Source organism: Gorilla gorilla, chromosome 7 (assembly GCF_029281585.2).
Source record: "Gorilla gorilla gorilla isolate KB3781 chromosome 7, NHGRI_mGorGor1-v2.1_pri, whole genome shotgun sequence".
Classification (NCBI taxonomy): Eukaryota; Metazoa; Chordata; class Mammalia; order Primates; family Hominidae; genus Gorilla; species Gorilla gorilla.
This window is the reverse complement of record NC_073231.2, coordinates 75,854,162-75,926,250: the sequence shown is the minus strand read 5'-3', so window position 1 is coordinate 75,926,250 and position 72,089 is coordinate 75,854,162.

Below are 72,089 nucleotides of genomic sequence, written 5' to 3'. Positions count from 1 at the left end.
GAGTTGTACCTTCCTTTTGACAGAGCAGATTAGAAACCCTCTTTTTGTGGAATTTGCAAGTGGACATTTCAAGCGCTTTGGGGCCAACGGTAGAAAAGGAAATATCTTCGTATAAAAACTAGAGAAAGTCATTCTCAGAAACCGCTTTGTGATGTGTGCCTTCCACTCACAGAGCGTAACCTTTCTTTTCATAGAACAGTTTGGAAACACTCTGTTTGTAAAGTCTGCAAGTGGATATTTGGACCTCTTTGAGGATTTCGTTGGAAACGGGATTTCTTCATCTAATGCTAGACAGAAGAATTCTCAGTAACTTCTTTGGGTTGCATGTGTTCAACTCACAGAGTTGAACCTTCCTTTAGACAGAGCAGATTTGAAACCCTCTTTTTGTGGAATTTGCAAGTGGACATTTCAAGCGCTTTGGGGCCAACGGTAGAAAAGGAAATATCTTCGTATAAAAACTAGAGAGAATCATTCTCAGAAACCGCTTTGTGATGTGTGCATTCCACTCACAGAGTGTAGCCTTTCTTTTCATAGAACAGTTTGGAAACACTCTGTTTGTAAAGTCTGCAAGTGGATATTTGGACCTCTTTGAGGATTTCGTTGGAAACGGGATTTCTGCATATAACGCTAGACAGAAAAATTCTCAGTAACTTCTTTGGGTTGCGTGTGTTCAACTCACAGAGTTGTACCTTCCTTTTGACAGAGCAGATTAGAAACCCTCTTTTTGTGGAATTTGCAAGTGGACATTTCAAGCGCTTTGGGGCCAACGGTAGAAAAGGAAATATCTTCGTATAAAAACTAGAGAAAGTCATTCTCAGAAACCGCTTTGTGATGTGTGCATTCCACTCACAGAGTGTAACCTTTCTTTTCATAGAACAGTTTGGAAACACTCTGTTTGTAAAGTCTGCAAGTGGATATTTGGACCTCTTTGAGGATTTCGTTGGAAACGGGATTTCTTCGTCTAATGCTAGACAGAAGAATTCTCAGTAACTTCTTTGGGTTGCGTGTGTTCAACTCACAGAGTTGAACCTTCCTTAAGACAGAGCAGATTGGTAACCCACTTTTTGTGGAATTTGCAAGTGGACATTTCAAGCGCTTTGTGGCCAACAGTAGAAAAGGAAATATCTTCGTATAAAAACTAGAGAGAATCATTCTCAGAAACCACTTTGTGATGTGTGCGTTCCACTCACAGAGTTTAACCTTTCTTTTCATAGAACAGTTTGGAAACACTCTGTTTGTAAAGTCTGCAAGTGGATATTTGGACCTCTTTGAGGATTTCATTGGAAACGGGATTTCTTCATCTAATGCTAGACAGAAGAATTCTCAGTAACTTCTTTGGGTTGCGTGTGTTCAACTCACAGAGTTGAGCCTTCCTTTAGACAGAGCAGGTTTGAAAACCTCTTTTTGTGGAATTTGCAAGTGGACATTTCAAGCGCTTTGGGGCCAACGGTAGAAAAGGAAATATCTTCGTATAAAAACTAGAGAGAATCATTCTCAGAAACCGCTTTGTGATGTGTGCGTTCCACTCACAGAGTGTAACCTTTCTTTTCATAGAACAGTTTGGAAACACTCTGTTTGTAAAGTCTGCAAGTGGATATTTGGACCTCTTTGAGGATTTCGTTGGAAACGGGATTTCTTCATCTAATGGTAGACAGAAGAATTCTCAGTAACTTCTTTGGGTTGCGTGTGTTCAACTCACAGAGTTGAACCTTCCTTTAGACAGAGCAGATTTGAAACCCTCTTTTTGTGGAATTTGCAAGTGGACATTTCAAGCGCTTTGGGGCCAACGGTAGAAAAGGAAATATCTTCGTGTAAAAACTAGAGAGAATCATTCTCAGAAACCGCTTTGTGATGTGTGCATTCCACTCACAGAGTGTAACCTTTCTTTTCATAGAACAGTTTGGAAACACTCTGTTTGTAAAGTCTGCAAGTGGATATTTGGACCTCTTTGAGGATTTCGTTGGAAACGGGATTTCTGCATATAACGCTAGACAGAAAAATTCTCAGTAACTTCTTTGGGTTGCGTGTGTTCAACTCACAGAGTTGTACCTTCCTTTTGACAGAGCAGATTAGAAACCCTCTTTTTGTGGAATTTGCAAGTGGACATTTCAAGCACTTTGCGGCCAACGGTAGAAAAGGAAATATCTTCGTATAAAAACTAGAGAAAGTCATTCTCAGAAACCGCTTTGTGATGTGTGCGTTCCACTCACAGAGTGTAACCTTTCTTTTCATAGAACAGTTTGGAAACACTCTGTTTGTAAAGTCTGCAAGTGGATATTTGGACCTCTTTGAGGATTTCGTTGGAAACGGGATTTCTTCATCTAATGCTAGACAGAAAAATTCTCAGTAACTTCTTTGGGTTGCGTGTGTTCAACTCACAGAGTTGAGCCTTCCTTTAGACAGAGCAGATTTGAAACCCTCTTTTTGTGGAATTTGCAAGTGGACATTTCAAGCGCTTTGGGGCCAACGGTAGAAAAGGAAATATCTTCGTATAAAAACTAGAGAGAATCATTCTCAGAAACCGCTTTGTGATGTGTGCGTTCCACTCACAGAGTGTAAACTTTCTTTTCATAGAACAGTTTGGAAACACTCTGTTTGTAAAGTCTGCAAGTGGATATTTGGACCTCCTTGATGATTTCGTTGGAAACGGGATTTCTTCATCTAATGCTAGACAGAAGAATTCTCAGTAACTTCTTTGGGTTGCGTGTGTTCAACGCACAGAGTTGAACCTTCCTTTAGACAGAGCAGATTTGAAACACTCTTTTTGTGGAATTTGCAAGTGGACATTTCAAGCTCTTTGTGGCCAACGGTAGAAAAGGAAATATCTTAGTATAAAAACTAGAGAGAATCATTCTCAGAAACCACTTTGTGATGTGTGCGTTCCACTCACAGAGTTTAACCTTTCTTTTCATAGAACAGTTTGGAAACAGTCTGTTTGTAAAGTCTGCAAGTGGATATTTGGACCTCTTTGAGGATTTCGTTGGAAACGGGATTTCTTCATCTTATGCTAGACAGAAGAATTCTCAGTAACTTCTTTGGTTTGCGTGTGTTCAACTCACAGAGTTGAGCCTTCCTTTAGACAGAGCAGATTTGAAACCCTCTTTTTGTGGAATTTGCAAGTGGACATTTCAAGCGCTTTGGGGCCAACGGTAGAAAAGGAAACATCTTCGTATATAAACTAGAGAGAATCATTCTCAGAAACCACTTTGTGATGTGTGCGTTCCACTCACAGAGTTTAACCTTTCTTTTCACAGAACAGTTTGGAAACAGTCTGTTTGTAAAGTCTGCAAGTGGATATTTGGACCTCTTTGAGGATTTCTTTGGAAACGGGATTTCTTCATCTAATGCTAGACAGAAGAATTCTCAGTAACTTCTTTGGGTTGCGTGTGTTCAACTCACAGAGTTTAGCCTTCCTTTAGACAGAGCAGATTTGAAACCCTCTTTTTGTGGAATTTGCAAGTGGACATTTCAAGCGGTTTGGGGCCAACGGTAGAAAAGGAAATATCTTCGTATAAAAAGTAGAGAGAATCATTCTCAGAAACCGCTATATGATGTGTGCGTTCCACTCTCAGAGTGTAACCTTTCTTTTCATAGAACAGTTTGGAAACACTCTGTTTGTAAAGTCTGCAAGTGGATATTTGGACCTCTTTGAGGATTTCGTTGGAAACGGGATTTCTTCATCTAATGCTAGACAGAAGAATTCTCAGTAACTTCTTTGGGTTGCGTGTGTTCAACTCACAGAGTTGAACCTTCCTTTAGACAGAGCAGATTTGAAACCGTCTTTTTGTGGAATTTGCAAGTGGACATTTCAAGCTCTTTGGGGCCAACGGTAGAAAAGGAAATATCTTCGTATAAAAACTAGAGAGAATCATTCTCAGAAACCACTTTGTGATGTGTGCATTGCACTCACAGAGTTTAACCTTTCTTTTCATAGAACAGTTTGGAAACAGTCTGTTTGTAAAGTCTGCAAGTGGATATTTGGACCTCTTTGAGGATTTCGTTGGAAACGGGATTTTTTCATCTAATGCTAGACAGAAGAATTCTCAGTAACTTCTTTGGGTTGCGTGTGTTCAACTCACAGAGTTGAGCCTTACTTTAGACAGAGCAGATTTGAAACCCTCTTTTCGTGTAATTTGCAAGTGGACATTTCAAGCGCTTTGGGGCCAACGGTAGAAAAGGAAATATCTTCGTAGAAAAACTAAAGAGAATCATTCTCAGAAACCGCTTTGTGATGTGTGCGTTCCACTCACAGAGTGTAACCTTTCTTTTCATAGAACAGTTTGGAAACACTCTGTTTGTAAAGTCTGCAAGTGGATATTTGGACCTCTTTGAGGATTTCGTTGGAAACGGGATTTCTTCATCTAATGCTAGACAGAAGAATTCTCAGTAACTTCTTTGGGTTGTGTGTGTTCAACTCACAGAATTGAAGCTTCCTTTAGACAGAGCAGATTGGAAACCCTCTTTTTGTGGAATTTGCAAGTGGACATTTCAAGCGCTTTTGGGCCAAAGGCAGTAAAGGAAATATCTTGGTATAAAAACTAGAGAGAATCATTCTCAGAAACCACTTTGTGATGTGTTCGTTCCACTCACAGAGTTTAACCTTTCTTTTCATAGAACAGTTTGGAAACACTCTGTTTGTAAAGTCTGCAAGTGGATATTTGGACCTCTTTGAGGATTTTGTTGGAAACAGGATTTCTTCATCTAATGCTAGACAGAAAAATTCTCAGTAACTTCTTTGGGTTGTGTGTGTTCAACTCACAGAGTTGTACCTTCCTTTTGACAGAGCAGATTAGAAACCCTCTTTTTGTGGAATTTGCAAGTGGACATTTCAAGCGTTTTGGGGCCAACGGTAGAAAAGGAAATATCTTCGTATAAAAACTAGAGAAAGTCATTCTCAGAAACCGCTTTGTGATGTGTGCGTTCCACTCACAGAGTGTAACCTTTCTTTTCACAGAACAGTTTGGAAACACTCTGTTTGTAAAGTCTGCAAGTGGATATTTGGACCTCTTTGAGGATTTCGTTGGAAACGGGATTTCTTCATCTAATGCTAGACAGAAGAATTCTCAGTAACTTCTTTGGGTTGCGTGTGTTCAACTCACAGAGTTGAGCCTTCCTTTAGACAGAGCAGATTTGAAACCCTCTTTTTGTGGAATTTGCAAGTGGACATTTCAAGCGCTTTGGGGCCAACGGTAGAAAAGGAAATATCTTCGTATAAAAACTAGAGAGAATCATTCTCAGAAACCGCTTTGTGATGTGTGCGTTCCACTCACAGAGTGTAAACTTTCTTTTCATAGAACAGTTTGGAAACACTCTGTTTGTAAAGTCTGCAAGTGGATATTTGGACCTCCTTGATGATTTCGTTGGAAACGGGATTTCTTCATCTAATGCTAGACAGAAGAATTCTCAGTAACTTCTTTGGGTTGCGTGTGTTCAACGCACAGAGTTGAACCTTCCTTTAGACAGAGCAGATTTGAAACCCTCTTTTTGTGGAATTTGCAAGTGGACATTTCAAGCGCTTTGGGCCAACGGTAGAAAAGGAAATATCTTGGTATAAAAACTAGAGAGAATCATTCTCAGAAACCACTTTGTGATGTGTGCGTTCCACTCACAGAGTTTAACCTTTCTTTTCATAGAACAGTTTGGAAACAGTCTGTTTGTAAAGTCTGCAAGTGGATATTTGGACCTCTATGAGGATTTCGTTGGAAACGGGATTTCTGCATATAACGCTAGACAGAAAAATTCTCAGTAACTTCTTTGGGTTGCGTGTGTTCAACTCACAGAGTTGTACCTTCCTTTTGACAGAGCAGATTAGAAACCCTCTTTCTGTGGAATTTGCAAGTGGACATTTCAAGCGCTTTGGGGCCAACGGTAGAAAAGGAAATATCTTCGTATAAAAACTAGAGAAAGTCATTCTCAGAAACCGCTTTGTGATGTATGCGTTCCACTCACAGAGCGTAACCTTTCTTTTCATGGAACAGTTTGGAAACACTCTGTTTGTAAAGTCTGCAAGTGGATATTTGGACCTCTTTGAGGATTTCGTTGGAAACGGGATTTCTTCATCTAATGGTAGACAGAAGAATTCTCAGTAACTTCTTTGGGTTGTGTGTGTTCAACTCACAGAGTTGAACCTTCCTTTAGACAGAGCAGATTTGAAACCCTCTTTTTTGTGGAATTTGCAAGTGGACATTTCAAGCGCTTTGGGGCCAACGGTAGAAAAGGAAATATCTTCGTATAAAAACTAGAGAGAATCATTCTCAGAAACCGCTTTGTGATGTGTGCATTCCACTCACAGAGTGTAACCTTTCTTTTCATAGAACAGTTTGGAAACACTCTGTTTGTAAAGTCTGCAAGTGGATATTTGGACCTCTTTGAGGATTTCGTTGGAAACGGGATTTCTGCATATAACGCTAGACAGAAAAATTCTCAGTAACTTCTTTGGGTTGCGTGTGTTCAACTCATAGAGTTGTACCTTCCTTTTGACAGAGCAGATTAGAAACCCTCTTTTTGTGGAATTTGCAAGTGGACATTTCAAGCGCTTTGGGGCCAACGGTAGAAAAGGAAATATCTTCGTATAAAAACTAGAGAAAGTCATTCTCAGAAACCGCTTTGTGATGTGTGCGTTCCACTCACAGAGTGTAACCTTTCTTTTCACAGAACAGTTTGGAAACACTCTGTTTGTAAAGTCTGCAAGTGGATATTTGGACCTCTTTGACGATTTCGTTGGAAACGGGATTTCTTCATCTAATGCTAGACAGAAGAATTCTCAGTAACTTCTTTGGGTTGCGTGTGTTCAACTCACAGAGTTGAGCCTTCCTTTAGACAGAGCAGATTTGAAACCCTCTTTTTGTGGAATTTGCAAGTGGACATTTCAAGCGCTTTGGGGCCAACGGTAGAAAAGGAAATATCTTCGTATAAAAACTAGAGAGAATCATTCTCAGAAACCGCTTTGTGATGTGTGCGTTCCAGTCACAGAGTGTAAACTTTCTTTTCATAGAACAGTTTGGAAACACTCTGTTTGTAAAGTCTGCAAGTGGATATTTGGACCTCCTTGATGATTTCGTTGGAAACGGGATTTCTTCATCTAATGCTAGACAGAAGAATTCTCAGTAACTTCTTTGGGTTGCGTGTGTTCAACTCACAGAGTTGAACCTTCCTTTAGACAGAGCAGATATGAAACCGTCTTTTTGTGGAATTTGCAAGTAGACATTTCAAGCTCTTCGGGGCCAACGGTAGAAAAGGAAATATCTTCGTATAAAAACTAGAGAGAATCATTCTCAGAAACCACTTTGTGATGTGTGCATTGCACTCACAGAGATTAACCTTTCTTTTCATAGAACAGTTTGGAAACAGTCTGTTTGTAAAGTCTGCAAGTGGATATTTGGACCTCTTTGAGGATTTCGTTGGAAACGGGATTTCTTCATCTAATGCTAGACAGAAGAATTCTCAGTAACTTCTTTGGGTTGCGTGTGTTCAACTCACAGAGTTGAGCCTTCCTTTAGACAGAGCAGATTTGAAACCCTCTTTTCGTGTAATTTGCAAGTGGACATTTCAAGCGCTTTGGGGCCAACGGTAGAAAAGGAAATATCTTCGTAGAAAAACTAAAGAGAATCATTCTCAGAAACCGCTTTGTGATGTGTGCGTTCCACTCACAGAGTGTAACCTTTCTTTTCATAGAACAGTTTGGAAACACTCTGTTTGTAAAGTCTGCAAGTGGATATTTGGACCTCTTTGAGGATTTCGTTGGAAACGGGATTTCTTCATCTAATGCTAGACAGAAGAATTCTCAGTAACTTCTTTGGGTTGCGTGTGTTCAACTCACAGAGTTGAGCCTTACTTTAGACAGAGCAGATTTGAAACCCTCTTTTCGTGTAATTTGCAAGTGGACATTTCAAGCGCTTTGGGGCCAACGGTAGAAAAGGAAATATCTTGGTATAAAAACTAGAGAGAATCATTCTCAGAAACCGCTTTGTGATGTGTTCGTTCCACTCACAGAGTTTAACCTTTCTTTTCATAGAACAGTTTGGAAACACTCTGTTTGTAAAGTCTGCAAGTGGATATTTGGACCTCTTTGAGGATTTTGTTGGAAACAGGATTTCTTCATCTAATGCTAGACAGAAAAATTCTCAGTAACTTCTTTGGGTTGCGTGTGTTCAACTCACAGAGTTGTACCTTCCTTTTGACAGAGCAGATTAGAAACCCTCTTTTTGTGGAATTTGCAAGTGGACATTTCAAGCGCTTTGGGGCCAACGGTAGAAAAGGAAATATCTTCGTATAAAAACTAGAGAAAGTCATTCTCAGAAACCGCTTTGTGATGTGTGCGTTCCACTCACAGAGTGTAACCTTTCTTTTCACAGAACAGTTTGGAAACACTCTGTTTGTAAAGTCTGCAAGTGGATATTTGGACCTCCTTAATGATTTCGTTGGAAACGGGATTTCTTCATCTAATGCTAGACAGAAGAATTCTCAGTAACTTCTTTGGGTTGCGTGTGTTCAACGCACAGAGTTGAACCTTCCTTTAGACAGAGCAGATTTGAAACCCTCTTTTTGTGGAATTTGCAAGTGGACATTTCAAGCGCTTTGGGGCCAACGGTAGAAAAGGAAATATCTTCGTATAAAAACTAGAGAGAATCATTCTCAGAAACCACTTTGTGATGTGTGCGTTCCACTCACAGAGTTTAACCTTTCTTTTAATAGAACAGTTTGGAAACAGTCTGTTTGTAAAGTCTGCAAGTGGATATTTGGACCTCTTTGAGGATTTCGTTGGAAACGGGATTTCTGCATATAACGCTAGACAGAAAAATTCTCAGTAACTTCTTTGGGTTGCATGTGTTCAACTCACAGAGTTGTACCTTCCTTTTGACAGAGCAGATTAGAAACCCTCTTTTTGTGGAATTTGCAAGTGGACATTTCAAGCGCTTTGGGGCCAACGGTAGAAAAGGAAATATCTTCGTATAAAAACTAGAGAAAGTCATTCTCAGAAACCGCTTTGTGATGTGTGCGTTCCACTCACGGAGCGTAACCTTTCTTTTCATAGAACAGTTTGGAAACACTCTGTTTGTAAAGTCTGCAAGTGGATATTTGGACCTCTTTGAGGATTTCATTGGAAATGGGATTTCTTCATCTAATGCTAGACAGAAGAATTCTCAGTAACTTCTTTGGGTTGCGTGTGTTCAACTCACAGAGTTGAGCCTTCCTTTAGACAGAGCAGATTTGAAACCCTCCTTTTGTGGAATTTGCAAGTGGACATTTCAAGCGCTTTGGGGCCAACGGTAGAAAAGGAAATATCTTCGTATAAAAACTAGAGAGAATCATTCTCAGAAACCGCTTTGTGATGTGTGCGTTCCACTCACAGAGTGTAAACTTTCTTTTCATAGAACAGTTTGGAAACACTCTGTTTGTAAAGTCTGCAAGTGGATATTTGGACCTCCTTGATGATTTCGTTGGAAACGGGATTTCTTCATCTAATGCTAGACAGAAGAATTCTGAGTAACTTCTTTGGGTTGCGTGTGTCCAACGCACAGAGTTGAACCTTCCTTTAGACAGAGCTGATTTGAAACACTCTTTTTGTGGAATTTGCAAGTGGACATTTCAAGCGCTTTGGGCCAACGGTAGAAAAGGAAATATCTTCGTATAACAACTAGAGAGAATCATTCTCAGAAACCACTTTGTGATGTGTGCGTTCCACTCACAGAGTTTAACCTTTCTTTTCATAGAACAGTTTGGAAACAGTCTGTTTGTAAAGTCTGCAAGTGGATATTTGGACCTCTTTGAGGATTTCGTTGGAAACGGGATTTCTTCATCTTATGCTAGACAGAAGAATTCTCAGTAACTTCTTTGGTTTGCGTGTGTTCAACTCACAGAGTTGAGCCTTCCTTTAGACAGAGCAGATTTGAAACCCTCTTTTTGTGGAATTTGCAAGTGGACATTTCAAGCGCTTTGGGGCCAACGGTAGAAAAGGAAATATCTTCGTATAAAAACTAGAGAAAATCATTCTCAGAAACCACTTTGTGATGTGTGCGTTACACTCACAGAGTTTAACCTTTCTTTTCATAGAACAGTTTGGAAACACTCTGTTTGTAAAGTCTGCAAGTGGATATTTGGACCTCTTTGAGGATTTCATTGGAAACGGGATTTCTTCATCTAATGCTAGACAGAAGAATTCTCAGTAACTTCTTTGGGTTGCGTGTGTTCAACTCACAGAGTTGAACCTTCCTTTAGACAGAGCAGAATGGTAACCCACTTTTTGTGGAATTTGCAAGTGGACATTTCAAGCGCTTTGGGGCCAACAGTAGAAAAGGAAATATCTTCGTATAAAAACTACAGAGAATCATTCTCAGAAACCACTTTGTGATGTGTGCGTTCCACTCACAGAGTGTAACCTTTCTTTTCATAGAACAGTTTGGAAACACTCTGTTTGTAAAGTCTGCAAGTGGATATTTGGACCTCTTTGAGGATTTCATTGGAAACGGGATTTCTTCATCTAATGCTAGACAGAAGAATTCTCAGTAACTTCTTTGGGTTGCGTGTGTTCAACTCACAGAGTTGAGCCTTCCTTTAGACAGAGCAGGTTTGAAAACCTCTTTTTGTGGAATTTGCAAGTGGACATTTCAAGCGCTTTGGGGCCAACGGTAGAAAAGGAAATATCTTCGTATAAAAACTAGAGAGAATCATTCTCAGAAACCGCTTTGTGATGTGTGCGTTCCACTCACAGAGTGTAACCTTTCTTTTCATAGAACAGTTTGGAAACACTCTGTTTGTAAAGTCTGCAAGTGGATATTTGGACCTCTTTGAGGATTTCGTTGGAAACGGGATTTCTTCATCTAATGGTAGACAGAAGAATTCTCAGTAACTTCTTTGGGTTGCGTGTGTTCAACTCACAGAGTTGAACCTTCCTTTAGACAGAGCAGATTTGAAACCCTCTTTTTGTGGAATTTGCAAGTGGACATTTCAAGCGCTTTGGGGCCAACGGTAGAAAAGGAAATATCTTCGTGTAAAAACTAGAGAGAATCATTCTCAGAAACCGCTTTGTGATGTGTGCATTCCACTCACAGAGTGTAACCTTTCTTTTCATAGAACAGTTTGGAAACACTCTGTTTGTAAAGTCTGCAAGTGGATATTTGGACCTCTTTGAGGATTTCGTTGGAAACGGGATTTCTGCATATAACGCTAGACAGAAAAATTCTCAGTAACTTCTTTGGGTTGCGTGTGTTCAACTCACAGAGTTGTACCTTCCTTTTGACAGAGCAGATTAGAAACCCTCTTTTTGTGGAATTTGCAAGTGGACATTTCAAGCACTTTGCGGCCAACGGTAGAAAAGGAAATATCTTCGTATAAAAACTAGAGAAAGTCATTCTCAGAAACCGCTTTGTGATGTGTGCGTTCCACTCACAGAGTGTAACCTTTCTTTTCATAGAACAGTTTGGAAACACTCTGTTTGTAAAGTCTGCAAGTGGATATTTGGACCTCTTTGAGGATTTCGTTGGAAACGGGATTTCTTCATCTAATGCTAGACAGAAGAATTCTCAGTAACTTCTTTGGGTTGCGTGTGTTCAACTCACAGAGTTGAGCCTTCCTTTAGACAGAGCAGATTTGAAACCCTCTTTTTGTGGAATTTGCAAGTGGACATTTCAAGCGCTTTGTGGCCAACGGTAGAAAAGGAAATATCTTCGTATAAAAACTAGAGAGAATCATTCTCAGAAACCGCTTTGTGATGTGTGCGTTCCACTCACAGAGTGTAAACTTTCTTTTCATAGAACAGTTTGGAAACACTCTGTTTGTAAAGTCTGCAAGTGGATATTTGGACCTCCTTGATGATTTCGTTGGAAACGGGATTTCTTCATCTAATGCTAGACAGAAGAATTCTCAGTAACTTCTTTGGGTTGCGTGTGTTCAACGCACAGAGTTGAACCTTCCTTTAGACAGAGCAGATTTGAAACACTCTTTTTGTGGAATTTGCAAGTGGACATTTCAAGCTCTTTGGGGCCAACGGTAGAAAAGGAAATATCTTAGTATAAAAACTAGAGAGAATCATTCTCAGAAACCACTTTGTGATGTGTGCGTTCCACTCACAGAGTTTAACCTTTCTTTTCATAGAACAGTTTGGAAACAGTCTGTTTGTAAAGTCTGCAAGTGGATATTTGGACCTCTTTGAGGATTTCGTTGGAAACGGGATTTCTTCATCTTATGCTAGACAGAAGAATTCTCAGTAACTTCTTTGGTTTGCGTGTGTTCAACTCACAGAGTTGAGCCTTCCTTTAGACAGAGCAGATTTGAAACCCTCTTTTTGTGGAATTTGCAAGTGGACATTTCAAGCGCTTTGGGGCCAACGGTAGAAAAGGAAACATCTTCGTATATAAACTAGAGAGAATCATTCTCAGAAACCACTTTGTGATGTGTGCGTTCCACTCACAGAGTTTAACCTTTCTTTTCACAGAACAGTTTGGAAACAGTCTGTTTGTAAAGTCTGCAAGTGGATATTTGGACCTCTTTGAGGATTTCTTTGGAAACGGGATTTCTTCATCTAATGCTAGACAGAAGAATTCTCAGTAACTTCTTTGGGTTGCGTGTGTTCAACTCACAGAGTTTAGCCTTCCTTTAGACAGAGCAGATTTGAAACCCTCTTTTTGTGGAATTTGCAAGTGGACATTTCAAGCGGTTTGGGGCCAACGGTAGAAAAGGAAATATCTTCGTATAAAAAGTAGAGAGAATCATTCTCAGAAACCGCTATATGATGTGTGCGTTCCACTCTCAGAGTGTAACCTTTCTTTTCATAGAACAGTTTGGAAACACTCTGTTTGTAAAGTCTGCAAGTGGATATTTGGACCTCTTTGAGGATTTCGTTGGAAACGGGATTTCTTCATCTAATGCTAGACAGAAGAATTCTCAGTAACTTCTTTGGGTTGCGTGTGTTCAACTCACAGAGTTGAACCTTCCTTTAGACAGAGCAGATTTGAAACCGTCTTTTTGTGGAATTTGCAAGTGGACATTTCAAGCTCTTTGGGGCCAACGGTAGAAAAGGAAATATCTTCGTATAAAAACTAGAGAGAATCATTCTCAGAAACCACTTTGTGATGTGTGCATTGCACTCACAGAGTTTAACCTTTCTTTTCATAGAACAGTTTGGAAACAGTCTGTTTGTAAAGTCTGCAAGTGGATATTTGGACCTCTTTGAGGATTTCGTTGGAAACGGGATTTCTTCATCTAATGCTAGACAGAAGAATTCTCAGTAACTTCTTTGGGTTGCGTGTGTTCAACTCACAGAGTTGAGCCTTACTTTAGACAGAGCAGATTTGAAACCCTCTTTTCGTGTAATTTGCAAGTGGACATTTCAAGCGCTTTGGGGCCAACGGTAGAAAAGGAAATATCTTCGTAGAAAAACTAAAGAGAATCATTCTCAGAAACCGCTTTGTGATGTGTGCGTTCCACTCACAGAGTGTAACCTTTCTTTTCATAGAACAGTTTGGAAACACTCTGTTTGTAAAGTCTGCAAGTGGATATTTGGACCTCTTTGAGGATTTCGTTGGAAACGGGATTTCTTCATCTAATGCTAGACAGAAGAATTCTCAGTAACTTCTTTGGGTTGTGTGTGTTCAACTCACAGAATTGAAGCTTCCTTTAGACAGAGCAGATTGGAAACCCTCTTTTTGTGGAATTTGCAAGTGGACATTTCAAGCGCTTTCGGGCCAAAGGCAGTAAAGGAAATATCTTGGTATAAAAACTAGAGAGAATCATTCTCAGAAACCACTTTGTGATGTGTTCGTTCCACTCACAGAGTTTAACCTTTCTTTTCATAGAACAGTTTGGAAACACTCTGTTTGTAAAGTCTGCAAGTGGATATTTGGACCTCTTTGAGGATTTTGTTGGAAACAGGATTTCTTCATCTAATGCTAGACAGAAAAATTCTCAGTAACTTCTTTGGGTTGTGTGTGTTCAACTCACAGAGTTGTACCTTCCTTTTGACAGAGTAGATTAGAAACCCTCTTTTTGTGGAATTTGCAAGTGGACATTTCAAGCGTTTTGGGGCCAACGGTAGAAAAGGAAATATCTTCGTATAAAAACTAGAGAAAGTCATTCTCAGAAACCGCTTTGTGATGTGTGCGTTCCACTCACAGAGTGTAACCTTTCTTTTCACAGAACAGTTTGGAAACACTCTGTTTGTAAAGTCTGCAAGTGGATATTTGGACCTCTTTGAGGATTTCGTTGGAAACGGGATTTCTTCATCTAATGCTAGACAGAAGAATTCTCAGTAACTTCTTTGGGTTGCGTGTGTTCAACTCACAGAGTTGAGCCTTCCTTTAGACAGAGCAGATTTGAAACCCTCTTTTTGTGGAATTTGCAAGTGGACATTTCAAGCGCTTTGGGGCCAACGGTAGAAAAGGAAATATCTTCGTATAAAAACTAGAGAGAATCATTCTCAGAAACCGCTTTGTGATGTGTGCGTTCCACTCACAGAGTGTAAACTTTCTTTTCATAGAACAGTTTGGAAACACTCTGTTTGTAAAGTCTGCAAGTGGATATTTGGACCTCCTTGATGATTTCGTTGGAAACGGGATTTCTTCATCTAATGCTAGACAGAAGAATTCTCAGTAACTTCTTTGGGTTGCGTGTGTTCAACGCACAGAGTTGAACCTTCCTTTAGACAGAGCAGATTTGAAACCCTCTTTTTGTGGAATTTGCAAGTGGACATTTCAAGCGCTTTGGGCCAACGGTAGAAAAGGAAATATCTTGGTATAAAAACTAGAGAGAATCATTCTCAGAAACCACTTTGTGATGTGTGCGTTCCACTCACAGAGTTTAACCTTTCTTTTCATAGAACAGTTTGGAAACAGTCTGTTTGTAAAGTCTGCAAGTGGATATTTGGACCTCTATGAGGATTTCGTTGGAAACGGGATTTCTGCATATAACGCTAGACAGAAAAATTCTCAGTAACTTCTTTGGGTTGCGTGTGTTCAACTCACAGAGTTGTACCTTCCTTTTGACAGAGCAGATTAGAAACCCTCTTTCTGTGGAATTTGCAAGTGGACATTTCAAGCGCTTTGGGGCCAACGGTAGAAAAGGAAATATCTTCGTATAAAAACTAGAGAAAGTCATTCTCAGAAACCGCTTTGTGATGTATGCGTTCCACTCACAGAGCGTAACCTTTCTTTTCATAGAACAGTTTGGAAACACTCTGTTTGTAAAGTCTGCAAGTGGATATTTGGACCTCTTTGAGGATTTCGTTGGAAACGGGATTTCTTCATCTAATGGTAGACAGAAGAATTCTCAGTAACTTCTTTGGGTTGCGTGTGTTCAACTCACAGAGTTGAACCTTCCTTTAGACAGAGCAGATTTGAAACCCTCTTTTTTGTGGAATTTGCAAGTGGACATTTCAAGCGCTTTGGGGCCAACGGTAGAAAAGGAAATATCTTCGTATAAAAACTAGAGAGAATCATTCTCAGAAACCGCTTTGTGATGTGTGCATTCCACTCACAGAGTGTAACCTTTCTTTTCATAGAACAGTTTGGAAACACTCTGTTTGTAAAGTCTGCAAGTGGATATTTGGACCTCTTTGAGGATTTCGTTGGAAACGGGATTTCTGCATATAACGCTAGACAGAAAAATTCTCAGTAACTTCTTTGGGTTGCGTGTGTTCAACTCACAGAGTTGTACCTTCCTTTTGACAGAGCAGATTAGAAACCCTCTTTTTGTGGAATTTGCAAGTGGACATTTCAAGCGCTTTGGGGCCAACGGTAGAAAAGGAAATATCTTCGTATAAAAACTAGAGAAAGTCATTCTCAGAAACCGCTTTGTGATGTGTGCGTTCCACTCACAGAGTGTAACCTTTCTTTTCACAGAACAGTTTGGAAACACTCTGTTTGTAAAGTCTGCAAGTGGATATTTGGACCTCTTTGACGATTTCGTTGGAAACGGGATTTCTTCATCTAATGCTAGACAGAAGAATTCTCAGTAACTTCTATGGGTTGCGTGTGTTCAACTCACAGAGTTGAGCCTTCCTTTAGACAGAGCAGATTTGAAACCCTCTTTTTGTGGAATTTGCAAGTGGACATTTCAAGCGCTTTGGGGCCAACGGTAGAAAAGGAAATATCTTCGTATAAAAACTAGAGAGAATCATTCTCAGAAACCGCTTTGTGATGTGTGCGTTCCACTCACAGAGGGTAACCTTTCTTTTCATAGAACAGTTTGGAAACACTCTGTTTGTAAAGTCTGCAAGTGGATATTTGGACCTCCTTGATGATTTCGTTGGAAACGGGATTTCTTCATCTAATGCTAGACAGAAGAATTCTCAGTAACTTCTTTGGGTTGCGTGTGTTCAACTCACAGAGTTGAACCTTCCTTTTGACAGAGCAGATTGGAAACCCTCTTTTTGTGGAATTTGCAAGTGGACATTTCAAGCGCTTTGGGGCCAACGTTAGAAAAGGAAACATCTTCGTATAAAAACTAGAGAGAATCATTCTCAGAAACCACTTTGTGATGTGTGCGTTCCACTCACAGAGTTTAACCTTTCTTTTCACAGAACAGTTTGGAAACAGTCTGTTTGTAAAGTCTGCAAGTGGATATTTGGACCTCTTTGAGGATTTCTTTGGAAACGGGATTTCTTCATCTAATGCTAGACAGAAGAATTCTCAGTAACTTCTTTGGGTTGCGTGTGTTCAACTCACAGAGTTGAGCCTTCCTTTAGACAGAGCAGATTTGAAACCCTCTTTTTGTGGAATTTGCAAGTGGACATTTCAAGAGGTTTGGGGCCAACGGTAGAAAAGGAAATATCTTCGTATAAAAACTAGAGAGAATCATTCTCAGAAACCGCTATATGATGTGTGCGTTCCACTCTCAGAGTGTAACCTTTCTTTTCATAGAACAGTTTGGAAACACTCTGTTTGTAAAGTCTGCAAGTGGATATTTGGACCTCTTTGAGGATTTCGTTGGAAACGGGATTTCTTCATCTAATGCTAGACAGAAGAATTCTCAGTAACTTCTTTGGGTTGCGTGTGTTCAACTCACAGAGTTGAACCTTCCTTTAGACAGAGCAGATATGAAACCGTCTTTTTGTGGAATTTGCAAGTAGACATTTCAAGCTCTTCGGGGCCAACGGTAGAAAAGGAAATATCTTCGTATAAAAACTAGAGAGAATCATTCTCAGAAACCACTTTGTGATGTGTGCATTGCACTCACAGAGTTTAACCTTTCTTTTCATAGAACAGTTTGGAAACAGTCTGTTTGTAAAGTCTGCAAGTGGATATTTGGACCTCTTTGAGGATTTCGTTGGAAACGGGATTTCTTCATCTAATGCTAGACAGAAGAATTCTCAGTAACTTCTTTGGGTTGCGTGTGTTCAACTCACAGAGTTGAGCCTTACTTTAGACAGAGCAGATTTGAAACCCTCTTTTCGTGTAATTTGCAAGTGGACATTTCAAGCGCTTTGGGGCCAACGGTAGAAAAGGAAATATCTTCGTAGAAAAACTAAAGAGAATCATTCTCAGAAACCGCTTTGTGATGTGTGCGTTCCACTCACAGAGTGTAACCTTTCTTTTCATAGAACAGTTTGGAAACACTCTGTTTGTAAAGTCTGCAAGTGGATATTTGGACCTCTTTGAGGATTTCGTTGGAAACGGGATTTCTTCATCTAATGCTAGACAGAAGAATTCTCAGTAACTTCTTTGGGTTGCGTGTGTTCAACTCACAGAGTTGAACCTTCCTTTAGACAGAGCAGATTGGAAACCCTCTTTTTGTGGAATTTGCAAGTGGACATTTCAAGCGCTTTTGGGCCAAAGGCAGTAAAGGAAATATCTTGGTATAAAAACTAGAGAGAATCATTCTCAGAAACCACTTTGTGATGTGTTCGTTCCACTCACAGAGTTTAACCTTTCTTTTCATAGAACAGTTTGGAAACACTCTGTTTGTAAAGTCTGCAAGTGGATATTTGGACCTCTTTGAGGATTTTGTTGGAAACAGGATTTCTTCATCTAATGCTAGACAGAAAAATTCTCAGTAACTTCTTTGGGTTGCGTGTGTTCAACTCACAGAGTTGTACCTTCCTTTTGACAGAGCAGATTAGAAACCCTCTTTTTGTGGAATTTGCAAGTGGACATTTCAAGCGCTTTGGGGCCAACGGTAGAAAAGGAAATATCTTCGTATAAAAACTAGAGAAAGTCATTCTCAGAAACCGCTTTGTGATGTGTGCGTTCCACTCACAGAGTGTAACCTTTCTTTTCACAGAACAGTTTGGAAACACTCTGTTTGTAAAGTCTGCAAGTGGATATTTGGACCTCTTTGAGGATTTCGTTGGAAACGGGATTTCTTCATCTAATGCTAGACAGAAGAATTCTCAGTAACTTCTTTGGGTTGCGTGTGTTCAACTCACAGAGTTGAGCCTTCCTTTAGACAGAGCAGATTTGAAACCCTCTTTTTGTGGAATTTGCAAGTGGACATTTCAAGCGCTTTGGGGCCAACGGTAGAAAAGGAAATATCTTCGTATAAAAACTAGAGAGAATCATTCTCAGAAACTGCTTTGTGATGTGTGCGTTCCACTCACAGAGTGTAAACTTTCTTTTCATAGAACAGTTTGGAAACAGTCTGTTTGTAAAGTCTGCAAGTGGATATTTGGACCTCCTTAATGATTTCGTTGGAAACGGGATTTCTTCATCTAATGCTAGACAGAAGAATTCTCAGTAACTTCTTTGGGTTGCGTGTGTTCAACTCACAGAGTTGAACCTTCCTTTAGACAGAGCAGATTGGTAACCCACTTTTTGTGGAATTTGCAAGTGGACATTTCAAGCGGTTTGGGGCCAACGGTAGAAAAGGAAATATCTTCGTATAAAAACTAGAGAAAATCATTCTCAGAAACCACTTTGTGATGTGTGCGTTCCACTCACAGAGTTTAACCTTTCTTTTCATAGAACAGTTTGGAAACAGTCTGTTTGTAAAGTCTGCAAGTGGATATTTGGACGTCTTTGAGGATTTCGTTGGAAACGGGATTTCTTCATCTAATGCTAGACAGAAGAATTCTCAGTAACTTCTTTGGGTTGCGTGTGTTCAACTCACAGAGTTGAACATTCCTTTTGACAGAGCAGATTGGAAACCCTCTTTTTGTGGAATTTGCAAGTGGACATTTCAAGCGCTTTGGGGCCAACAGTAGAAAAGGAAATATCTTCGTATAAAAACTACAGAGAATCATTCTCAGAAACCACTTTGTGATGTGTGCGTTCCACTCACAGAGTTTAACCTTTCTTTTCATAGAACAGTTTGGAAACACTCTGTTTGTAAAGTCTGCAAGTGGATATTTGGACCTCTTTGAGGATTTCATTGTAAACGGGATTTCTTCATCTAATGCTAGACAGAAGAATTCTCAGTAACTTCTTTGGGTTGCGTGTGTTCAACTCACAGAGTTGAGCCTTCCTTTAGACAGAGCAGATTTGAAACCCTCTTTTAGTGCAATTTCCAAGTGGACATTTCAAGCGCTTTGGGGCCAAAGGTGGAAAAGGAAATATCTTCGTATAAAAACTAGAGAGAATCATTCTCAGAAACCGCTTTGTCATGTGTGCGTTCCACTCATGGAGGGTAACCTTTCTTTTCATAGAACAGTTTGGAAACACTCTGTTTGTAAAGTCTGCAAGTGGATATTTGGACCTCTTTGAGGATTTCGTTGGAAACGGTATTTCTTCATCTAATGCTAGACAGAAGAATTCTCAGTAACTTCTTTGGGTTGCGTGTGTTCAACTCACAGAGTTGAACCTTCCTTTAGACAGAGCAGATTAGAAACCCTCTTTTTGTGGAATTTGCAAGTGGACATTTCAAGCGCTTTGGGGCCAACGGTAGAAAAGGAAATATCTTCGTATAAAAACTAGAGAAAGTCATTCTCAGAAACCGCTTTGTGATGTGTGCGTTCCACTCACAGAGTGTAACCTTTCTTTTCATAGAACAGTTTGGAAACACTCTGTTTGTAAAGTCTGCAAGTGGATATTTGGACCTCTTTGAGGATTTCGTTGGAAACGGGATTTCTTCATCTAATGCTAGACAGAAGAATTCTCAGTAACTTCTTTGGGTTGCGTGTGTTCAACTCACAGAGTTGAGCCTTCCTTTAGACAGAGCAGGTTTGAAACCCTCTTTTTGTGGAATTTGCAAGTGGACATTTCAAGCGCTTTGGGGCCAACGGTAGAAAAGGAAATATCTTCGTATAAAAACTAGAGAGAATCATTCTCAGAAACCGCTTTGTGATGTGTGCGTTCCACTCACAGAGTGTAAACTTTCTTTTCATAGAACAGTTTGGAAACACTCTGTTTGTAAAGTCTGCAAGTGGATATTTGGACCTCCTTGATGATTTCGTTGGAAACGGGATTTCTTCATCTAATGCTAGACAGAAGAATTCTCAGTAACTTCTTTGGGTTGCGTGTGTTCAACGCACAGAGTTGAACCTTCCTTTAGACAGAGCAGATTTGAAACACTCTTTTTGTGGAATTTGCAAGTGGACATTTCAAGCGCTTTGGGGCCAACGGTAGAAAAGGAAATATCTTCGTATAAAAACTAGAGAGAATCATTCTCAGAAACCACTTTGTGATGTGTGCGTTCCACTCACAGAGTTTAACCTTTCTTTTCATAGAACAGTTTGGAAACAGTCTGTTTGTAAAGTCTGCAAGTGGATATTTGGACCTCTTTGAGGATTTCGTTGGAAACGGGATTTCTTCATCTTATGCTAGAAAGAAGAATTCTCAGTAACTTCTTTGGTTTGCGTGTGTTCAACTCACAGAGTTGAGCCTTCCTTTAGACAGAGCAGACTTGAAACCCTCTTTTTGTGGAATTTGCAAGTGGACATTTCAAGCGCTTTGGGGCCAACGGTAGAAAAGGAAATATCTTCGTATAAAAACTAGAGAAAATCATTCTCAGAAACCACTTTGTGATGTGTGCGTTCCACTCACAGAGTTTAACCTTTCTTTTCATAGAACAGTTTGGAAACACTCTGTTTGTAAAGTCTGCAAGTGGATATTTGGACCTCTTTGAGGATTTCATTGGAAACGGGATTTCTTCATCTAATGCTAGACAGAAGAATTCTCAGTAACTTCTTTGGGTTGCGTGTGTTCAACTCACAGAGTTGAACCTTCCTTTAGACAGAGCAGATTGGTAACCCACTTTTTGTGGAATTTGCAAGTGGACATTTCAAGCGGTTTGGGGCCAACGGTAGAAAAGGAAATATCTTCGTATAAAAACTAGAGAAAATCATTCTCAGAAACCACTTTGTGATGTGTGCGTTCCACTCACAGAGTTTAACCTTTCTTTTCATAGAACAGTTTGGAAACAGTCTGTTTGTAAAGTCTGCAAGTGGATATTTGGACGTCTTTGAGGATTTCGTTGGAAACGGGATTTCTTCATCTAATGCTAGACAGAAGAATTCTCAGTAACTTCTTTGGGTTGCGTGTGTTCAACTCACAGAGTTGAACATTCCTTTTGACAGAGCAGATTGGAAGCCCTCTTTTTGTGGAATTTGCAAGTGGACATTTCAAGCGCTTTGGGGCCAACAGTAGAAAAGGAAATATCTTCGTATAAAAACTACAGAGAATCATTCTCAGAAACCACTTTGTGAGGTGTGCGTTCCACTCACAGAGTTTAACCTTTCTTTTCATAGAACAGTTTGGAAACACTCTGTTTGTAAAGTCTGCAAGTGGATATTTGGACCTCTTTGAGGATTTCATTGGAAACGGGATTTCTTCATCTAATGCTAGACAGAAGAATTCTCAGTAACTTCTTTGGGTTGCGTGTGTTCAACTCACAGAGTTGAGCCTTCCTTTAGACAGAGCAGATTTGAAACCCTCTTTTAGTGCAATTTCCAAGTGGACATTTCAAGCGCTTTGGGGCCAAAGGTGGAAAAGGAAATATCTTCGTATAAAAACTAGAGAGAATCATTCTCAGAAACCGCTTTGTCATGTGTGCGTTCCACTCATGGAGGGTAACCTTTCTTTTCATAGAACAGTTTGGAAACACTCTGTTTGTAAAGTCTGCAAGTGGATATTTGGACCTCTTTGAGGATTTCGTTGGAAACGGTATTTCTTCATCTAATGCTAGACAGAAGAATTCTCAGTAACTTCTTTGGGTTGCGTGTGTTCAACTCACAGAGTTGAACCTTCCTTTAGACAGAGCAGATTAGAAACCCTCTTTTTGTGGAATTTGCAAGTGGACATTTCAAGCGCTTTGGGGCCAACGGTAGAAAAGGAAATATCTTCGTATAAAAACTAGAGAAAGTCATTCTCAGAAACCGCTTTGTGATGTGTGCGTTCCACTCACAGAGTGTAACCTTTCTTTTCATAGAACAGTTTGGAAACACTCTGTTTGTAAAGTCTGCAAGTGGAGATTTGGACCTCTTTGAGGATTTCGTTGGAAACGGGATTTCTTCATCTAATGCTAGACAGAAGAATTCTCAGTAACTTCTTTGGGTTGCGTGTGTTCAACTCACAGAGTTGAGCCTTCCTTTAGACAGAGCAGATTTGAAACCCTCTTTTTGTGGAATTTGCAAGTGGACATTTCAAGCGCTATGGGGCCAACGGTAGAAAAGGAAATATCTTCGTATAAAAACTAGAGAGAATCATTCTCAGAAACCGCTTTGTGATGTGTGCGTTCCACTCACAGAGTGTAAACTTTCTTTTCATAGAACAGTTTGGAAACACTCTGTTTGTAAAGTCTGCAAGTGGATATTTGGACCTCCTTGATGATTTCGTTGGAAACGGGATTTCTTCATCTAATGCTAGACAGAAGAATTCTCAGTAACTTCTTTGGGTTGCGTGTGTTCAACGCACAGAGTTGAACCTTCCTTTTGACAGAGCAGATTAGAAACCCTCTTTTTGTGGAATTTGCAAGTGGACATTTCAAGCGCTTTGGGGCCAACGGTAGAAAAGGAAATATCTTCGTATAAAAACTAGAGAAAGTCATTCTCAGAAACCGCATTGTGATGTGTGCGTTCCACTCACAGAGTGTAACCTTTCTTTTCACAGAACAGTTTGGAAACACTCTGTTTGTAAAGTCTGCAAGTGGATATTTGGACCTCTTTGAGGATTTCGTTGGAAACGGGATTTCTTCATCTAATGCTAGACAGAAGAATTCTCAGTAACTTCTTTGGGTTGCGTGTGTTCAACTCACAGAGTTGAGCCTTCCTTTAGACAGAGCAGATTTGAAACCCTCTTTTTGTGGAATTTGCAAGTGGACATTTCAAGCGCTTTGGGGCCAACGGTAGAAAAGGAAATATCTTCGTATAAAAACTAGAGAGAATCATTCTCAGAAACCGCTTTGTGATGTGTGCGTTCCAGTCACAGAGTGTAAACTTTCTTTTCATAGAACAGTTTGGAAACACTCTGTTTGTAAAGTCTGCAAGTGGATATTTGGACCTCCTTGATGATTTCGTTGGAAACGGGATTTCTTCATCTAATGCTAGACAGAAGAATTCTCAGTAACTTCTTTGGGTTGCGTGTGTTCAACTCACAGAGTTGAACCTTCCTTTTGACAGAGCAGATTGGAAACCCTCTTTTTGTGGAATTTGCAAGTGGACATTTCAAGCGCTTTGGGGACAACATTAGAAAAGGAAACATCTTCGTATAAAAACTAGAGAGAATCATTCTCAGAAACCACTTTGTGATGTGTGCGTTCCACTCACAGAGTTTAACCTTTCTTTTCACAGAACAGTTTGGAAACAGTCTGTTTGTAAAGTCTGCAAGTGGATATTTGGACCTCTTTGAGGATTTCTTTGGAAACGGGATTTCTTCATCTAATGCTAGACAGAAGAATTCTCAGTAACTTCTTTGGGTTGCGTGTGTTCAACTCACAGAATTGAGCCTTCCTTTAGACAGAGCAGATTTGAAACCCTCTTTTTGTGGAATTTGCAAGTGGACATTTCAAGCGGTTTGGGGCCAACGGTAGAAAAGGAAATATCTTCGTATAAAAACTAGAGAGAATCATTCTCAGAAACCGCTATATGATGTGTGCGTTCCACTCTCAGAGTGTAACCTTTCTTTTCATAGAACAGTTTGGAAACACTCTGTTTGTAAAGTCTGCAAGTGGATATTTGGACCTCTTTGAGGATTTCGTTGGAAACGGGATTTCTTCATCTAATGCTAGACAGAAGAATTCTCAGTAACTTCTTTGGGTTGCGTGTGTTCAACTCACAGAGTTGAACCTTCCTTTAGACAGAGCAGATATGAAACCGTCTTTTTGTGGAATTTGCAAGTAGACATTTCAAGCTCTTCGGGGCCAACGGTAGAAAAGGAAATATCTTCGTATAAAAACTAGAGAGAATCATTCTCAGAAACCACTTTGTGATGTGTGCATTGCACTCACAGAGTTTAACCTTTATTTTCATAGAACAGTTTGGAAACAGTCTGTTTGTAAAGTCTGCAAGTGGATATTTGGACCTCTTTGAGGATTTCGTTGGAAACGGGATTTCTTCATCTAATGCTAGACAGAAGAATTCTCAGTAACTTCTTTGGGTTGCGTGTGTTCAACTCACAGAGTTGAGCCTTACTTTAGACAGAGCAGATTTGAAACCCTCTTTTCGTGTAATTTGCAAGTGGACATTTCAAGCGCTTTGGGGCCAACGGTAGAAAAGGAAATATCTTCGTAGAAAAACTAAAGAGAATCATTCTCAGAAACCGCTTTGTGATGTGTGCGTTCCACTCACAGAGTGTAACCTTTCTTTTCATAGAACAGTTTGGAAACACTCTGTTTGTAAAGTCTGCAAGTGGATATTTGGACCTCTTTGAGGATTTCGTTGGAAACGGGATTTCTTCATCTAATGCTAGACAGAAGAATTCTCAGTAACTTCTTTGGGTTGTGTGTGTTCAACTCACAGAGTTGAACCTTCCTTTAGACAGAGCAGATTGGAAACCCTCTTTTTGTGGAATTTGCAAGTGGACATTTCAAGGGCTTTTGGGCCAAAGGCAGTAAAGGAAATATCTTGGTATAAAAACTAGAGAGAATCATTCTCAGAAACCACTTTGTGATGTGTTCGTTCCACTCACAGAGTTTAACCTTTCTTTTCATAGAACAGTTTGGAAACACTCTGTTTGTAAAGTCTGCAAGTGGATATTTGGACCTCTTTGAGGATTTTGTTGGAAACAGGATTTCTTCATCTAATGCTAGACAGAAAAATTCTCAGTAACTTCTTTGGGTTGCGTGTGTTCAACTCACAGAGTTGTACCTTCCTTTTGACAGAGCAGATTAGAAACCCTCTTTTTGTGGAATTTGCAAGTGGACATTTCAAGCGCTTTGGGGCCAACGGTAGAAAAGGAAATATCTTCGTATAAAAACTAGAGAAAGTCATTCTCAGAAACCGCTTTGTGATGTGTGCGTTCCACTCACAGAGTGTAACCTTTCTTTTCACAGAACAGTTTGGAAACACTCTGTTTGTAAAGTCTGCAAGTGGATATTTGGACCTCTTTGAGGATTTCGTTGGAAACGGGATTTCTTCATCTAATGCTAGACAGAAGAATTCTCAGTAACTTCTTTGGGTTGTGTGTGTTCAACTCACAGAGTTGAGCCTTCCTTTAGACAGAGCAGATTTGAAACCCTCTTTTTGTGGAATTTGCAAGTGGACATTTCAAGCGCTTTGGGGCCAACGGTAGAAAAGGAAATATCTTCGTATAAAAACTAGAGAGAATCATTCTCAGAAACTGCTTTGTGATGTGTGCGTTCCACTCACAGAGTGTAAACTTTCTTTTCATAGAACAGTTTGGAAACACTCTGTTTGTAAAGTCTGCAAGTGGATATTTGGACCTCCTTGATGATTTCGTTGGAAACGGGATTTCTTCATCTAATGCTAGACAGAAGAATTCTCAGTAACTTCTTTGGGTTGCGTGTGTTCAACGCACAGAGTTGAACCTTCCTTTAGACAGAGCAGATTTGAAACCCTCTTTTTGTGGAATTTGCAAGTGGACATTTCAAGCGCTTTGGGGCCAACGGTAGAAAAGGAAATATCTTCGTATAAAAACTAGAGAGAATCATTCTCAGAAACCACTTTGTGATGTGTGCGTTCCACTCACAGAGTTTAACCTTTCTTTTAATAGAACAGTTTGGAAACAGTCTGTTTGTAAAGTCTGCAAGTGGATATTTGGACCTCTTTGAGGATTTCGTTGGAAACGGGATTTCTGCATATAACGCTAGACAGAAAAATTCTCAGTAACTTCTTTGGGTTGCGTGTGTTCAACTCACCGAGTTGTACCTTCCTTTTGACAGAGAAGATTAGAAACCCTCTTTTTGTGGAATTTGCAAGTGGACATTTCAAGCGCTTTGGGGCCAACGGTAGAAAAGGAAATATCTTCGTATAAAAACTAGAGAAAGTCATTCTCAGAAACCGCTTTGTGATGTGTGCGTTCCACTCACAGAGCGTAACCTTTCTTTTCATAGAACAGTATGGAAACACTCTGTTTGTAAAGTCTGCAAGTGGATATTTGGACCTCTTTGAGGATTTCATTGGAAATGGGATTTCTTCATCTAATGCTAGACAGAAGAATTCTCAGTAACTTCTTTGGGTTGCGTGTGTTCAACTCACAGAGTTGAGCCTTCCTTTAGACAGAGCAGATTTGAAACCCTCCTTTTGTGGAATTTGCAAGTGGACATTTCAAGCGCTTTGGGGCCAACGGTAGAAAAGGAAATATCTTCGTATAAAAACTAGAGAGAATCATTCTCAGAAACCGCTTTGTGATGTGTGCGTTCCACTCACAGAGTGTAAACTTTCTTTTCATAGAACAGTTTGGAAACCCTCTGTTTGTAAAGTCTGCAAGTGGATATTTGGACCTCCTTGATGATTTCATTGGAAACGGGATTTCTTCATCTAATGCTAGACAGAAGAATTCTCAGTAACTTCTTTGGGTTGTGTGTGTTCAACTCACAGAGTTGAACCTTCCTTTAGACAGAGCAGATTGGAAACCCTCTTTTTGTGGAATTTGCAAGTGGACATTTCAAGCGCTTTTGGGCCAAAGGCAGTAAAGGAAATATCTTGGTATAAAAACTAGAGAGAATCATTCTCAGAAACCACTTTGTGATGTGTTCGTTCCACTCACAGAGTTTAACCTTTCTTTTCATAGAACAGTTTGGAAACACTCTGTTTGTAAAGTCTGCAAGTGGATATTTGGACCTCTTTGAGGATTTTGTTGGAAACGGGATTTCTTCATCTAATGCTAGACAGAAAAATTCTCAGTAACTTCTTTGGGTTGCGTGTGTTCAACTCACAGAGTTGTACCTTCCTTTTGACAGAGCAGATTAGAAACCCTCTTTTTGTGGAATTTGCAAGTGGACATTTCAAGCGCTTTGGGGCCAACGGTAGAAAAGGAAATATCTTCGTATAAAAACTAGAGAAAGTCATTCTCAGAAACCGCTTTGTGATGTGTGCGTTCCACTCACAGAGCGTAACCTTTCTTTTCATAGAACAGTTTGGAAACACTCTGTTTGTAAAGTCTGCAAGTGGATATTTGGACCTCTTTGAGGATTTCATTGGAAATGGGATTTCTTCATCTAATGCTAGACAGAAGAATTCTCAGTAACTTCTTTGGGTTGCGTGTGTTCAACTCACAGAGTTGAGCCTTCCTTTAGACAGAGCAGATTTGAAACCCTCCTTTTGTGGAATTTGCAAGTGGACATTTCAAGCGCTTTGGGGCCAACGGTAGAAAAGGAAATATCTTCGTATAAAAACTAGAGAGAATCATTCTCAGAAACCGCTTTGTGATGTGTGCGTTCCACTCACAGAGTGTAAACTTTCTTTTCATAGAACAGTTTGGAAACACTCTGTTTGTAAAGTCTGCAAGTGGATATTTGGACCTCCTTGATGATTTCGTTGGAAACGGGATTTCTTCATCTAATGCTAGACAGAAGAATTCTCAGTAACTTCTTTGGGTTGCGTGTGTTCAACGCTCAGAGTTGAACCTTCCTTTAGACAGAGCAGATTTGAAACACTCTTTTTGTGGAATTTGCAAGTGGACATTTCAAGCGCTTTGGGGCCAACGGTAGAAAAGGAAATATCTTCGTATAAAAACTAGAGAGAATCATTCTCAGAAACCACTTTGTGATGTGTGCGTTCCACTCACAGAGTTTAACCTTTCTTTTCATAGAACAGTTTGGAAACACTCTGTTTGTAAAGTCTGCAAGTGGATATTTGGACCTCCTTGATGATTTCGTTGGAAACGGGATTTCTTCATCTAATGCTAGACAGAAGAATTCTCAGTAACTTCTTTGGTTTGTGTGTGTTCAACTCACAGAGTTGAGCCTTCCTTTAGACAGAGCAGACTTGAAACCCTCTTTTTGTGGAATTTGCAAGTGGACATTTCAAGCGCTTTGGGGCCAACGGTAGAAAAGGAAATATCTTCGTATAAAAACTACAGAGAATCATTCTCAGAAACCACTTTGTGATGTGTGCGTTCCACTCACAGAGTTTAACCTTTCTTTTCATAGAACAGTTTGGAAACACTCTGTTTGTAAAGTCTGCAAGTGGATATTTGGACCTCTTTGAGGATTTCATTGGAAACGGGATTTCTTCATCTAATGCTAGACAGAAGAATTCTCAGTAACTTCTTTGGGTTGCGTGTGTTCAACTCACAGAGTTGAACCTTCCTTTAGACAGAGCAGATTGGTAACCCACTTTTTGTGGAATTTGCAAGTGGACATTTCAAGCGGTTTGGGGCCAACGGTAGAAAAGGAAATATCTTCGTATAAAAACTAGAGAAAATCATTCTCAGAAACCACTTTGTGATGTGTGCGTTCCACTCACAGAGTTTAACCTTTCTTTTCATAGAACAGTTTGGAAACAGTCTGTTTGTAAAGTCTGCAAGTGGATATTTGGACGTCTTTGAGGATTTCGTTGGAAACGGGATTTCTTCATCTAATGCTAGACAGAAGAATTCTCAGTAACTTCTTTGGGTTGCGTGTGTTCAACTCACAGAGTTGAACATTCCTTTTGACAGAGCAGATTGGAAACCCTCTTTTTGTGGAATTTGCAAGTGGACATTTCAAGCGCTTTGGGGCCAACAGTAGAAAAGGAAATATCTTCGTATAAAAACTACAGAGAATCATTCTCAGAAACCACTTTGTGATGTGTGCGTTCCACTCACAGAGTTTAACCTTTCTTTTCATAGAACAGTTTGGAAACACTCTGTTTGTAAAGTCTGCAAGTGGATATTTGGACCTCTTTGAGGATTTCATTGGAAACGGGATTTCTTCATCTAATGCTAGACAGAAGAATTCTCAGTAACTTCTTTGGGTTGCGTGTGTTCAACTCACAGAGTTGAGCCTTCCTTTAGACAGAGCAGATTTGAAACCCTCTTTTAGTGCAATTTCCAAGTGGACATTTCAAGCGCTTTGGGGCCAACGGTGGAAAAGGAAATATCTTCGTATAAAAACTAGAGAGAATCATTCTCAGAAACCGCTTTGTCATGTGTGCGTTCCACTCACGGAGGGTAACCTTTCTTTTCATAGAACAGTTTGGAAACACTCTGTTTGTAAAGTCTGCAAGTGGATATTTGGACCTCTTTGAGGATTTTGTTGGAAACGGTATTTCTTCATCTAATGCTAGACAGAAGAATTCTCAGTAACTTCTTTGGGTTGCGTGTGTTCAACTCACAGAGTTGAACCTTCCTTTAGACGGAGCAGATTAGAAACCCTCTTTTTGTGGAATTTGCAAGTGGACATTTCAAGCGCTTTGGGGCCAACGGTAGAAAAGGAAATATCTTCGTATAAAAACTAGAGAAAGTCATTCTCAGAAACCGCTTTGTGATGTGTGCGTTCCACTCACAGAGTGTAACCTTTCTTTTCATAGAACAGTTTGGAAACACTCTGTTTGTAAAGTCTGCAAGTGGATATTTGGACCTCCTTGATGATTTTGTTGGAAACGGGATTTCTTCATCTAATGCTAGACAGAAGAATTCTCAGTAACTTCTTTGGGTTGCGTGTGTTCAACGCTCAGAGTTGAACCTTCCTTTAGACAGAGCAGATTTGAAACACTCTTTTTGTGGAATTTGCAAGTGGACATTTCAAGCGCTTTGGGGCCAACGGTAGAAAAGGAAATATCTTCGTATAAAAACTAGAGAGAATCATTCTCAGAAACCACTTTGTGATGTGTGCGTTCCACTCACAGAGTTTAACCTTTCTTTTCATAGAACAGTTTGGAAACAGTCTGTTTGTAAAGTCTGCAAGTGGATATTTGGACCTCCTTGATGATTTCGTTGGAAACGGGATTTCTTCATCTAATGCTAGACAGAAGAATTCTCAGTAACTTCTTTGGGTTGCGTGTGTTCAACGCACAGAGTTGAACCTTCCTTTAGACAGAGCAGATTTGAAACACTCTTTTTGTGGAAGTTGCAAGTGGACATTTCAAGCGCTTTGGGTTCAACGGTAGAAAAGGAAATATCTTCGTATAAAAACTAGAGAAAATCATTCTCAGAAACCGCTTTGTGATGTGTGCGTTACACTCACAGATTTTAACCTTTCTTTTCATAGAACAGTTTGGAAACACTCTGTTTGTAAAGTCTGCAAGTGGATATTTGGACCTCTTTGAGGATTTCATTGGAAACGGGATTTCTTCATCTAATGCTAGACAGAAGAATTCTCAGTAACTTCTTTGGGTTGCGTGTGTTCAACTCACAGAGTTGAACCTTCCTTTAGACAGAGCAGATTGGTAACCCACTTTTTGTGGAATTTGCAAGTGGACATTTCAAGCGGTTTGTGGCCAGCAGTAGAAAAGGAAATATCTTCGTATAAAAACTAGAGAGAATCATTCTCAGAAACCACTTTGTGATGTGTGCGTTCCACTCACAGAGTTTAACCTTTCTTTTAATAGAACAGTTTGGAAACAGTCTGTTTGTAAAGTCTGCAAGTGGATATTTGGACCTCTTTGAGGATTTCGTTGGAAACGGGATTTCTTCATCTAATGCTAGACAGAAGAATTCTCAGTAACTTCTTTGGGTTGCGTGTGTTCAACTCACAGAGTTGAGCCTTCCTTTAGACAGAGCAGATTTGAAACCCTCTTTTTGTGGAATTTGCAATTGGACATTTCAAGCGCTTTGGGGCCAACGGTGGAAAAGGAAATATCTTCGTATAAAAACTAGAGAGAATCATTCTCAGAAACCGCTTTGTGATGTGTGCGTTCCAATCACAGAGGGTAACCTTTCTTTTCATAGAACAGTTTGGAAACACTCTGTTTGTAAAGTCTGCAAGTGGATATTTGGACCTCTTTGAGGATTTCGTTGGAAACGGTATTTCTTCATCTAATGCTAGACAGAAGAATTCTCAGTAACTTCTTTGGGTTGCGTGTGTTCAACTCACAGAGTTGAACCTTCCTTTAGACAGAGCAGATTAGAAACCCTCTTTTTGTGGAATTTGCAAGTGGACATTTCAAGCGCTTTGGGGCCAAAGGTAGAAAAGGAAATATCTTCGTATAAAAACTAGAGAAAGTCATTCTCAGAAACCGCTTTGTGATGTGTGCGTTCCACTCACAGAGTGTAACCTTTCTTTTCATAGAACAGTTTGGAAACACTCTGTTTGTAAAGTCTGCAAGTGGATATTTGGACCTCTTTGAGGATTTCGTTGGAAACGGGATTTCTTCATCTAATGCTTGACAGAAGAATTCTCAGTAACTTCTTTGGGTTGCGTGTGTTCAACTCACAGAGTTGAGCCTTCCTTTAGACAGAGCAGATTTGAAACCCTCTTTTTGTGGAATTTGCAAGTGGACATTTCAAGCGCTATGGGGCCAATGGTAGAAAAGGAAATATCTTCGTATAAAAACTAGAGAGAATCATTCTCAGAAACCGCTTTGTGATGTGTGCGTTCCACTCACAGAGTGTAAACTTTCTTTTCATAGAACAGTTTGGAAACACTCTGTTTGTAAAGTCTGCAAGTGGATATTTGGACCTCCTTGATGATTTCGTTGGAAACGGGATTTCTTCATCTAATGCTAGACAGAAGAATTCTCAGTAACTTCTTTGGGTTGCGTGTGTTCAACGCACAAGGTTGAACCTTCCTTTAGACAGAGCAGATTAGAAACCCTCCTTTTGTGGAATTTGCAAGTGGACATTTCAAGCGCTTTGGGGCCAACGGTAGAAAAGGAAATATCTTCGTATAAAAACTAGAGAAAGTCATTCTCTGAAACCGCTTTGTGATGTGTGCGATCCACTCACAGAGTGTAACCTTTCTTTTCACAGAACAGTTTGGAAACACTCTGTTTGTAAAGTCTGCAAGTGGATATTTGGACCTCTTTGAGGATTTCGTTGGAAACGGGATTTCTTCATCTAATGCTAGACAGAAGAATTCTCAGTAACTTCTTTGGGTTGCGTGTGTTCAACTCACAGAGTTGAGCCTTCCTTTAGACAGAGCAGATTTGAAACCCTCTTTTTGTGGAATTTGCAAGTGGACATTTCAAGCGCTTTGGGGCCAACGGTAGAAAAGGAAATATCTTCGTATAAAAACTAGAGAGAATCATTCTCAGAAACCGCTTTGTGATGTGTGCGTTCCACTCACAGAGTGTAAACTTTCTTTTCATAGAACAGTTTGGAAACACTCTGTTTGTAAAGTCTGCAAGTGGATATTTGGACCTCCTTGATGATTTCGTTGGAAACGGGATTTCTTCATCTAATGCTAGACAGAAGAATTCTCAGTAACTTCTTTGGGTTGCGTGTGTTCAACGCACAGAGTTGAACCTTCCTTTAGACAGAGCAGATTGGTAACCCACTTTTTGTGGAATTTGCAAGTGGACATTTCAAGCGGTTTGTGGCCAGCAGTAGAAAAGGAAATATGTTCGTATGAAAACTAGAGAGAATCATTCTCAGAAACCACTTTGTGATGTGTGCGTTCCACTCACAGAGTTTAACCTTTCTTTTAATAGAACAGTTTGGAAACAGTCTGTTTGTAAAGTCTGCAAGTGGATATTTGGACCTCTTTGAGGATTTCGTTGGAAACGGGATTTCTGCATATAACGCTAGACAGAAAAATTCTCAGTAACTTCTTTGGGTTGCGTGTGTTCAACTCACAGAGTTGAGCCTTCCTTTAGACAGAGCAGATTTGAAACCCTCTTTTAGTGGAATTTCCAAGTGGACATTTCAAGCGCTTTGGGGCCAACGGTGGAAAAGGAAATATCTTCGTATAAAAACTAGAGAGAATCATTCTCAGAAACCGCTTTGTGATGTGTGCGTTCCAATCACAGAGGGTAACCTTTCTTTTCATAGAACAGTTTGGAAACACTCTGTTTGTAAAGTCTGCAAGTGGATATTTGGACCTCTTTGAGGATTTCGTTGGAAACGGTATTTCTTCATCTAATGCTAGACAGAAGAATTCTCAGTAACTTCTTTGGGTTGCGTGTGTTCAACTCACAGAGTTGAACCTTCCTTTAGACAGAGCAGATTAGAAACCCTCTTTTTGTGGAATTTGCAAGTGGACATTTCAAGCGCTTTGGGGCCAATGGTAGAAAAGGAAATATCTTCGTATAAAAACTAGAGAAAGTCATTCTCAGAAACCGCTTTGTGATGTGTGCATTCCACTCACAGAGTGTAACCTTTCTTTTCATAGAACAGTTTGGAAACACTCTGTTTGTAAAGTCTGCAAGTGGATATTTGGACCTCTTTGAGGATTTCGTTGGAAACGGGATTTCTTCATCTAATGCTAGACAGAAGAATTCTCAGTAACTTCTTTGGGTTGCGTGTGTTCAACTCACAGAGTTGAGCCTTCCTTTAGACAGAGCAGATTTGAAACCCTCTTTTTGTGGAATTTGCAAGTGGACATTTCAAGCGCTATGGGGCCAATGGTAGAAAAGGAAATATCTTCGTATAAAAACTAGAGAGAATCATTCTCAGAAACCGCTTTGTGATGTGTGCGTTCCACTCACAGAGTGTAAACTTTCTTTTCATAGAACAGTTTGGAAACACTCTGTTTGTAAAGTCTGCAAGTGGATATTTGGACCTCCTTGATGATTTCGTTGGAAACGGGATTTCTTCATCTAATGCTAGACAGAAGAATTCTCAGTAACTTCTTTGGGTTGCGTGTGTTCAACGCACAGAGTTGAACCTTCCTTTAGACAGAGCAGATTAGAAACCCTCCTTTTGTGGAATTTGCAAGTGGACATTTCAAGCGCTTTGGGGCCAACGGTAGAAAAGGAAATATCTTCGTATAAAAACTAGAGAAAGTCATTCTCAGAAACCGCTTTGTGATGTGTGCGATCCACTCACGGAGTGTAACCTTTCTTTTCACAGAACAGTTTGGAAACACTCTGTTTGTAAAGTCTGCAAGTGGATATTTGGACCTCTTTGAGGATTTCGTTGGAAACGGGATTTCTTCATCTAATGCTAGACAGAAGAATTCTCAGTAACTTCTTTGGGTTGCGTGTGTTCAACTCACAGAGTTGAGCCTTCCTTTAGACAGAGCAGATTTGAAACCCTCTTTTTGTGGAATTTGCAAGTGGACATTTCAAGCGCTTTGGGGCCAACGGTAGAAAAGGAAATATCTTCGTATAAAAACTAGAGAGAATCATTCTCAGAAACCGCTTTGTGATGTGTGCGTTCCACTCACAGAGTGTAAACTTTCTTTTCATAGAACAGTTTGGAAACACTCTGTTTGTAAAGTCTGCAAGTGGATATTTGGACCTCCTTGATGATTTCGTTGGAAACGGGATTTCTTCATCTAATGCTAGACAGAAGAATTCTCAGTAACTTCTTTGGGTTGCGTGTGTTCAACGCACAGTGTTGAACCTTCCTTTAGACAGAGCAGATTGGTAACCCACTTTTTGTGGAATTTGCAAGTGGACATTTCAAGCGGTTTGTGGCCAGCAGTAGAAAAGGAAATATCTTCGTATAAAAAGTAGAGAGAATCATTCTCAGAAACTACTTTGTGATGTGTGCGTTCCACTCACAGAGTTTAACCTTTCTTTTAATAGAACAGTTTGGAAACAGTCTGTTTGTAAAGTCTGCAAGAGGATATTTGGACCTCTTTGAGGATTTCGTTGGAAACGGGATTTCTGCATATAACGCTAGACAGAAAAATTCTCAGTAACTTCTTTGGGTTGCGTGTGTTCAACTCACAGAGTTGAGCCTTCCTTTAGACAGAGCAGATTTGAAACCCTCTTTTAGTGGAATTTCCAAGTGGACATTTCAAGCGCTTTGGGGCCAACGGTGGAAAAGGAAATATCTTCGTATAAAAACTAGAGAAAGTCATTCTCAGAAACCGCTTTGTGATGTGTGCGTTCCACTCACAGAGCGTAACCTTTCTTTTCATAGAACAGTTTGGAAACACTCTGTTTGTAAAGTCTGCAAGTGGATATTTGGACCTCTTTGAGGATTTCGTTGGAAACGGTATTTCTTCATCTAATGCTAGACAGAAGAATTCTCAGTAACTTCTTTGGGTTGCGTGTGTTCAACTCACAGAGTTGAACCTTCCTTTAGACAGAGCAGATTTGAAACCCTCTTTTTGTGGAATTTGCAAGTGGACATTTCAAGCGCTTTGGGGCCAACGGTAGAAAAGGAAATATCTTCGTATAAAAACTAGAGAAAGTCATTCTCAGAAACCGCTTTGTGATGTGTGCGTTCCACTCACAGAGTGTAACCTTTCTTTTCATAGAACAGTTTGGAAACACTCTGTTTGTAAAGTCTGCAAGTGGATATTTGGACCTCTTTGAGGATTTCGTTGGAAACGGGATTTCTTCATCTAATGCTAGACAGAAGAATTCTCAGTAACTTCTTTGGGTTGCGTGTGTTCAACTCACAGAGTTGAGCCTTCCTTTAGACAGAGCAGTTTTGAAACCCTCTTTTTGTGGAATTTGCAAGTGGACATTTCAAGCGCTATGGGGCCAATGGTAGAAAAGGAAATATCTTCGTATAAAAACTAGAGAGAATCATTCTCAGAAACCGCTTTGTGATGTGTGCGTTCCACTCACAGAGTGTAAACTTTCTTTTCATAGAACAGTTTGGAAACACTCTGTTTGTAAAGTCTGCAAGTGGATATTTGGACCTCCTTGATGATTTCGTTGGAAACGGGATTTCTTCATCTAATGCTAGACAGAAGAATTCTCAGTAACTTCTTTGGGTTGCGTGTGTTCAACGCACAGAGTTGAACCTTCCTTTAGACAGAGCAGATTTGAAACACTCTTTTTGTGGAATTTGCAAGTGGACATTTCAAGCGCTTTGGGGCCAACGGTAGAAAAGGAAATATCTTCGTATAAAAACTAGAGAAAGTCATTCTCAGAAACCGCTTTGTGATGTGTGCGTTCCACTCACAGAGTGTAACCTTTCTTTTCACAGAACAGTTTGGAAACACTCTGTTTGTAAAGTCTGCAAGTGGATATTTGGACCTCTTTGAGGATTTCGTTGGAAACGGGATTTCTTCATCTAATGCTAGACAGAAGAATTCTCAGTAACTTCTTTGGGTTGCGTGTGTTCAACTCACAGAGTTGAGCCTTCCTTTAGACAGAGCAGATTTGAAACCCTCTTTTTGTGGAATTTGCAAGTGGACATTTCAAGCGCTTTGGGGCCAACGGTAGAAAAGGAAATATCTTCGTATAAAAACTAGAGAGAATCATTCTCAGAAACCGCTTTGTGATGTGTGCGTTCCACTCACAGAGTGTAAACTTTCTTTTCATAGAACAGTTTGGAAACACTCTGTTTGTAAAGTCTGCAAGTGGATATTTGGACCTCCTTGATGATTTCGTTGGAAACGGGATTTCTTCATCTAATGCTAGACAGAAGAATTCTCAGTAACTTCTTTGGGTTGCGTGTGTTCAACGCACAGAGTTGAACCTTCCTTTAGACAGAGCAGATTTGAAACCCTCTTTTTGTGGAATTTGCAAGTGGACATTTCAAGCGCTTTGGGGCCAACGGTAGAAAAGGAAATATCTTCGTATAAAAACTAGAGAGAATCATTCTCAGAAACCGCTTTGTGATGTGTGCGTTCCACTCACAGAGTTTAACCTTTCTTTTAATAGAACAGTTTGGAAACAGTCCGTTTGTAACGTCTGCAAGTGGATATTTGGACCTCTTTGAGGATTTCGTTGGAAACGGGATTTCTGCATATAATGCTAGACAGAAAAATTCTCAGTAACTTCTTTGGGTTGCGTGTGTTCAACTCACAGAGTTGTACCTTCCTTTTGACAGAGCAGATTAGAAACCCTCTTTTTGTGGAATTTGCAAGTGGACATTTCAAGCGCTTTGGGGCCATCGGTAGAAAAGGAAATATCTTCGTATAAAAACTAGAGAAAGTCATTCTCAGAAACCGCTTTGTGATGTGTGCGTTCCACTCACAGAGCGTAACCTTTCTTTTCATAGAACAGTTTGGAAACACTCTGTTTGTAAAGTCTGCAAGTGGATATTTGGACCTCTTTGAGGATTTCGTTGGAAATGGGATTTCTTCATCTAATGCTAGACAGAAGAGTTCTCAGTAACTTCTTTGGGTTGCGTGTGTTCAACTCACAGAGTTGAGCCTTCCTTTAGACAGAGCAGATTTGAAACCCTCTTTTTGTGGAATTTGCAAGTGGACATTTCAAGCGCTTTGGGGCCAACGGTAGAAAAGGAAATATCTTCGTATAAAAACTAGAGAAAATCATTCTCAGAAACCACTTTGTGATGTGTGCGTTACACTCACAGAGTTTAACCTTTCTTTTCATAGAACAGTTTGGAAACACTCTCTTTGTAAAGTCTGCAAGTGGATATTTGGACCTCTTTGAGGATTTCATTGGAAACGGGATTTCTTCATCTAATGCTAGACAGAAGAATTCTCAGTAACTTCTTTGGGTTGCGTGTGTTCAACTCACAGAGTTGAACCTTCCTTTAGACAGAGCAGATTGGTAACCCACTTTTTGTAGAATTTGCAAGTGGACATTTCAAGCGGTTTGGGGCCAACGGTAGAAAAGGAAATATCGTCGTATAAAAACTAGAGAAAATCATTCTCAGAAACCACTTTGTGATGTGTGCGTTCCACTCACAGAGTTTAACCTTTCTTTTCATAGAACAGTTTGGAAACAGTCTGTTTGTAAAGTCTGCAAGTGGATATTTGGTCGTCTTTGAGGATTTCGTTGGAAACGGGATTTCTTCTTCTAATGCTGGACAGAAGAATTCTCAGTAACTTCTTTGGGTTGCGTGTGTTCAACTCACAGAGTTGAACCTTCCTTTTGACAGAGCAGATTGGAAACCCTCTTTTTGTGGAATTTGCAAGTGGACATTTCAAGCGCTTTGGGGCCAACAGTAGAAAAGGAAATATCTTCGTATAAAAACTACAGAGAATCATTCTCAGACACCACTTTGTGATGTGTGCGTTCCACTCACAGAGTTTAACCTTTCTTTTCATAGAACAGTTTGGAAACACTCTGTTTGTAAAGTCTGCAAGTGGATATTTGGACCTCTTTGAGGATTTCATTGGAAACGGGATTTCTTCATCTAATGCTAGACAGAAGAATTCTCAGTAACTTCTTTGGGTTGCGTGTATTCAACTCACAGAGTTGAGCCTTCCTTTAGACAGAGCAGATTTGAAACCCTCTTTTAGTGGAATTTCCAAGTGGACATTTCAAGCGCTTTGGGGCCAACGGTGGAAAAGGAAATATCTTCGTATAAAAACTAGAGAGAATCATTCTCAGAAACCGCTTTGTGATGTGTGCGTTACACTCACAGAGGGTAACCTTTCTTTTCATAGAACAGTTTGGAAACACTCTGTTTGTAAAGTCTGCAAGTGGATATTTGGACCTCTTTGAGGATTTCGTTGGAAACGGTATTTCTTCATCTAATGCTAGACAGAAGAATTCTCAGTAACTTCTTTGGGTTGCGTGTGTTCAACTCACAGAGTTGAACCTTCCTTTAGACAGAGCAGATTAGAAACCCCCTTTTTGTGGAATTTGCAAGTGGACATTTCAAGCGCTTTGGGGCCAACGGTAGAAAAGGAAATATCTTCGTATAAAAACTAGAGAAAGTCATTCTCAGAAACCGCTTTGTGATGTGTGCGTTCCACTCACAGAGTGTAACCTTTCTTATCATAGAACAGTTTGGAAACAATCTGTTTGTAAAGTCTGCAAGTGGATATTTGGACCTCTTTGAGGATTTCTTTGGAAACGGGATTTCTTCATCTAATGCTAGACAGAAGAATTCTCAGTAACTTCTTTGGGTTGCGTGTGTTCAACTCACAGAGTTGAACCTTCCTTTAGACAGAGCAGATTTGAAACCCTCTTTTTGTGGAATTTGCAAGTGGACATTTCAAGCGCTTTGAGGCCAACGGTAGAAAAGGAAATATCTTCGTATAAAAACTAGAGAGAATCATTCTCAGAAACCGCTTTGTGATGTGTGCATTCCACTCACAGAGTGTAACCATTCTTTTCATAGAACAGTTTGGAAACACTCTATTTGTAAAGTCTGCAAGTGGATATTTGGACCTCTTTGAGGATTTCGTTGGAAACGGGATTTCTTCATCTAATGCTAGACAGAAGAATTCTCAGTAACTTCTTTGGGTTGCGTGTGTTCAACTCACAGAGTTGAGCCTTCCTTTAGACAGAGCAGATTTGAAACCCTCTTTTTGTGGAATTTGCATGTGGACTTTTCAAGCGCTATGGGGCCAACGGTAGAAAAGGAAATATCTTCGTATAAAAACTAGAGAGAATCATTCTCAGAAACCGCTTTGTGATGTGTGCGTTCCACTCACAGAGTGTAAACTTTCTTTTCATAGAACAGTTTGGAAACACTCTGTTTGTAAAGTCTGCAAGTGGATATTTGGACCTCCTTGATGATTTCGTTGGAAACGGGATTTCTTCATCTAATGCTAGACAGAAGAATTCTCAGTAACTTCTTTGGGTTGCGTGTGTTCAACGCACAGAGTTGAACCTTCCTTTAGACAGAGCAGATTAGAAACCCTCTTTTTGTGGAATTTGCAAGTGGATATTTCAAGCGCTTTGGGGCCAACGGTAGAAAAGGAAATATCTTCGTATAAAAACTAGAGAAAGTCATTCTCAGAAACCGCTTTGTGATGTGTGCGTTCCACTCACAGAGTGTAACCTTTGTTTTCATAGAACAGTTTGGAAACACTCTGTTTGTAAAGTCTGCAAGTGGATATTTGGACCTCTTTGAGGATTTCGTTGGAAACGGGATTTCTTCATCTAATGCTAGACAGAAGAATTCTCAGTAACTTCTTTGGGTTGCGTGTGTTCAACTCACAGAGTTGAGCCTTCCTTTAGACAGAGCAGATTTGAAAACCTCTTTTTGTGGAATTTGCAAGTGGACATTTCAAGCGCTTTGGGTTCAACGGTAGAAAAGGAAATATCTTCGTATAAAAACTAGAGAAAATCATTCTCAGAAACCGCTTTGTGATGTGTGCGTTACACTCACAGAGTTTAACCTTTCTTTTCATAGAACAGTTTGGAAACACTCTGTTTGTAAAGTCTGCAAGTGGATATTTGGACCTCTTTGAGGATTTCGTTGGAAACGGGATTTCTTCATCTAATGCTAGACAGAAGAATTCTCAGTAACTTCTTTGGGTTGCGTGTGTTCGACTCACAGAGTTGAACCTTCCTTTAGACAGAGCAGATTGGTAACCCACTTTTTGTGGAATTTGCAAGTGGACATTTCAAGCGCTTTGGGGCCAACGGTAGAAAAGGAAATATCTTCGTATAAAAACTAGAGAAAGTCATTCTCAGAAACCGCTTTCTGATGTGTGCGTTCCACTCACAGAGTGTAACCTTTCTTTTCATAGAACAGTTTGGAAACACTCTGTTTGTAAAGTCTGCAATTGGATATTTGGACCTCTTTGAGGATTTCGTTGGAAACGGGATTTCTTCATCTAATGCTAGACAGAAGAATTCTCAGTAACTTCTTTGGGTTGCGTGTGTTCAACTCACAGAGTTGAGCCTTCCTTTAGACAGAGCAGATTTGAAACCCTCTTTTTGTGGAATTTGCAAGTGGACATTTCAAGCGCTATGGGGCCAATGGTAGAAAAGGAAATATCTTCGTATAAAAACTAGAGAGAATCATTCTCAGAAACCGCTTTGTGATGTGTGCGTTCCACTCACAGAGTGTAAACTTTCTTTTCATAGAACAGTTTGGAAACAATCTGTTTGTAAAGTCTGCAAGTGGATATTTGGACTTCCTTGATGATTTCGTTGGAAACGGGATTTCTTCATCTAATGCTAGACAGAAGAATTCTCAGTAACTTCTTTGGGTTGCGTGTGTTCAACTCACAGAGTTGAACCTTCCTTTAGACAGAGCAGATTTGAAACACTCTTTTTGTGGAATTTGCGAGTGGACATTTCAAGCGCTTTTGGGCCAACGGTAGAAAAGGAAATATCTTCGTATGAAAACTAGAGAGAATCATTCTCAGAAACCGCTTTGTGATGTGTGCGTTCCACTCACAGAGTTTAACCTTTCTTTTCATAGAACAGTTTGGAAACACTCTGTTTGTAAAGTCTGCAAGTGGATATTTGGACCTCTTTGAGGATTTCGCTGGAAACGGGATTTCTTCATCTAATGCTAGACAGAAGAATTCTCAGTAACTTCTTTGGGTTGAGTGTGTTCAAATCACAGAGTTGAACCTTCCTTTAGACAGAGCAGATTTGAAACCCTCTTTTTGTGGAATTTACAAGTGGACATTTCAAGAGCTTTGAGGCCAACGGTAGAAAAGGAAATATCTTCGTATAAAAACTAGAGAGAATCATTCTCAGAAACCGCTTTGTGATGTGTGCATTCCACTCACAGAGTGTAACCTTTCTTTTCATAGAACAGTTTGGAAACACTCTGTTTGTAAAGTCTGCAAGTGGATATTTGGACCTCTTTGAGGATTTCGTTGGAAACGGGATTTCTGCATATAACGCTAGACAGAAAAATTCTCAGTAACTTCTTTGGGTTGCGTGTGTTCAACTCACAGAGTTGTACCTTCCTTTTGACAGAGCAGATTAGAAACCCTCTTTTTGTGGAATTTGCAAGTGGACATTTCAAGCGCTTTGGGGCCAACGGTAGAAAAGGAAATATCTTCGTATAAAAAATAGAGAAAGTCACTCTCAGAAACCGCTTTGTGATGTGTGCGTTCCACTCACAGAGTGTAACCTTTCTTTTCATAGAACAGTTTGGAAACACTCTGTTTGTAAAGTCTGCAAGTGGATATTTGGACCCCTTTGAGGATTTCGTTGGAAACGGGATTTCTTCGTCTAATGCTAGACAGAAGAATTCTCAGTAACTTCTTTGGGTTGCGTGTGTTCAACTCACAGAGTTGAACCTTCCTTTAGACAGAGCAGATTGGTAACCCACTTTTTGTGGAATTTGTAAGTGGACATTTCAAGCGCTTTGGGGCCAACAGTAGAAAAGGAAATATCTTCGTATAAAAACTACAGAGAATCATTCTCAGAAACCACTTTGTGATGTGTGCGTTCCACTCACAGAGTGTAACCTTTCTTTTCATAGAACAGTTTGGAAACACTCTGTTTGTAAAGTCTGCAAGTGGATATTTGGACCTCTTTGAGGATTTCATTGGAAACGGGATTTCTTCATCTAATGCTAGACAGAAGAATTCTCAGTAACTTCTTTGGGTTGCGTGTGTTCAACTCACAGAGTTGAGCCTTCCTTTAGACAGAGCAGGTTTGAAAACCTCTTTTTGTGGAATTTGCAAGTGGACATTTCAAGCGCTTTGGGGCCAACGGTAGAAAAGGAAATATCTTCGTATAAAAACTAGAGAGAATCATTCTCAGAAACCGCTTTGTGATGTGTGCGTTCCACTCACAGAGTGTAACCTTTCTTTTCATAGAACAGTTTGGAAACACACTGTTTGTAAAGTCTGCAAGTGGATATTTGGACCTCTTTGAGGATTTCGTTGGAAACGGGATTTCTTCATCTAATGCTAGACAGAAGAATTCTCAGTAACTTCTTTGGGTTGCGTGTGTTCAACTCACAGAGTTGAGCCTTCCTTTAGACAGAGCAGATTTGAAACCCTCTTTTTGTGGAATTTGCAAGTGGACATTTCAAGCGCTTTGGGGCCAACGGTAGAAAAGGAAATATCTTCGTATAAAAACTAGAGAGAATCATTCTCAGAAACCGCTTTGTGATGTGTGCGTTCCACTCACAGAGTGTAAACTTTCTTTTCATAGAACAGTTTGGAAACACTCTGTTTGTAAAGTCTGCAAGTGGATATTTGGACCTCCTTGATGATTTCGTTGGAAACGGTATTTCTTCATCTAATGCTAGACAGAAGAATTCTCAGTAACTTCTTTGGGTTGCGTGTGTTCAACGCACAGAGTTGAACCTTCCTTTAGACAGAGCAGATTTGAAACACTCTTTTTGTGGAATTTGCAAGTGGACATTTCAAGCGGTTTGGGGCCAACGGTAGAAAAGGAAATATCTTCGTATAAAAACTAGAGAAAATCATTCTCAGAAACCACTTTGTGATGTGTGCATTCCACTCACAGAGTTTAACCTTTCTTTTCATAGAACAGTTTGGAAACACTCTGTTTGTAAAGTCTGCAAGTGGATATTTGGACGTTTTTGAGGATTTCGTTGGAAACGGGATTTCTTCATCTAATGCTAGACAGAAGAATTCTCAGTAACTTCTTTGGGTTGCGTGTGTTCAACTCACAGAGTTGAACCTTCCTTTTGACAGAGCAGATTGGAAACCCTCTTTTTGTGGAATTTGCAAGTGGACATTTCAAGCGCTTTGGGGCCAACAGTAGAAAAGGAAATATCTTCGTATAAAAACTACAGAGAATCATTCTCAGAAACCACTTTGTGATGTGTGCGTTCCACTCACAGAGTTTAACCTTTCTTTTCATAGAACAGTTTGGAAACACTCTGTTTGTAAAGTCTGCAAGTGGATATTTGGACCTCTTTGAGGATTTCATTGGAAACGGGATTTCTTCATCTAATGCTAGACAGAAGAATTCTCAGTAACTTCTTTGGGTTGCGTGTGTTCAACTCACAGAGTTGAACCTTCCTTTAGACAGAGCAGATTTGAAACCCTCTTTTTGTGGAATTTGCAAGTGGACATTTCAAGCGCTTTGGGGCCAACGGTAGAAAAGGAAATATCTTCGTATAAAAACTAGGGAGAATCATTCTCAGAAACCGCTTTGTGATGTGTGCATTCCACTCACAGAGTGTAACCTTTCTTTTCATAGAACAGTTTGGAAACACTCTGTTTGTAAAGTCTGCAAGTGGATATTTGGACCTCTTTGAGGATTTCGTTGGAAACGGGATTTCTGCATATAACGCTAGACAGAAAAATTCTCAGTAACTTCTTTGGGTTGCGTGTGTTCAACTCACAGAGTTTAACCTTCCTTTTGACAGAGCAGATTAGAAACCCTCTTTTTGTGGAATTTGCAAGTGGTCATTTCAAGCACTTTGGGGCCAACGGTAGAAAAGGAAATATCTTCGTATAAAAACTAGAGAAAGTCATTCTCAGAAACCGCTTTGTGATGTGTGCGTTCCACTCACAGAGTGTAACCTTTCTTTTCATAGAACAGTTTGGAAACACTCTGTTTGTAAAGTCTGCAAGTGGATATTTGGACCTCTTTGAGGATTTCGTTGGAAACGGGATTTCTTCGTCTAATGCTAGACAGAAGAATTCTCAGTAACTTCTTTGGGTTGCGTGTGTTCAACTCACAGAGTTGAACCTTCCTTTAGACAGAGCAGATTGGTAACCCACTTTTTGTGGAATTTGCAAGTGGACATTTCAAGCGCTTTGGGGCCAACAGTAGAAAAGGAAATATCTTCGTATAAAAACTACAGAGAATCATTCTCAGAAACCACTTTGTGATGTGTGCGTTCCACTCACAGAGTTTAACCTTTCTTTTCATAGAACAGTTTGGAAACACTCTGTTTGTAAAGTCTGCAAGTGGATATTTGGACCTCTTTGAGGATTTCGTTGGAAACGGGATTTCTTCATCTAATGCTAGACAGAAGAATTCTCAGTAACTTCTTTGGGTTGCGTGTGTTCAACTCACAGAGTTGAGCCTTCCTTTAGACAGAGCAGGTTTGAAAACCTCTTTTTGTGGAATTTGCAAGTGGACATTTCAAGCGCTTTGGGGCCAATGGTAGAAAAGGAAATATCTTCGTATAAAAACTAGAGAGAATCATTCTCAGAAACCGCTTTGTGATGTGTGCGTTCCACTCACAGAGTGTAACCTTTCTTTTCATAGAACAGTTTGGAAACACTCTGTTTGTAAAGTCTGCACGTGGATATTTGGACCTCTTTGAGGATTTCGTTGGAAACGGGATTTCTTATCTAATGCTAGACAGAAGAATTCTCAGTAACTTCTTTGGGTTGCGTGTGTTCAACTCACAGAGTTGAGCCTTCCTTTAGACAGAGCAGATTTGAAACCCTCTTTTTGTGGAATTTGCAAGTGGACATTTCAAGCGCTTTGGGGCCAACGGTAGAAAAGGAAATATCTTCGTATAAAAACTAGAGAAAATCATTCTCAGAAACCGCTTTGTGATGTGTGCGTTACACTCACAGAGTTTAACCTTTCTTTTCATAGAACTGTTTGGAAACACTCTGTTTGTAAAGTCTGCAAGTGGATATTTGGACCTCTTTGAGGATTTCATTGGAAACGGGATTTCTTCATCTAATGCTAGACAGAAGAATTCTCAGTAACTTCTTTGGGTTGCGTGTGTTCAACTCACAGAGTTGAACCTTCCTTTAGACAGAGCAGATTGGTAACCCAATTTTTGTGGAATTTGCAAGTGGACATTTCAAGCGGTTTGGGGCCAACGGTAGAAAAGGAAATATCTTCGTATAAAAACTAGAGAGAATCATTCTCAGAAACCACTTTGTGATGTGTGCATTCCACTCACAGAGTTTAACCTTTCTTTTAATAGAACAGTTTGGAAACAGTCTGTTTGTAAAGTCTGCAAGTGGATATTTGGACGTCTTTGAGGATTTCGATGGAAACGGGATTTCTTCATCTAATGCTAGACAGAAGAATTCTCAGTAACTTCTTTGGGTTGCGTGTGTTCAACTCACAGAGTTGAGCCTTCCTTTAGACAGAGCAGATTTGAAACCCTCTTTTAGTGGAATTTCCAAGTGGACATTTCAAGCGCTTTGGGGCCAACGGTGGAAAAAGAAATATCTTCGTATAAAAGCTAGAGAGAATCATTCTCAGAAACCGCTTTGTGATGTGTGCGTTCCACTCACAGAGGGTAACCTTTCTTTTCATAGAACAGTTTGGAAACACTCTGTTTGTAAAGTCTGCAAGTGGATATTTGGACCTCTTTGAGGATTTCGTTGGAAACGGTATTTCTTCATCTAATGCTAGACAGAAGAATTCTCAGTAACTTCTTTGGGTTGCGTGTGTTCAACTCACAGAGTTGAACCTTCCTTTAGACAGAGCAGATTAGAAACCCTCTTTTTGTGGAATTTGCAAGTGGACATTTCAAGCGCTTTGGGGCCAACGGTAGAAAAGGAAATATCTTCGTATAAAAACTAGAGAAAGTCATTCTCAGAAACCGCTTTGTGATGTGTGCGTTCCACTCACAGAGTGTAACCTTTCTTTTCATAGAACAGTTTGGAAACACTCTGTTTGTAAAGTCTGCAAGTGGATATTTGGACCTCTTTGAGGATTTCGTTGGAAACGGGATTTCTTCATCTAATGCTAGACAGAAGAATTCTCAGTAACTTCTTTGGGTTGCGTGTGTTCAACTCACAGAGTTGAGCCTTCCTTTAGACAGAGCAGATTTGAAACCCTCTTTTTGTGGAATTTGCAAGTGGACATTTCAAGCGCTATGGGGCCAACGGTAGAAAAGGAAATATCTTCGTATAAAAACTAGAGAGAATCATTCTCAGAAACCGCTTTGTGATGTGTGCGTTCCACCCACAGAGTGTAAACTTTCTTTTCATAGAACAGTTTGGAAACACTCTGTTTGTAAAGTCTGCAAGTGGATATTTGGACCTCCTTGATGATTTCGTTGGAAACGGGATTTCTTCATCTAATGCTAGACAGAAGAATTCTCAGTAACTTCTTTGGGTTGCGTGTGTTCAACGCACAGAGTTGAACCTTCCTTTAGACAGAGCAGATAAGAAACCCTCTTTTTGTGGAATTTGCAAGTGGACATTTCAAGCGCTTTGGGGCCAACGGTAGAAAAGGAAATATCTTCGTATAAAAACTAGAGAAAGTCATTCTCAGAAACCGCTTTGTGATGTGTGCGTTCCACTCACAGAGTGTAACCTTTCTTTTCATAGAACAGTTTGGAAACACTCTGTTTGTAAAGTCTGCAAGTGGATATTTGGACCTCTTTGAGGATTTCGTTGGAAACGGGATTTCTTCATCTAATGCTAGACAGAAGAATTCTCAGTAACTTCTTTGGGTTGCGTGTGTTCAACTCACAGAGTTGAGCCTTCCTTTAGACAGAGCAGATTTGAAACCCTCTTTTTGTGGAATTTGCAAGTGGACATTTCAAGCGCTTTGGGGCCAACGGTAGAAAAGGAAATATCTTCGTATAAAAACTAGAGAAAATCATTCTCAGAAACCGCTTTGTGATGTGTGCGTTACACTCACAGAGTTTAACCTTTCTTTTCATAGAACAGTTTGGAAACACTCTGATTGTAAAGTTTGCAAGTGGATATTTGGACCTCTTTGAGGATTTCATTGGAAACGGGATTTCTTCATCTAATGCTAGACAGAAGAATTCTCAGTAACTTCTTTGGTTTGCGTGTGTTCAACTCACAGAGTTGAACCTTCCTTTAGACAGAGCAGATTGGTAACCCACTTTTTGTGGAATTTGCAAGTGGACATTTCAAGCGCTTTGGGGCCAACGGTAGAAAAGGAAATATCTTCGTATAAAAACTAGAGAGAATCATTCTCAGAAACCACTTTGTGATGTGTGCGTTCCACTCACAGAGTTTAACCTTTCTTTTAATAGAACAGTTTGGAAACAGACTGTTTGTAAAGTCTGCAAGTGGATATTTGGACCTCTTTGAGGATTTCGTTGGAAACGGGATTTCTTCATCTAATGCTAGACAGAAGAATTCTCAGTAACTTCTTTGGGTTGCGTGTGTTCAACTCACAGAGTTGAGCCTTCCTTTAGGCAGAGCAGATTTGAAACCCTCTTTTAGTGGAATTTCCAAGTGGACATTTCAAGCGCTTTGGGGCCAACGGTGGAAAAGGAAATATCTTCGTATAAAAACCAGAGAGAATCATTCTCAGAAACCGCTTTGTGATGTGTGCGTTCCACTCACAGAGGGTAACCTTTCTTTTCATAGAACAGTTTGGAAACACTCTGTTTGTAAAGTCTGCAAGTGGATATTTGGACCTCTTTGAGGATTTCGTTGGAAACGGGATTTCTTCATCTAATGCTAGACAGAAGAATTCTCAGTAACTTCTTTGGGTTGCGTGTGTTCAACTCACAGAGTTGAACCTTCCTTTAGACAGAGCAGATTAGAAACCCTCTTTTTGTGGAATTTGCAAGTGGACATTTCAAGCGCTTTGGGGCCAACGGTAGAAAAGGAAATATCTTCATATAAAAACTAGAGAAAGTCATTCTCAGAAACCGCTTTGTGATGTGTGCGTTCCACTCACAGAGTGTAACGTTTCTTTTCATAGAACAGTTTGGAAACACTCTGTTTGTAAAGTCTGCAAGTGGATATTTGGACCTCTTTGAGGATTTCGTTGGAAACGGGATTTCTTCATCTAATGCTAGACAGAAGAATTCTCAGTAACTTCTTTGGGTTGCGTGTGTTCAACTCACAGAGTTGAGCCTTCCTTTAGACAGAGCAGATTTGAAACCCACTTTTTGTGGAATTTGCAAGTGGACATTTCAAGCGCTATGGGGCCAACGGTAGAAAAGGAAATATCTTCGTATAAAAACTAGAGAGAATCATTCTCAGAAACCGCTTTGTGATGTGTGCGTTCCACTCACAGAGTGTAAACTTTCTTTTCATAGAACAGTTTGGAAACACTCTGTTTGTAAAGTCTGCAAGTGGATATTTGGACCTCCTTGATGATTTCGTTGGAAACGGGATTTCTTCATCTAATGCTAGACAGAAGAATTCTCAGTAACTTCTTTGGGTTGCGTGTGTTCAACGCACAGAGTTGAACCTTCCTTTAGACAGAGCAGATTTGAAACACTCTTTTTGTGGAATTTGCAAGTGGACATTTCAAGCGCTTTGGGGCCAACGGTAGAAAAGGAAATATCTTCGTAGAAAAACTAGAGAGAATCATTCTCAGAAACCACTTTGTGATGTGTGCGTTCCACTCACAGAGTTTAACCTTTCTTTTCATAGAACAGTTTGGAAACAGTCTGTTTGTAAAGTCTGCAAGTGGATATTTGGACCTCTTTGAGGATTTCGTTGGAAACGGGATTTCTTCATCTTATGCTAGACAGAAGAATTCTCAGTAACTTCTTTGGTTTGCGTGTGTTCAACTCACAGAGTTGAGCCTTCCTTTAGACAGAGCAGATTTGAAACCCTCTTTTTGTGGAATTTGCAAGTGGACATTTCAAGCGCTTTGGGGCCAACGGTAGAAAAGGAAATATCTTCGTATAAAAACTAGAGAAAATCATTCTCAGAAACCACTTTGTGATGTGTGCATTACACTCACAGAGTTTAACCTTTCTTTTCATAGAACAGTTTGGAAACACTCTGTTTGTAAAGTCTGCAAGTGTATATTTGGACCTCTTTGAGGATTTCATTGGAAACGGGATTTCTTCATCTAATGCTAGACAGAAGAATTCTCAGTAACTTCTTTGGGTTGCGTGTGTTCAACTCACAGAGTTGAACCTTCCTTTAGACAGAGCAGATTGGAAACCCACTTTTTGTGGAATTTGCAAGTGGACATTTCAAGCGGTTTGGGGCCAACGGTAGAAAAGGAAATATCTTCGTATAAATACTAGAGAGAATCATTCTCAGAAACCACTTTGTGATGTGTGCGTTCCACTCACAGAGTTTAACCTTTCTTTTCATAGAACAGTTTGGAAACAGTCTGTTTGTAAAGTCTGCAAGTGGATATTTGGACGTCTTTGAGGATTTCGTTGGAAACGGGATTTCTTCATCTAATGCTAGACAGAAGAATTCTCAGTAACTTCTTTGGGTTGCGTGTGTTCAACTCACAGAGTTGAACCTTCCTTTTGACAGAGCAGATTGGAAACCCTCTTTTTGTGGAATTTGCAAGTGGACATTTCAAGCGCTTTGGGGCCAACAGTAGAAAAGGAAATATCTTCGTATAAAAACTAGAGAGAATCATTCTCAGAAACCACTTTGTGATGTGTGCGTTCCACTCACAGAGTTTAACCTTTCTTTTCATAGAACAGTTTGGAAACACTCTGTTTGTAAAGTCTGCAAGTGGATATTTGGACCTCTTTGAGGATTTCACTGGAAACGGGATTTCTTCATCTAATGCTAGACAGAAGAATTCTCAGTAACTTCTTTGGGTTGCGTGTGTTCAACTCACAGATTTGAGCCTTCCTTTAGACAGAGCAGATTTGAAACCCTCTTTTAGTGGAATTTCCAAGTGGACATTTCAAGGGCTTTGGGGTCAACGGTGGAAAAGGAAATATCTTCGTATAAAAACTAGAGAGAATCATTCTCAGAAACCGCTTTGTGATGTGTGCGTTCCACTCACAGAGGGTAACCTTTCTTTTCATAGAACAGTTTGGAAACACTCTGTTTGTAAAGTCTGCAAGTGGATATTTGGACCTCTTTGAGGATTTCGTTGGAAACGGGATTTCTTCATCTAATGCTAGACAGAAGAATTCTCAGTAACTTCTTTGGGTTGCGTGTGTTCAACTCACAGAGTTGAGCCTTCCTTTAGACCGAGCAGATTTGAAACCCTCTTTTTGTGGAATTTGCAAGTGGACATTTCAAGCGCTTTGGGGCCAACGGTAGAAAAGGAAATATCTTCGTAGAAAAACTAGAGAGAATCATTCTCAGAAACCACTTTGTGATGTGTGCGTTCCACTCACAGAGTTTAACCTTTCTTTTCATAGAACAGTTTGGAAACACTCTGTTTGTAAAGTCTGCAAGTGGATATTTGGACCTCTTTGAGGATTTCATTGGAAACGGGATTTCTTCATCTAATGCTAGACAGAAGAATTCTCAGTAACTTCTTTGGGTTGTGTGTGTTCAACTCACAGAGTTGAACCTTCCTTTAGACAGAGCAGATTGGAAACCCTCTTTTTGTGGAATTTGCAAGTGGACATTTCAAGCGCTTTGGCGCCCACGGTAGAAAAGGAAATATCTTCGTATAAAAACTAGAGAAAGTCATTCTCAGAAACCACTTTGTGATGTGTGCGTTCCACTCACAGAGTGTAACCTTTCTTTTCATAGAACAGTTTGGAAACACTCTGTTTGTAAAGTCTGCAAGTGGATATTTGGACCTCTTTGAGGATTTCGTTGGAAACGGGATTTCTTCATCTAATGCTAGACAGAAGAATTCTCAGTAACTTCTTTGGGTTGCGTGTGTTCAACTCACAGAGTTGAACCTTCCTTTTGACAGAGCAGATTGGAAACCCTCTTTTTGTGGAATTTGCAAGTGGACATTTCAAGCGCTTTGTGGCCAAGGGTAGAAAAGGAAATATCTTCGTATAAAAACTAGAGAGAATCATTCTCAGAAACCGCTTTGTGATGTGTGCGTTCCACTCACAGAGTTTAACCTTTCTTTTCATAGAACAGTTTGGAAGCACTCTGTTTGTAAAGTCTGCAAGTGGATATTTGGACCTCTTTGAGGATTTCGTTGGAAACGGGATTTCTTCATCTAATGCTAGACAGAAGAATTCTCAGTAACTTCTTTGGGTTGCGTGTGTTCAACTCACAGAGTTGAACCTTCCTTTTGACAGAGCAGATTGGAAACCCTCTTTTTGTGGAATTTGCAAGTGGATATTTCAAGCGCTTTGGGTCCAACGGTAGAAAGGGAAATATCTTCGTATAAAAACTAGAGAGAATCATTCTCAGAAACCGCTTTGTGATGTGTGCGTTCCACTCACAGAGTGTAACCTTTCTTTTCATAGAACAGTTTGGAAACACTCTGTTTGTAAAGTCTGCAAGTGGATATTTGGACCTCTTTGAGGATTTCGTTGGAAACGGGATTTCTTCATCTAATGCTAGACAGAAGAATTCTCAGTAACTTCTTTTGGTTGCTTGTGTTCAACTAACAGATTTGAACCTTCCTTTTGACAGAGCAGATTGGAAACCCTCTTTTTGTGGAATTTGCAAGTGGACATTTCAAGCGCTTTGGGGCCAACAGTAGAAAAAGAAATATCTTCGTATAAAAACTAGAGAGAATCATTCTCAGGAACCGCTTTGTGATGTGTGCGTTCCACTCACAGAGTTTAACCTTTCTTTTCATAGAACAGTTTGGAAACACTCTGTTTGTAAAGTCTGCAAGTGGATATTTGGACCTCTTTGAGGATTTCATTGGAAACGGGATTTCTTCATCTAATGCTAGACAGAAGAATTCTCAGTAACTTCTTTGGGTTGCGTGTGTTCAACTCACAGAGTTTAGCCTTCCTTTAGACAGAGCAGATTTGAAACCCTCTTTTTGTGGAATTTCCAAGTGGACATTTCAAGCCCTTTGGGGCCAACGGTGGAAAAGGAAATATCTTCGTATAAAAACTAGAGAGAATCATTCTCAGAAACCGCTTTGTGATGTGTGTGTTCCACTCACAGAGGGTAACCTTTCTTTTCATAGAACAGTTTGGAAACACTCTGTTTGTAAATTCTGCAAGTGGATATTTGGACCTCTTTGAGGATTTCGTTGGAAATGGGATTTCTTCATCTAATGCTAGACAGAAGAATTCTCAGTAACTTCTTTGGTTTGCGTGTGTTCAACTCACAGAGTTGAACCTTCCTTTAGACAGAGCAGATTTGAAACCCTCTTTTTGTGGAATTTGCGAGTGGACATTTCAAGCGCTTTTGGGCCAACTGTAGAAAAGGAAATATCTTCGTATAAAAACTAGAGAGAATTTTTCTCAGAAACCGCTTTGTGATGTGTGCGTTCCACTCACAGAGTTTAACCTTTCTTTTCATAGAACAGTTTGGAAACACTCTGTTTGTAAAGTCTGCAAGTGGATATTTGGACCTCTTTGAGGATTTCGTTGGAAACGGGATTTCTTCAACTAATGCTAGACAGAAGAATTCTCAGTAACTTCTTTGGGTTGCGTGTGTTCAACTCACAGAGTTGAGCCTTCCTTTAGACAGAGCAGATTAGAAACCCTCTTTTTGTGGAATTAGCAAGTGGACATTTCAAGCGCTTTGGGGCCAACGGTAGAAAAGGAAATATCTTCGTATAAAAACTAGAGAGAATCATTCTCAGAAACCGCTTTGTGATGTGTGCGTTCCACTCACAGAGTGTAACCTTTCTTTTCATAGAACAGTTTGGAAACACTCTGTTTGTAAAGTCTGCAAGTGGATATTTGGACCTCTTTGAGTGTTTCGTTGGAAACGGGATTTCTTCATCTAATGCTAGACAGAAGAATTCTCAGTAACTTCTTTGGGTTGCGTGTGTTCAACTCACAGAGTTGAGCCTTCCTTTAGACAGAGCAGATTTGAAACCCTCTTTTTGTGGAATTTGCAAGTGGACATTTCAAGCGCTTTGGGGCCAACGATAGAAAAGGAAATATCTTCGTATAAAAACTAGAGAGAATCATTCTCAGAAACCGCTTTGTGATGTGTGCATTCCACTCACAGAGTTTAACCTTTCTTTTCATTGAACAGTTTGGAAACAGTCTGTTTGTAAAGTCTGCAAGTGGATATTTGGACCTCTTTGAGGATTTCGTTGGAAACGGGATTTCTTCATCTTATGCTAGACAGAAGAATTCTCAGTAACTTCTTTGGTTTGCGTGTGTTCAACTCACAGAGTTGAGCCTTCCTTTAGACAGAGCAGATTTGAAACCCTCTTTTTGTGGAATTTGCAAGTGGACATTTCAAGCGCTTTGGAGCCAACGGTAGAAAAGGAAATATCTTCGTATAAAAACTAGAGAAAATCATTCTCAGAAACCACTTTGTGATGTGTGCGTTACACTCACAGAGTTTAACCTTTCTTTTCATAGAACAGTTTGGAAACACTCTGTTTGTAAAGTCTGCAAGTGGATATTTGGACCTCTTTGAGGATTTCATTGGAAACGGGATTTCTTCATCTAATGCTAGACAGAAGAATTCTCAGTAACTTCTTTGGGTTGCGTGTGTTCAACTCACAGAGTTGAACCTTCCTTTAGACAGAGCAGATTGGAAACCCACTTTTTGTGGAATTTGCAAGTGGACATTTCAAGCGGTTTGGGGCCAACGGTAGAAAAGGAAATATCTTCGTATAAAAACTAGAGAGAATCATTCTCAGAAACCACTTTGTGATGTGTGCGTTCCACTCACAGAGTTTAACCTTTCTTTTCATAGAACAGTTTGGAAACAGTCTGTTTGTAAAGTCTGCAAGTGGATATTTGGACGTCTTTGAGGATTTCGTTGGAAACGGGATTTCTTCATCTAATGCTAGACAGAAGAATTCTCAGTAACTTCTTTGGGTTGCGTGTGTTCAACTCACAGAGTTGAACCTTCCTTTTGACAGAGCAGATTGGAAACCCTCTTTTTGTGGAATTTGCAAGTGGACATTTCAAGCGCTTTGGGGCCAACAGTAGAAAAGGAAATATCTTCGTATAAAAACTAGAGAGAATCATTCTCAGAAACCACTTTGTGATGTGTGCGTTCCACTCACAGAGTTTAACCTTTCTTTTCATAGAACAGTTTGGAAACACTCTGTTTGTAAAGTCTGCAAGTGGATATTTGGACCTCTTTGAGGATTTCATTGGAAACGGGATTTCTTCATCTAATGCTAGACAGAAGAATTCTCAGTAACTTCTTTGGGTTGCGTGTGTTCAACTCACAGAGTTGAGCCTTCCTTTAGACAGAGCAGATTTGAAACCCTCTTTTAGTGGAATTTCCAAGTGGACATTTCAAGCGCTTTGGGGCCAAAGGTGGAAAAGGAAATATCTTCGTATAAAAACTAGAGAGAATCATTCTCAGAAACCGCTTTGTGATGTGTGCGTTCCACTCACAGAGGGTAACCTTTCTTTTCATAGAACAGTTTGGAAACACTCTGTTTGTAAAGTCTGCAAGTGGATATTTGGACCTCTTTGAGGATTTCGTTGGAAACGGGATTTCTTCATCTAATGCTAGACAGAAGAATTCTCAGTAACTTCTTTGGGTTGCGTGTGTTCAACTCACAGAGTTGAACGTTCCTTTAGACAGAGCAGATTTGAAACCCTCTTTTTGTGGAATTTGCAAGTGGACATTTCAAGCGCTTTGAGGCCAACGGTAGAAAAGGAAATATCTTCGTATAAAAACTAGAGAGAATCATTCTCAGAAACCGCTTTGTGATGTGTGCATTCCACTCACAGAGTGTAACCTTTCTTTTCATAGAACAGTTTGGAAACACTCTGTTTGTAAAGTCTGCAAGTGGATATTTGGACCTCTTTGAGGATTTCGTTGGAAACGGGATTTCTGCATATAACGCTAGACAGAAAAATTCTCAGTAACTTCTTTGGGTTGCGTGTGTTCAACTCACAAAGTTGTACCTTCCTTTTGACAGAGCAGATTAGAAACCCACTTTTTGTGGAATTTGCAAGTGGACATTTCAAGCGCTTTGGGGCCAACGGTAGAAAAGGAAATATCTTCGTATAAAAACTAGAGAAAGTCATTCTCAGAAACCGCTTTGTGATGTGTGCATTCCACTCACAGAGTGTACCTTTCCTTTCATAGAACAGTTTGGAAACACTCTGTTTGTAAAGTCTGCAAGTGGATATTTGGACCTCTTTGAGGATTTCGTTGGAAACGGGATTTCTTCATCTAATGCTAGACAGAAGAATTCTCAGTAACTTCTTTGGGTTGCGTGTGTTCAACTCACAGAGTTGAGCCTTCCTTTAGACAGAGGAGATTTGAAACCCTCTTTTTGTGGAATTTGCAAGTGGACATTTCAAGCGCTTTGGGGCCAACGGTAGAAAAGGAAATATCTTCGTATAAAAACTAGAGAGAATCATTCTCAGAAACCGCTTTGTGATGTGTGCGTTCCACTCACAGAGTGTAAGCTTTCTTTTCATAGAACAGTTTGGAAACACTCTGTTTGTAAAGTCTGCAAGTGGATATTTGGACCTCTTTGAGGATTTCGTTGGAAACGGGATTTCTTCATCTAATGCTAGACAGAAGAATTCTCAGTAACTTCTTTGGGTTGCGTGTGTTCAACGCACAGAGTTGAACCTTACTTTAGACAGAGCAGATTTGAAACACTCTTTTTGTGGAATTTGCAAGTGGACATTTCAAGCGCTTTGGGGCCAACGGTAGAAAAGGAAATATCTTCGTATAAAAACTAGAGAGAATCATTCTCAGAAACCACTTTGTGATGTGTGCGTTCCACTCACAGAGTTTAACGTTTCTTTTCATAGAACAGTTTGGAAACACTCTGTTTGTAAAGTCTGCAAGTGGATATTTGGACCTCTTTGAGGATTTCGTTGGAAACGGGATTTCTTCAACTAATGCTAGACAGAAGAATTCTCAGTAACTTCTTTGGGTTGCGTGTGTTCAACTCACAGAGTTGAGCCTTCCTTTAGACAGAGCAGATTTGAAACCCTCTTTTTGTGGAATTAGCAAGTGGACATTTCAAGCGCTTTGGGGCCAACGGTAGAAAAGGAAATATCTTCGTATAAAAACTAGAGAGAATCATTCTCAGAAACCGCTTTGTGATGTGTGCGTTCCACTCACAGAGTGTAACCTTTCTTTTCATAGAACAGTTTGGAAACACTCTGTTTGTAAAGTCTGCAAGTGGATATTTGGACCTCTTTGAGTGTTTCGTTGGAAACGGGATTTCTTCATCTAATGCTAGACAGAAGAATTCTCAGTAACTTCTTTGGGTTGCGTGTGTTCAACTCACAGAGTTGAGCCTTCCTTTAGACAGAGCAGATGTGAAACCCTCTTTTTGTGGAATTTGCAAGTGGACATTTCAAGCGCTTTGGGGCAAACGATAGAAAAGGAAATATCTTCGTATAAAAACTAGAGAGAATCATTCTCAGAAACCGCTTTGTGATGTGTGCATTCCACTCACAGAGTTTAACCTTTCTTTTCATTGAACAGTTTGGAAACAGTCTGTTTGTAAAGTCTGCAAGTGGATATTTGGACCTCTTTGAGGATTTCGTTGGAAACGGGATTTCTTCATCTTATGCTAGACAGAAGAATTCTCAGTAACTTCTTTGGTTTGCGTGTGTTCAACTCACAGAGTTGAGCCTTCCTTTAGACAGAGCAGATTTGAAACCCTCTTTTTGTGGAATTTGCAAGTGGACATTTCAAGCGCTTTGGAGCCAACGGTAGAAAAGGAAATATCTTCGTATAAAAACTAGAGAAAATCATTCTCAGAAACCACTTTGTGATGTGTGCGTTACACTCACAGAGTTTAACCTTTCTTTTCATAGAACAGTTTGGAAACACTCTGTTTGTAAAGTCTGCAAGTGGATATTTGGACCTCTTTGAGGATTTCATTGGAAACGGGATTTCTTCATCTAATGCTAGACAGAAGAATTCTCAGTAACTTCTTTGGGTTGCGTGTGTTCAACTCACAGAGTTGAACCTTCCTTTAGACAGAGCAGATTGGAAACCCACTTTTTGTGGAATTTGCAAGTGGACATTTCAAGCGGTTTGGGGCCAACGGTAGAAAAGGAAATATCTTCGTATAAAAACTAGAGAGAATCATTCTCAGAAACCACTTTGTGATGTGTGCGTTCCACTCACAGAGTTTAACCTTTCTTTTCATAGAACAGTTTGGAAACAGTCTGTTTGTAAAGTCTGCAAGTGGATATTTGGACGTCTTTGAGGATTTCGTTGGAAACGGGATTTCTTCATCTAATGCTAGACAGAAGAATTCTCAGTAACTTCTTTGGGTTGCGTGTGTTCAACTCACAGAGTTGAACCTTCCTTTTGACAGAGCAGATTGGAAACCCTCTTTTTGTGGAATTTGCAAGTGGACATTTCAAGGGCTTTGGGGCCAACAGTAGAAAAGGAAATATCTTCGTATAAAAACTAGAGAGAATCATTCTCAGAAACCACTTTGTGATGTGTGCGTTCCACTCACAGAGTTTAACCTTTCTTTTCATAGAACAGTTTGGAAACACTCTGTTTGTAAAGTCTGCAAGTGGATATTTGGACCTCTTTGAGGATTTCATTGGAAACGGGATTTCTTCATCTAATGCTAGACAGAAGAATTCTCAGTAACTTCTTTGGGTTGCGTGTGTTCAACTCACAGAGTTGAGCCTTCCTTTAGACAGAGCAGATTTGAAACCCTCTTTTAGTGGAATTTCCAAGTGGACATTTCAAGCGCTTTGGGGCCAAAGGTGGAAAAGGAAATATCTTCGTATAAAAACTAGAGAGAATCATTCTCAGAAACCGCTTTGTGATGTGTGCGTTCCACTCACAGAGGGTAACCTTTCTTTTCATAGAACAGTTTGGAAACACTCTGTTTGTAAAGTCTGCAAGTGGATATTTGGACCTCTTTGAGGATTTCGTTGGAAACGGGATTTCTTCATCTAATGCTAGACAGAAGAATTCTCAGTAACTTCTTTGGGTTGCGTGTGTTCAACTCACAGAGTTGAACGTTCCTTTAGACAGAGCAGATTTGAAACCCTCTTTTTGTGGAATTTGCAAGTGGACATTTCAAGCGCTTTGAGGCCAACGGTAGAAAAGGAAATATCTTCGTATAAAAACTAGAGAGAATCATTCTCAGAAACCGCTTTGTGATGTGTGCATTCCACTCACAGAGTGTAACCTTTCTTTTCATAGAACAGTTTGGAAACACTCTGTTTGTAAAGTCTGCAAGTGGATATTTGGACCTCTTTGAGGATTTCGTTGGAAACGGGATTTCTGCATATAACGCTAGACAGAAAAATTCTCAGTAACTTCTTTGGGTTGCGTGTGTTCAACTCACAAAGTTGTACCTTCCTTTTGACAGAGCAGATTAGAAACCCACTTTTTGTGGAATTTGCAAGTGGACATTTCAAGCGCTTTGGGGCCAACGGTAGAAAAGGAAATATCTTCGTATAAAAACTAGAGAAAGTCATTCTCAGAAACCGCTTTGTGATGTGTGCATTCCACTCACAGAGTGTAACCTTTCTTTTCATAGAACAGTTTGGAAACACTCTGTTTGTAAAGTCTGCAAGTGGATATTTGGACCTCTTTGAGGATTTCGTTGGAAACGGGATTTCTTCATCTAATGCTAGACAGAAGAATTCTCAGTAACTTCTTTGGGTTGCGTGTGTTCAACTCACAGAGTTGAGCCTTCCTTTAGACAGAGCAGATTTGAAACCCTCTTTTTGTGGAATTTGCAAGTGGACATTTCAAGCGCTTTGGGGCCAACGGTAGAAAAGGAAATATCTTCGTATAAAAACTAGAGAGAATCATTCTCAGAAACCGCTTTGTGATGTGTGCGTTCCACTCACAGAGTGTAAGCTTTCTTTTCATAGAACAGTTTGGAAACACTCTGTTTGTAAAGTCTGCAAGTGGATATTTGGACCTCTTTGAGGATTTCGTTGGAAACGGGATTTCTTCATCTAATGCTAGACAGAAGAATTCTCAGTAACTTCTTTGGGTTGCGTGTGTTCAACGCACAGAGTTGAACCTTACTTTAGACAGAGCAGATTTGAAACACTCTTTTTGTGGAATTTGCAAGTGGACATTTCAAGCGCTTTGGGGCCAACGGTAGAAAAGGAAATATCTTCGTATAAAAACTAGAGAGAATCATTCTCAGAAACCACTTTGTGATGTGTGCGTTCCACTCACAGAGTTTAACCTTTCTTTTCATAGAACAGTTTGGAAACAGTCTGTTTGTAAAGTCTGCAAGTGGATATTTGGACCTCTTTGAGGATTTCGTTGGAAACGGGATTTCTTCATCTTATGCTGGACAGAAGAATTCTCAGTAACTTCTTTGGTTTGCGTGTGTTCAACTCACAGAGTTGAGCCTTCCTTTAGACAGAGCAGATTTGAAACCCTCTTTTTTTGGAATCTGCAAGTGGACATTTCAAGCGCTTTGGGGCCAACGGTAGAAAAGGAAATATCTTCGTATAAAAACTAGAGAGAATCATTCTCAGGAACCTCTTTGTGATGTGTGCGTTCCACTCACAGAGTTTAACCTTTCTTTTCATAGAACAGTTTGGAAACACTCTGTTTGTAAAGTCTGCAAGTGGATATTTGGACCTCTTTGAGGATTTCATTGGAAACGGGATTTCTTCATCTAATGCTAGACAGAAGAATTCTCAGTAACTTCTTTGGGTTGCGTGTGTTCAACTCACAGAGTTGAGCCTTCCTTTAGACAGAGCAGATTTGAAACCCTCTTTTAGTGGAATTTCCAAGTGGACATTTCAAGCGCTTTTGGGCCAAAGGTGGAAAAGGAAATATCTTCGTATAAAAACTAGAGAGAATCATTCTCAGAAACCGCTTTGTGATGTGTGCGTTCCACTCACAGAGGGTAACCTTTCTTTTCATAGAACAGTTTGGAAACACTCTGTTTGTAAAGTCTGCAAGTGGATATTTGGACCTCTTTGAGGATTTCGTTGGAAACGGGATTTCTTCATCTAATGCTAGACAGAAGAATTCTCAGTAACTTCTTTGTGTTGTGTGTGTTCAACTCACAGAGTTGAACGTTCCTTTAGACAGAGCAGATTTGAAACCCTCTTTTTGTGGAATTTGCAAGTGGACATTTCAAGCGCTTTGAGGCCAACGGTAGAAAAGGAAATATCTTCGTATAAAAACTAGAGAGAATCATTCTCAGAAACCGCTTTGTGATGTGTGCATTCCACTCACAGAGTGTAACCTTTCTTTTCATAGAACAGTTTGGAAACACTCTGTTTGTAAAGTCTGCAAGTGGATATTTGGACCTCTTTGAGGATTTCGTTGGAAACGGGATTTCTGTATATAACGCTAGACAGAAAAATTCTCAGTAACTTCTTTGGGTTGCGTGTGTTCAACTCACAGAGTTGTACCTTCCTTTTGACAGAGCAGATTAGAAACCCTCTTTTTGTGGAATTTGCAAGTGGACATTTCAAGCGCTTTGGGGCCAACGGTAGAAAAGGAAATATCTTCGTATAAAAACTAGAGAAAGTCATTCTCAGAAACCGCTTTGTGATGTGTGCGTTCCACTCACAGAGTGTAACCTTTCTTTTCATAGAACAGTTTGGAAACACTCTGTTTGTAAAGTCTGCAAGTGGATATTTGGACCTCTTTGAGGATTTCGTTGGAAACGGGATTTCTTCATCTAATGCTAGACAGAAGAATTCTCAGTAACTTCTTTGGGTTGCGTGTGTTCAACTCACAGAGTTGAGCCTTCCTTTAGACAGAGCAGATTTGAAACCCTCTTTTTGTGGAATTTGCAAGTGGACATTTCAAGCGCTTTGGGGCCAACGGTAGAAATGGAAATATCTTCGTATAAAAACTAGAGAGAATCATTCTCAGAAACCGCTTTGTGATGTGTGCGTTCCACTCACAGAGTTTAACCTTTCTTTTCATAGAACAGTTTGGAAACACTCTGTTTGTAAAGTCTGCAAGTGGATATTTGGACCTCTTTGAGGATTTCATTGGAAACGGAATTTCTTCATCTAATACTAGACAGAAGAATTCTCAGTAACTTCTTTGGGTTGTGTGTGTTCAACTCACAGAGTTGAACCTTCCTTTAGACAGAGCAGATTGGAAACCCTCTTTTTGTGGAATTTGCAAGTGGACATTTCAAGCGCTTTGGCGCCCACGGTAGAAAAGGAAATAGCTTCGTATAAAAACTAGAGAAAGTCATTCTCAGAAACCACTTTGTGATGTGTGCGTTCCACTCACAGAGTGTAACCTTTCTTTTCATAGAACAGTTTGGAAACACTCTGTTTGTAAAGTCTGCAAGTGGATATTTGGACCTCTTTGAGGATTTCGTTGGAAACGGGATTTCTTCATCTAATGCTAGACAGAAGAATTCTCAGAAACTTCTTTGGGTTGCGTGTGTTCAACTCACAGAGTTGAACCTTCCTTTTGACAGAGCAGATTGGAAACCCTCTTTTTGTGGAATTTGCAAGTGGACATTTCAAGCGCTTTGCGGCCAAGGGTAGAAAAGGTAATATCTTCGTATAAAAACTAGAGAGAATCATTCTCAGAAACCGCTTTGTGATGTGTGCGTTCCACTCACAGAGTGTAACCTTTCTTTTCATAGAACAGTTTGGAAACACTCTGTTTGTAAAGTCTGCAAGTGGATATTTGGACCTCTTTGAGGATTTCGTTGGAAACGGGATTTCTTCATCTAATGCTAGACAGAAGAATTCTCAGTAACTTCTTTGGGTTGCGTGTGTTCAACTCACAGAGTTGAACCTTCCTTTTGACAGAGCAGATTGGAAACCCTCTTTTTGTGGAATTTGCAAGTGGATATTTCAAGCGCTTTGGGTCCAACGGTAGAAAGGGAAATATCTTCGTATAAAAACTAGAGAGAATCATTCTCAGAAACCGCTTTGTGATGTGTGCGTTCCACTCACAGAGTGTAACCTTTCTTTTCATAGAACAGTTTGGAAACACTCTGTTTGTAAAGTCTGCAAGTGGATATTTGGACCTCTTTGAGTGTTTCGTTGGAAACGGGATTTCTTCATCTAATACTAGACAGAAGAATTCTCAGTAACTTCTTTGGGTTGTGTGTGTTCAACTCACAGAGTTGAACCTTCCTTTAGACAGAGCAGATTGGAAACCCTCTTTTTGTGGAATTTGCAAGTGGACATTTCAAGCGCTTTGGCGCCCACGGTAGAAAAGGAAATATCTTCGTATAAAAACTAGAGAAAGTCTTTCTCAGAAACCACTTTGTGATGTGTGCGTTCCACTCACAGAGTGTAACCTTTCTTTTCATAGAACAGTTTGGAAACACTCTGTTTGTAAAGTCTGCAAGTGGATATTTGGACCTCTTTGAGGATTTCGTTGGAAACGGGATTTCTTCATCTAATGCTAGACAGAAGAATTCTCAGTAACTTCTTTGGGTTGCGTGTGTTCAACTCACAGAGTTGAACCTTCCTTTTGACAGAGCAGATTGGAAACCCTCTTTTTGTGTTATTTGCAAGTGGACATTTCAAGCGCTTTGCGGCCAAGGGTAGAAAAGGTAATATCTTCGTATAAAAACTAGAGAGAATCATTCTCAGAAACCGCTTTGTGATGTGTGCGTTCCACTCACAGAGTGTAACCTTTCTTTTCATAGAACAGTTTGGAAACACTCTGTTTGTAAAGTCTGCAAGTGGATATTTGGACCTCTTTGAGGATTTCGTTGGAAACGGGATTTCTTCATCTAATGCTAGACAGAAGAATTCTCAGTAACTTCTTTGGGTTGCGTGTGTTCAACTCACAGAGTTGAACCTTCCTTTTGACAGAGCAGATTGGAAACCCTCTTTTTGTGGAATTTGCAAGTGGATATTTCAAGCGCTTTGGGTCCAACGGTAGAAAGGGAAATATCTTCGTATAAAAACTAGAGAGAATCATTCTCAGAAACCGCTTTGTGATGTGTGCGTTCCAGTCACAGAGTGTAACCTTTCTTTTCATAGAACAGTTTGGAAACACTCTGTTTTTAAAGTCTGCAAGTGGATATTTGGACCTCTTTGAGTGTTTCGTTGGAAACGGGATTTCTTCATCTAATGCTAGACAGAAGAATTCTCAGTAACTTCTTTGGGTTGCGTGTGTTCAACTCACAGAGTTGAGCCTCCCTTTAGACAGAGCAGATTTGAAACCCTCTTTTTGTGGAATTTGCAAGTGGACATTTCAAGCGCTTTGGGGCCAACGGTAGAAAAGGAAATATCTTCGTATAAAAACTAGAGAGAATCATTCTCAGAAACCGCTTTGTGATGTGTGCATTCCACTCACAGAGTGTAACCTTTCTTTTCATAGAACAGTTTGGAAACACTCTGTTTGTAAAGTCTGCAAGTGGATATTTGGACCTCTTTGAGGATTTCGTTGGAAACGGGATTTCTTCATCTAACGCTAGACAGAAAAATTCTCAGTAACTTCATTGGGTTGCGTGTGTTCAACTCACAGAGTTGAACCTTCCTTTTGGCAGAGCAGATTAGAAACCCTCTTTTTGTGGAATTTGCAAGTGGACATTTCAAGCGCTTTGGGGCCAACGGTAGAAAAGGAAATATCTTCGTATAAAAACTAGAGAGAATCATTCTCAGAAACCGCTTTGTGATGTCTGCGTTCCTCTCACAGAGTTTAACCTTTCTTTTCATAGAACAGTTTGGAAACACTCTGTTTGTAAAGTCTGCAAGTGGATATTTGGACCTCTTTGAGGATTTAGTTGGAAACGGGATTTCTTCATCTAATGCTAGACAGAAGAATTCTCAGTAACTTCTTTGGGTTGCGTGTGTTCAACTCACAGAGTTGAACCTTCCTTTAGACAGAGCAGATTTGAAACCCACTTTTTGTGGAATTTGCAAGTGGACATTTCAAGCGCTTTGGGGCCAACGGTAGAAAAGGAAATATCTTCGTATAAAAACTAGAGAGAATGATTCTCAGAAACCACTTTGTGATGTGTGCGTTCCACTCACAGAGTTTAACCTTTCTTTTCATAGAACAGTTTGGAAACACTCTGTTTGTAAAGTCTGCAAGTGGATATTTGGACCTCTTTGAGGATTTCGTTGGAAACGGGATTTCTTCATCTAATGCTAGACAGAAGAATTCTCAGTAACTTCTTTGGGTTGCGTGTGTTCAACTCACAGAGTTGAGCCTTCCTTTAGACAGAGCAGATTTGAAACCCTCTTTTTGTGGAATTAGCAAGTAGACATTACAAGCGCTTTGGGGCCAACGGTAGAAAAGGAAATATCTTCGTATAAAAACTAGAGAGAATCATTCTCAGAAACCGCTTTGTGATGTGTGCGTTCCACTCACAGAGTGTAACCTTTCTTTTCATAGAACAGTTTGGAAACACTCTGTTTGTAAAGTCTGCAAGTGGATATTTGGACCTCTTTGAGTGTTTCGTTGGAAACGGGATTTCTTCATCTAATGCTAGACAGAAGAATTCTCAGTAACTTCTTTGGGTTGCGTGTGTTCAACTCCCAGAGTTGAACCTTCCTTTAGACAGAGCAGATTTGAAACCCTCTTTTTGTGGAATTAGCAAGTGGACATTTCCAGCGCTTTGGGGCCAACAGTAGAAAAGGAAATATCTTCGTATAAAAACTAGAGAGAATCATTCTCAGAAACCACTTTGTGATGTGTGCGTTCCACTCACAGAGTGTAACCTTTCTTTTCATAGAACAGTTTGGAAACACTCTGTTTGTAAAGTCTGCAAGTGGATATTTGGACCTCTTTGAGTGTTTCGTTGGAAACGGGATTTCTTCATCTAATGCTAGACAGAAGAATTCTCAGTAACTTCTTTGGGTTGCGTGTGTTCAACTCACAGAGTTGAGCCTTCCTTTAGACAGAGCAGATTTGAAACCCTCTTTTTGTGGAATTTGCAAGTGGACATTTCAAGCGCTTTGGGGCCAACGGTAGAAAAGGAAATATCTTCGTATAAAAACTAGAGAGAATCATTCTCAGAAACCGCTTTGTGATGTGTGCATTCCACTCACAGAGTGTAACCTTTCTTTTCATAGAACAATTTGGAAACACTCTGTTTGTAAAGTCTGCAAGTGGATATTTGGACCTCTTTGAGGATTTCGTTGGAAACGGAATTTCTGCATATAACGCTAGACAGAAAAATTCTCAGTAACTTCTTTGGGTTGCGTGTGTTCAACTCACAGAGTTGAACCTTCCTTTTGACAGAGCAGATTAGAAACCCTCTTTTTGTGGAATTTGCAAGTGGACATTTCAAACGCTTTGGGGCCAACGGTAGAAAAGGAAATATCTTCGTATAAAAACTAGAGAGAATCATTCTCAGAAACCACTTTGTGATGTGTGCGTTCCACTCACAGAGTTTAACCTTTCTTTTCATAGAACAGTTTGGAAACAGTCTGTTTGTAAAGTCTGCAAGTGGATATTTGGACGTCTTTGAGGATTTCGTTGGAAACGGGATTTCTTCATCTAATGCTAGACAGAAGAATTCTCAGTAACTTCTTTGGGTTGCGTGTGTTCAACTCACAGAGTTGAACCTTCCTTTTGACAGAGCAGATTGGAAACCCTCTTTTTGTGGAATTTGCAAGTGGACATTTCAAGCGCTTTGGGGCCAACAGTAGAAAAGGAAATATCTTCGTATAAAAACTAGAGAGAATCATTCTCAGAAACCACTTTGTGATGTGTGCGTTCCACTCACAGAGTTTAACCTTTCTTTTCATAGAACAGTTTGGAAACACTCTCTTTGTAAAGTCTGCAAGTGGATATTTGGACCTCTTTGAGGATTTCATTGGAAACGGGATTTCTTCATCTAATGCTAGACAGAAGAATTCTCAGTAACTTCTTTGGGTTGCGTGTGTTCAACTCACAGAGTTGAGCCATCCTTTAGACAGAGCAGATTTGAAACCCTCTTTTAGTGTAATTTCCAAGTGGACATTTCAAGCGCTTTTGGGCCAAAGGTGGAAAAGGAAATATCTTCGTATAAAAACTAGAGAGAATCATTCTCAGAAACCGCTTTGTGATGTGTGCGTTCCACTCACAGAGGGTAACCTTTCTTTTCATAGAACAGTTTGGAAACACTCTGTTTGTAAAGTCTGCAAGTGGATATTTGGACGTCTTTGAGGATTTCGTTGGAAACGGGATTTCTTCATCTAATGCTAGACAGAAGAATTCTCAGTAACTTCTTTGGGTTGCGTGTGTTCAACTCACAGAGTTGAACGTTCCTTTAGACAGAGCAGATTTGAAACCCTCTTTTTGTGGAATTTGCAAGTGGACATTTCAAGCGCTTTGAGGCCAACGGTAGAAAAGGAAATATCTTCGTATAAAAACTAGAGAGAATCATTCTCAGAAACCGCTTTGTGATGTGTGCATTCCACTCACAGAGTGTAACCTTTCTTTTCATAGAACAGTTTGGAAACACTCTGTTTGTAAAGTCTGCAAGTGGATATTTGGACCTCTTTGAGGATTTCGTTGGAAACGGGATTTCTGCATATAACGCTAGACAGAAAAATTCTCAGTAACTTCTTTGGGTTGCGTGTGTTCAACTCACAGAGTTGAGCCTCCCTTTAGACAGAGCAGATTTGAAACCCTCTTTTTGTGGAATTTGCAAGTGGACATTTCAAGCGCTTTGGGGCCAACGGTAGAAAAGGAAATATCTTCGTATAAAAACTAGAGAGAATCATTCTCAGAAACCGCTTTGTGATGTGTGCATTCCACTCACAGAGTGTAACCTTTCTTTTCATAGAACAGTTTGGAAACACTCTGTTTGTAAAGTCTGCAAGTGGATATTTGGACCTCTTTGAGGATTTCGTTGGAAACGGGATTTCTTCATCTAACGCTAGACAGAAAAATTCTCAGTAACTTCTTTGGGTTGCGTGTGTTCAACTCACAGAGTTGAACCTTCCTTTTGACAGAGCAGATTAGAAACCCTCTTTTTGTGGAATTTGCAAGTGGACATTTCAAGCGCTTTGGGGCCAACGGTAGAAAACGAAATATCTTCGTATAAAAACTAGAGAGAATCATTCTCAGAAACCGCTTTGTGATGTGTGCATTCCACTCACAGAGTGTAACCTTTCTTTTCATAGAACAGTTTGGAAACACTCTGTTTGTAAAGTCTGCAAGTGGATATTTGGACCTCTTTGAGGATTTCGTTGGAAACGGGATTTCTGCATATAACGCTAGACAGAAAAATTCTCAGTAACTTCTTTGGGTTGCGTGTGTTCAACTCACAGAGTTGAGCCTCCCTTTAGACAGAGCAGATTTGAAACCCTCTTTTTGTGGAATTTGCAAGTGGACATTTCAAGCGCTTTGGGGCCAACGGTAGAAAAGGAAATATCTTCGTATAAAAACTAGAGAGAATCATTCTCAGAAACCGCTTTGTGATGTGTGCATTCCACTCACAGAGTGTAACCTTTCTTTTCATAGAACAGTTTGGAAACACTCTGTTTGTAAAGTCTGCAAGTGGATATTTGGACCTCTTTGAGGATTTCGTTGGAAACGGGATTTCTTCATCTAACGCTAGACAGAAAAATTCTCAGTAACTTCTTTGGGTTGCGTGTGTTCAACTCACAGAGTTGAACCTTCCTTTTGACAGAGCAGATTAGAAACCCTCTTTTTGTGGAATTTGCAAGTGGACATTTCAAGCGCTTTGGGGCCAACGGTAGAAAACGAAATATCTTCGTATAAAAACTAGAGAGAATCATTCTCAGAAACCGCTTTGTGATGTCTGCGTTCCTCTCACAGAGTTTAACCTTTCTTTTCATAGAACAGTTTGGAAACACTCTGTTTGTAAAGTCTGCAAGTGGATATTTGGACCTCTTTGAGGATTTAGTTGGAAACGGGATTTCTTCATCTAATGCTAGACAGAAGAATTCTCAGTAACTTCTTTGGGTTGCGTGTGTTCAACTCACAGAGTTGAACCTTCCTTTAGACAGAGCAGATTTGAAACCCACTTTTTTTGGAATTTGCAAGTGGACATTTCAAGCGCTTTGGGGCCAACGGTAGAAAAGGAAATATCTTCGTATAAAAACTAGAGAGAATGATTCCCAGAAACCACTTTGTGATGTGTGCGTTCCACTCACAGAGTTTAACCTTTCTTTTCATAGAACAGTTTGGAAACACTCTGTTTGTAAAGTCTGCAAGTGGATATTTGGACCTCTTTGAGGATTTCGTTGGAAACGGGATTTCTTCATCTAATGCTAGACAGAAGAATTCTCAGTAACTTCTTTGGGTTGCGTGCGTTCAACTCACAGAGTTGAGCCTTCCTTTAGACAGAGCAGATTTGAAACCCTCTTTTTGTGGAATTAGCAAGTAGACATTACAAGCGCTTTGGGGCCAACGGTAGAAAAGGAAATATCTTCGTATAAAAACTAGAGAGAATCATTCTCAGAAACCGCTTTGTGATGTGTGCGTTCCACTCACAGAGTGTAACCTTTCTTTTCATAGAACAGTTTGGAAACACTCTGTTTGTAAAGTCTGCAAGTGGATATTTGGACCTCTTTGAGTGTTTCGTTGGAAACGGGATTTCTTCATCTAATGCTAGACAGAAGAATTCTCAGTAACTTCTTTGGGTTGCGTGTGTTCAACTCCCAGAGTTGAACCTTCCTTTAGACAGAGCAGATTTGAAACCCTCTTTTTGTGGAATTAGCAAGTGGACATTTCCAGCGCTTTGGGGCCAACAGTAGAAAAGGAAATATCTTCGTATAAAAACTAGAGAGAATCATTCTCAGAAACCACTTTGTGATGTGTGCGTTCCACTCACAGAGTGTAACCTTTCTTTTCATAGAACAGTTTGGAAACACTCTGTTTGTAAAGTCTGCAAGTGGATATTTGGACCTCTTTGAGTGTTTCGTTGGAAACGGGATTTCTTCATCTAATGCTAGACAGAAGAATTCTCAGTAACTTCTTTGGGTTGCGTGTGTTCAACTCACAGAGTTGAGCCTTCCTTTAGACAGAGCAGATTTGAAACCCTCTTTTTGTGGAATTTGCAAGTGGACATTTCAAGCGCTTTGGGGCCAACGGTAGAAAAGGAAATATCTTCGTATAAAAACTAGAGAGAATCATTCTCAGAAACCGCTTTGTGATGTGTGCATTCCACTCACAGAGTGTAACCTTTCTTTTCATAGAACAGTTTGGAAACACTCTGTTTGTAAAGTCTGCAAGTGGATATTTGGACCTCTTTGAGGATTTCGTTGGAAACGGAATTTCTGCATATAACGCTAGACAGAAAAATTCTCAGTAACTTCTTTGGGTTGCGTGTGTTCAACTCACAGAGTTGAACCTTCCTTTTGACAGAGCAGATTAGAAACCCTCTTTTTGTGGAATTTGCAAGTGGACATTTCAAACGCTTTGGGGCCAACGGTAGAAAAGGAAATATCTTCGTTTAAAAACTAGAGAGAATCATTCTCAGAAACCGCTTTGTGATGTGTGCGTTCCTCTCACAGAGTTTAACCTTTCTTTTCATAGAACAGTTTGGAAACACTCTGTTTGTAAAGTCTGCAAGTGGATATTTGGACCTCTTTGAGGATTTAGTTGGAAACGGGATTTCTTCATCTAATGCTAGACAGAAGAATTCTCAGTAACTTCTTTGGGTTGCGTGTGTTCAACTCACAGAGTTGAGCCTTCCTTTAGACAGAGCATATTTGAAACCCTCTTTTTGTGGAATTTGCAAGTGGACATTTCAAGCGCTTTGGGGCCAACGGTAGAAAAGGAAATATCTTCGTATAAAAACTAGAGAGAATCATTCTCAGAAACCGCTTTGTGATGTGTGCGTTCCACTCACAGAGTTTAACCTTTCTTTTCATAGAACAGTTTGGAAACACTCTGTTTGTAAAGTCTGCAAGTGGATATTTGGACCTCTTTGAGGATTTCGTTGGAAACGGGATTTCTTCATCTAATGCTAGACAGAAGAATTCTCAGTAACTTCTTTGGGTTGCGTGTGTTCAACTCAGAGAGTTGAGCCTTCCTTTAGACAGAGCAGATTTGAAACCCTCTTTTTGTGGAATTAGCAAGTGGACATTTCAAGCGCTTTGGGGCCAACGGTAGAAAAGGAAATATCTTCGTATAAAAACTAGAGAGAATCATTCTCAGAAACCGCTTTGTGATGTGTGCGTTCCACTCACAGAGTGTAACCTTTCTTTTCATAGAACAGTTTGGAAACAGTCTGTTTGTAAAGTCTGCAAGTGGATATTTGGACCCCTTTGAGTGTTTCGTTGGAAACGGGATTTCTTCATCTAATGCTAGACAGAAGAATTCTCAGTAACTTCTTTGGGTTGCGTGCGTTCAACTCACAGAGTTGAGCCTTCCTTTAGACAGAGCAGATTTGAAACCCTCTTTTTGTGGAATTTGCAAGTGGACATTTCAAGCGCTTTGGGGCCAACGGTAGAAAAGGAAATATCTTCGTATAAAAACTAGAGAGAATCATTCTCAGAAACCGCTTTGTGATGTGTGCATTCCACTCACAGAGTGTAACCATTCTTTTCATAGAACAGTTTGGAAACACTCTGTTTGTAAAGTCTGCAAGTGGATATTTGGACCTCTTTGAGGATTTCGTTGGAAACGGGATTTCTGCATATAACGCTAGACAGAAAAATTCTCAGTAACTTCTTTGGGTTGCGTGTGTTCAACTCACAGTGTTGAACCTTCCTCTTGACAGAGCAGATTAGAAACCCTCTTTTTGTGGAATTTGCAAGTGGACATTTCAAGCGCTTTGGGGCCAACGGTAGAAAAGGAAATATCTTCGTATAAAAACTAGAGAGAATCATTCTCAGAAACCGCTTTGTGATGTGTGCGTTCCTCTCACAGAGTTTAACCTTTCTTTTCATAGAACAGTTTGGAAACACTCTGTTTGTAAAGTCTGCAAGTGGATATTTGGACCTCTTTGAGGATTTCGTTGGAAACGGGATTTCTTCATCTAATGCTAGACAGAAGAATTCTCAGTAACTTCTTTGGGTTGCGTGTGTTCAACTCAGAGAGTTGAACCTTCCTTTAGACAGAGCAGATTTGAAACCCACTTTTTGTGGAATTTGCAAGTGGACATTTCAAGCGCTTTGGGGCCAACGGTAGAAAAGGAAATATCTTCGTATAAAAACTAGAGAGAATCATTCTCAGAAACCACTTTGTGATGTGTGCGTTCCACTCACAGAGTGTAACCTTTGTTTTCATAGAACAGTTTGGAAACACTCTGTTTGTAAAGTCTGCAAGTGGATATTTGGACCTCTTTGAGGATTTCGTTGGAAACGGGATTTCTTCATCTAATGCTAGACAGAAGAATTCTCAGTAACTTCTATGGGTTGCGTGTGTTCAACTCACAGAGTTGAACCTTTCTTTTGACAGAGCAGATTGGAAACCCTCTTTTTGTGGAATTTGCAAGTGGACATTTCAAGCGCTTTGGGGCCAACAGTAGAAAAGGAAATATCTTCGTATAAAAACTAGAGAGAATCATTCTCAGAAACCGCTTTGTGATGTGTGCGTTCCACTCACAGAGTTTAACCTTTCTTTTCATAGAACAGTTTGGAAACACTCTGTCTGTAAAGTCTGCATGTGGATATTTGGACCTCTTTGAGGATTTCGCTGGAAACGGGATTTCTTCATCTAATGCTAGACAGAAGAATTCTCAGTAACTTCTTTGAGTTGCGTGTGTTCAACACACAGAGTTGAACCTT